General features: G+C 31.5%; 2 protein-coding genes and 1 non-coding gene across 3 annotated transcripts; all 3 read left to right on the top strand.

The window, feature by feature from the left end:
- The first annotated feature begins 35,361 nt into the window (after window positions 1-35,361).
- Window positions 35,362-39,474, top strand: mmm (missing minor mitochondria). Its single transcript, XM_085955883.1, has 3 exons — window positions 35,362-35,443; window positions 37,083-38,832; window positions 39,468-39,474. The coding sequence occupies exons 1-3, from the start codon at window positions 35,362-35,364 to the stop codon at window positions 39,472-39,474; spliced, it is 1,839 nt and encodes a 612-aa protein (XP_085812009.1).
- Window positions 39,475-39,676: 202 nt separating this feature from the next.
- On the top strand, window positions 39,677-40,270 carry LOC147079108 (uncharacterized). Its single transcript, XM_085955870.1, has one exon. It carries the CDS (start codon window positions 39,677-39,679, stop codon window positions 40,268-40,270), a length of 594 nt encoding a protein of 197 aa, XP_085811996.1.
- A 7,089-nt stretch (window positions 40,271-47,359) lies between these two features.
- TRNAH-GUG (transfer RNA histidin (anticodon GUG)) lies at window positions 47,360-47,431 on the top strand. The gene has a single exon. It is a non-coding gene; the product is annotated as a tRNA-His (tRNA).
- Window positions 47,432-72,089: the final 24,658 nt, after the last annotated feature.

Here is a 72,089-nt window from a genome sequence, read left to right as displayed (position 1 = left end):
AATTACAATAATTTAAAGTACCTATTTTATGGAATTTTTATCATTGTCATGAGAAGAATATTATCGTTTTATAAAATCACTGTGGACTAAGTAAATTTATTCTGCTTTGAAGATATTTGGTGTTGCCAAGAGGTAAAGGAGATAAATTTGTTTATAAATGCCTAATATATTAACAGAGATATTGTTCTTTTATACTATCTTATTTTTAAAACAATATAAAATACTGACCCATATATTCGGCACTGAAAAGGATTAGAATATGATTTGGACGGGTGGTAACATTTTTTTTGACAACCACTTACTAGGTTGAGCTTAATATTGAACACGTTAAATATTAAAAAAAACATCGGTCTTTTACCCATGTCACCGGTGTCAAGGAAAGAGACGGGCCTGGTAAAAACTTAAGCAGTATTTACGACATTTTATCCTTGATATTATTAAAAAGGAAAAATGTTTCGGGTCTAAAAAAAACCTTTTCATAAGCCAGAAAAATAACAAATAACAAAAATGGCCAGATAGATGGAAATGATAGATCTCAAGGAAATATATTCTGATTGTATTTTGAAATCGTAAAATTGAAATGAAAACTGTTCACTCAGCTGGATAAAAGCATTTCCCTAATATAAACATTAATCAATTACCGTTTCTACTCCAAGCAGACAAATTCTATGGGTGTCTACAGTACGCAAGTATAATATTTTTTTATGGGGATTGGATATATACAAATGGGAGCATACCCATGGAGTGAAAACTAGTAGGTACCAGTAGCGACAAGTAGTTTCAATTTTGTCGTTGTAGTGCAAAGAAAAAGATCTTCATTTTAAATAGAAGATCCATTCGGCGGAACTTTTTACATGTCTATAACTTACGCATTAAATTCTAGAGTTTTATATAATTAAACAGTTTTTTAAACATTCAAAACAAAATATAATGAGCTTAGACTTTCTTGTTTCATGGATTCATTGCACTTGCGTGGAGTTCGAGCAGATATTAATAATTAATAAAGCTCCACCACAATTTAAATTCAAATTAAAATTATTTATTTTACATAATATAATGAACATGAAAAATTAAAAATTTAAAGCGTTTACTACATGGCATAAAATAAGTGTTAATTGTATTGAAACAAAAAAAGAACAGGGAAATATTAGTAAATAATAAAAACTAAAAGTATATGGAACACACCGCATGAACGTAGATTTTATCATAAAAGCTTATAAAATAACATCCTAACATACCTAAAATCACCCTTACGTAAGTGGAATATATCAATATCCGAAGCGATTTGATTGAACATAGTTACTGTCTTCTCATTTGGTATTAGTAATGGTAGGTTAGTTCTGCACCTTGGGAGAACAAACAGCAGATGTTCCCGATAATAAATTACAGTCAGTACTACTAAGAATAGCTGTGTTTCCATATTCACCGTGTATACGTCGGAAAAAATATGTAGTTAAATAAAATTCGATCCAAGATGACCCATAATATACAATTATAGGGTAAGAAGGTATTGGTCATCAGCCATTTTTGATAAATTTAAAAAATAATAATATGGATATGTACCTATAGGTTGCTTTAAATAAATAAAGCACCAAGCGTCATAAAATAAGCATCTTATAACGTATATAATTCCTGTGTGCTATTGCAATTATCCATTGTGAATATTAAAAAAACACCAAGTTGTGTGTTCTTTATATTATAAAAAATCACTTATGCGCTACCAGACAGCATTATTTGTATAAATCACAGTGATATAAGAGACATCAAAAACTATTTCAATATTTTTTCTTCGTCACGCAATATTATTATATTTGCACGTGGCTTTTAAGTCATTCAATTAATTGAATAAAACTCATAATAATTTTAAGGGTAGGTAAAACTTATTACGTATTCTTAGATTAAAAGTTTACCATAGAAGAACGTTTTAAACAGCATAATTCGAAACAATGTTAAAAATACAATTACTTTATGTACTTATTATAAATGTACGTTCGGCATGTACATGTGATGTATATATTGTGTTTTATATGTAAGTAAATAACTTTATTCCTAGTAGTATGTTGGAATGTGATCAAAAAGCTCCGTAACTGAACTTTGGTCGGATACTGTTTAAGTACGAACACAGGTCGCTCTGCTTTTTCAAAGAAAGAGGAACTTTCACCGTAAGTCTTTTCAAAAGCGTGGCTGCCTTACCTCAGCCGTAGGCCAAAATTTAATGAAGTACAAGGAAACGAGAGGAAAACAATAAAGCCAAACAAGGCAATGTCATTAGACAAGTACGTTTTGTTTGGAAATAATTTAAAATACATTTTTGTAACCTACGGGCTTTTAATTTAAAATGGAAATAAATATTACGTTATTATTTGAACGAAGATTTGAAAACGTTTTGTTAAGGTGCTTTTGATTAAATTCAGCCCACGCTTTAGAATATAAGAATACGAATAATTAAAAAATATGAAATGAATAAAAGACTCAGATGCTGTTTTAAAATTAAAAGTTAAATGTCTAGATTCGCAGAAGAATACAAATAACAAAACCTGGCCTGGCAAATACATGGCATAAAAATAACAGACATTAAACGCATTTTTTAAATTTTTTGTTTTCATTTTGGAACGTTGGAATGTTTTAAACGACATTCATCAAAATCACCAGTCTCAATGATATTCCAATGACGAAAAAGGGATGTATGTAATATTTTAAGACTTGTTAACTGTTTTTTTTTCTCCAAGCCACGAAGTTGTCCATAAACCCAGATGCAATATTTTCAAATATCACCATTAGAATGGCTGCATAGTTTCATCTCTTGCTACATCACTCACAATTATGAAACCTCGTTAGTCAGCCTATTAAAGTTCTTACAAAGCTTTAGTCATGTTTGCCTGGTTATGTGTCGTTTTGAAAATGTTTTTCTTAAAAAAAAATGCTGCATATTGGTGGCTACTGCTCTGTAGACGAACGCAAGATTTTCTTCCACGATTCCGTCCTCATTAATCTAACTATACCGTAGCATAATGAAGATTAAGAGTCCTTCAAAATTCTACTGTAACTTGATGGCACGCACTAGTATGCTGATTTAATAAAATTTAATCAAACCTTGATGAAAAGAGATCATTTCGCTCGCAGTACAGCGCCACGAACTTTTTCAAAGATGAAAAATGTTCTCCTGTAAAGACAAATGAGTGTCGAATCTTTCCTTTTACGAGCAAGTATATCTTCTTCTTCTTCTTCCACGGCGCTACATCCCGGGGTGAGATTTGGCCTCCTCCACAACCGCTCTCCACTCACTCCGGTTTCTCGCCACACTTCTCCAGTTACCGGGTCTTCCTATATGAAGCCAGTCCACTTCTACGGCGTCAGCCCATCTCCTTCTTGGACGGCCTCTGGGTCTCTTCCGTTGGGGTAGCCACTTCGTCATGATCCTTGGCGCTCTAGCTTCAGGCATTCTCTCCACATGTCCCGCCCATCGTAGTCTTTGGGACTTACAGTATCTTATGATTGTTTGCTGTTCAATCAGCTCTTCTAACTCGTGGTTCATTTTTATTCTGTAGCCCCCATTTTCCGACGTGGGTCCAAAGATTTTGCGGAGTATTTTGCGCTCGAAGACAGCTAATTTGTTTTCCTCGTTTTGAGTTAAGCACCAAGTCTCACAGCCATAAGTGACCACTGGCCTTATAATTGTTTTATAAATTAGAAGTTTACTTCTTCGGCCTAGAATTTTCGACCCCACCAGTCGCTTGCAGGCATGCCAGCATTTATTCCCGGAGATAAAGCGGATTTTTATCTCCTCTGCTGTCTTATTTTGGGTATTTAGGCTGGATCCGAGATACGCGAACTTGTCCACCCCTTAATATGCATGCTGTCCTATGTCTTTATTCTGCAGCGGTACCTGATCGCGTGTGCTGATCATATATTTAGTTTTTGACTGGTTACGAGCAAGTATATATGAGATTCTATTAAGAAGCAAACAAAAGTTGGCAGGGACATCGCCGTGACTGGTTAAGAACTGGTAATACTGTGTTATTACCTATATAATGTATAGCATTGCCTTGATTGATCACTTGAGATTCTGACTGTCATACGATAATATAAATTTAGTCCGCCATGTAATTAAGTGTAGATTTAAATCAGTTTTCATAGAATTTTGTTAGGTTTGGTGGCCGCATTTTTGTCTGTTAAACCGTCATTTTGCAGTACCTAATTACGTTCATAGGTTTCGTGAAAATGTTACCGAATAAAGGTTTTCTGGAAAATCTTTAACGGACGCTGAGTAATTATGGTTTTGAGTGACAGTCCGCTAACACGTTTTATTACTCAGAAGTAACCTAATAATAAATCGCAGTGAAATGTATTGCGGAATCATTCCAAACAAAAGCGAAATACATGCACATACTAATTAGGCTTTGGATAATAAATTACAACTTACACTACTGTGTTAGGCAAATTGTTAATAATATTTTTATAATAACTATACGAGTACAATTTTCACGTTGGAGTAATAAGATACTAGAATACTCATTTGTCAATTCATTCTATGTGGATTGGAACATGACAAACTGAGTAAAATTAACGTAAACGCAAGATTCTGAATAGGACGAATGAATGGTTATTACGACTTGCAATGACATTTTTACATTCTAGTGTGAAACTAGTACCTTTATAATTAATACCTATGAGTATACTTTATTAAAAATTAAAGATTCTATTGTCATTCAGTTTTATTGATTATTTCGAATAGTTTTTGCCATATTACAATTTAGCACACCGAAGCTTGATCGATATAAATTAAAATGTTTTCGAGATAAATACAAAGATGATACTAATACTTGTGATTTACACATTCATGTGAATGATGGAACATATTTAAGTAATTTGTATGGCGATAAAATAATGTGTAAGCATGTAAATATTACGCCCACGATGCCGAGTACCTTACGTGTCGACTTATCATGTCGTGGATATAGGTTCGAATCCAGAGTCTGCCAAATACACATATAGTTTTTTTAATTGTGTTTGGAGTATGGGCCTAAGCTTAAGGGGGTACATGCTCAGCGTACGTCAAAATTGAGCTTTTATGCTATTTTCAAAGCATGATTTTGGACATTCCTAAAACGTTGTACATAATCGATTTACATAATTTTGAAGCCTTATTATCCTTTATATTTATTTTAAACATTTAATGACTGCATAAAGTATTTTTATTACATAAAATAGTATTCTTTTAAACCTCTCGCTCTAATGTTTTAGAATATAGTCATATTTCGGTACGTCCATGTGAAGTGGTGGTAAAATTTTTTATATTTATTAATTTTTAAACGCATTTATAAAACCATTAGTAAAATTTATGTCGACATTATTATAGTAAAATATTTACAATAAAAATTATATTGATAATCTCTGTGATCCCAAATTTGACAAGAATTAGGCATTTTATTATTCAAAAAATGGGCAAGATTTACACATTTAAAGATAATTGTAAAGATACCGATTATAAGCTTTGTCTTTGACCATTCAAATGTCATAAACATCCTACGAATAATGATTGCTTTATAATAATTATTGACCTAAGAATGAGGTTGTATTTTTTTGAAATACACCATTTTTATTGGCATTTCCCAGTGGCTAAGCAATAACATACGGCCGTAGCCATAAATTGACAAACGATAAATGAAGTAGGGAGTAAGATCATGTTGACGCGCGTGTTTGAACATGTAACGTTTAAAAAAAATCGGTTAGGTACATGTTCAAACACGCACGATTTGTCGTAACAAAAATATGTTAATACAAACTTCCACTGTATGGAGGCCCATAATATGATCAATGATCATATTACGATTGGACATGGACAAAAGAAGAAAGAATGAACACGCAAGTATATAACAGTTAAATATAATACACTGTAATATTTTTTAGATACACACGTAAGTATTACGTGATGAATACTTTAAAAAGTAATTTATTGATCAATTATATTATTTAAATTTAATGATTTGTAAATTCTCTCGATACTACTACACTTTCCCTTAAATATACGTTTAGTAATCTACATTCAATTTATTAATGGTTCAAATAAATTTGATACTAATAATGAATTTGCAATACATGTTACATTGTGCAAACTAGTTCATAATGAAATTATATTGAAAAACCCAACACGTTTGTATTTTAAGAACAGTGATATCGAAAATCACTAAAATAAGAGAAGATCCAAAGGAATGAGACACTTGTGAAGAAAATTGGTCAATAGAATTTTAGAGGATTCTGATAGCGTAACAAAATTGAATATGAAAATGTGAAAATCAAGTATCCCAGTAACACGTGTGTAGCATTATTCTTAAGCTGTATGGTAAACGTATATATTGGTCACAATATAAAAGTAATTTTATATATTAAATATTAATAAATCGAAAATGAAAAAACATGAAAGCGTTTTGATATAATAGATTAAGCAAATTGCAAAGCCTGAACAGAAACGATGCATAAGTGCGAGTGAGAAAGTATTCGGCACCCTTATAATCTCTGCGATACGCGCTAGAGTAAGATAAAAGGTTTAAAGATGTGTGAGATAGTTTGCTATGGTGTCGCCGCCAACTCTTAGTTTGTTGCTTAACTAAGCGTCGATAACCTGCGAGCACGTGTTGCTAAAATAGCTATTTTTTTGTGTTGAAACATAAAGTCAGTGGTAAATATTTTTTGTTAATTAAGTAGAAAAGATGGTTCTGTGTGTTGTATTAAAATGTGGTAGCCGTATTGATAAGCAAGAAGATGATATTATCACGTTTCGTAGGTAAGTTGATACAATATGTTCGTGGTAATTTATTTGTATATTATTATGTATTTTAAAATCAAGTGACCTAGTGTTTCTTTAAAATAACTTTTATTATGGATATCTTTACCTAATGGTTGCATTTTGACCGCTTAAAAATACTATATAACGTAAAAAAAATAGAAAATTATATTAAAATTTTGAGCGTCTAGTGTGAACACTTTGGGCGAGCACTAGCGAAATGGTCTATACTCTCAAACATTTGTATACGAATGCGTTCGCTCGCCCACAAACCAAACGCACGGCATGCAGCTTCATTTAGCAATGCAATGGGTGGCGTCTAGATGTATCTATAGTCTAAGGCCAATTGTTTTTTTGTTATAAGAAATATTTGTATTTATTTGTCAATACTGTCTATACTATTTTTGTCTATTTTTAAATTGGTCCAATCCCTTCAATTAAATTATTTATATATTAAAATCGAATACATAATTATTATACAAAACGCGTAATATTTAAAAAAAAATCTATTATTTTTTCTATTATTTAGAGCAGTGGTCTCCAAACTCAATGTGAGCTACTTTCAGAAATTGTAATTGTCATGTGAGCTATTTAGACACATTCCTTCTTTATAATTATTTTATCATCATCCTTTATCGTACCATACATGATATTATTATATTACTTAAAATAAATTAGGACATCGGACTTCCAATAAAACAATGCGTACTTTACGTATGCGTAATTATTTATTTATAAATAAAATACCTAGAAATAAGTGTGAATAATGCGCCGGCTAGAGGCTCATGCTTTACGAAAAGCTTACCTGCGCAAACCGGTTTGTATCGGAAAAACCGTGTGTAAGGACGGAAAACGGAAGCACGCGCAAACCAAAAAGCGCTGTAAAGTCTATACCGCGCAGGGAAGTCGCTGCCGTCTAGCCGGCGCATTATTAAAGTAAAAATAATTGGTGAAAAGAATGATAATCACTTTCGTCCACAATTTTTTCAATTCTCGGTGAATATTCCCATCCGAATGCAATTATCAAGATTTACATATATGAGTCTGTATCTACCTTTAATCACTTCCATAGTGGAAAACGTTGATTTACATAAGTAGGTAGAACAAAACAATGCCTTTATTTCATTTGGGAGTCCAATAATAAAATTTGAGAGGCAAATTTATAAATATGATGCCATTGACGATGCCAATTGGGAGAGCAATAACTCTGTTCAACCAAATCGCTTCGGATGTTAATATATTCCACCTACGTGAGATGAGTATAGGTAGGCATTGTTTTATAAATTCTTAAAATTCCACTTACCTCATTCGGTGTGCTTACATACATTATATTTTTTATCATTTTTGTACCTATTTACTTGTTATGCTGTTTTTGTGATATTTCTTTGCATATTATGTGCATATATTTCTTTCTTCTTTACACTGTTTTAATACTATTTCTTTGCTTTTAAATGCCATGTTGTAAACGTCTTAAATTTATAATTTGAAATATTCACTATATTATGTAAAAGCAAATAAATTTAAATTTAAATTTGAATAAATTTGAATATAACATAAAATTAAACAAAACTATCAGTGAATATAACATAGGTGAACAATAACAAAACTAATATAATTATGATGATAATATCTAAAATACCAAAACCTATTGGTAGGTAATAAATTATTATTTATGTAAATAAAAATAAATTGTCTTTAACATAATATTACGAACTTTTATTAATAATACTATGTTTTCATTTGGAAAAAATATGAACGATACATTTAATCAAAATTCTCATTTAAAACAATCTATAAATACTGTAAAAATGTGGTGACTATACTAATACTAACAAATATCTATTGAGAGGAAGACCCCGTCTAACGAGGCTATTGAAGCGTCGGGAATTTTTTCACCAAACTCCATTGTCACTCGTTATTACGTGCACCTACAATTTTATATTTTGGCATAATGGTATTTTTCACTACGTGTTCGACAATTCAAGACAATATATTATATTATATAATATATTTGGGAAACAGTATACAGTGAACATTTCATAAAGTCTGTGTTCCTCATTTGAATGTAATTAAAATTATTTTGCAGATTACAGTGAAAACCAAAAAATATATAAGTATATATTATACTTATATGAAAATATATATTTATTTTGTTTACCCGAAATTAAATTACAATAACACAAAATTGGATTAAACGGCGTTCGGATCACTTTTAATTTTATTTTTAACGTACTCGTACTTATGTGAAAATCGTTAATACCTTGATTTCAAATAATAAAATATAGTTGCCACAAAATATCGAATAACACTGCATATGCATTGCAGTTGGGAAATTTAAGCATAATTTCTAATTGTATCGGAAATGCTTTCCCCCGAAATCCGATAAATTTAATGTGGGTTCAAGTTCCAACAAGGATAATTGTTGTTCCAAATTATAAAAGTATGAGTATTCAAAATACATTTTTAAATTACAGTAAAAACATTTATCGTGATTGGGAAAACTTCAAAGTTGATTTTCTTTATTTAATATAGTAAATTATTCCGAGGGGGGTTCAAATAATATCATAAATAAAATTAAAATAAATAACAAATCATCTCACCAGCTGCTAATACAGTAGCACCACCTGCAGGTATACCAAGTCCTAAGTTTGATTCTCTTCTCTCTTCTATAAAAGCCACGCTTCCCATGACCAAAGCAGAAATCCCACAAACGACCTAGAACAAAAATGAGTCATCATTAATTACCTACTTGATAAATTTCCATTTCATAAAAAAAAAATGATAATAATATAAATTATATTAAATTTTATAATATTGGTTGCCACACCATTATTAATAAATAATCAGATAATGATAATAATACAAGTTATATAATATGGTAATACGGTTTCCAAAAGAATTTATTTTAATAAATTTTTTTGGAAGTGTATTTCAGTTCTTTTTGCCACATTGCAAGAAGAGATGCCTAGTTAAAATTTTAAGTGGGTCATTAGATTGGAAGGAGATTCCCTACTCCACATTTTGACTGGGTCTCTTGAGATTTTCATCTTTGATGACCATAGAATGAAAAGTTGGGTGGAGAGATATTGTCAGGAATTTTTTTTAAGGACTCATATTCCTCGTTGGTAATTTATACAACAAATTATTTTTTTAATGATTACGATAGTATTGACTGAACGTCTGCTTCTTATGCTGTGATGTGGAATTTGACGTCTGGGAAATTCACAACATATTCTTTCAATGTGTTTATATCCAGATCATGGATCCAATTAGTTGTGGCAAATGGCTAACAATCATTTATCATAAATATTTATTAAGAAACCTCTTCGGGGGGCGAGAAAAATCTACAGCGAATTGTGGAGATATTAATAAAATGGATAATATTTTGGTTTCTACAACATCCAGATTCGTGTTGGTATCGAGTCTGTACGTGCTAATCCACAAAGTCCACATTTTTAAGGTATGGCCAATCTTCACCTAGCGATGCTAGAAGAGCAATCTACGCGGTGCAAAATAAAATGCTATGCGGGACGTGGGAGAGAATCGTAAAAAATCTTGCAACGGTGTATTTCTTTGCCCTATGTTCTTACATTGCTGCGTGAAAGGGTGAAGTAGTTCAATAATATTTTGGGTCGTTTCCAACAATAAAACATATTCAAAGGCCTAAAGGATGCATCCCTTATCACTGGTTGTCAGACGTCATGTTGAAATTCATTACGATCTCATAAGATGGTTCAAAAAAACATAGCATTTTTAATTACAAATGCTATGTCATTTACAAAAATTGTGAACAGTAATGGCCCCAAGTTTGAGCCCTGAGGGACACCAGAAAATATTTCAAATATCTGTAACTGGTATAGTTTTTACGATACTATCATTAACCATCACATTTATATATACCCGTGCGGCCAGTGACCAATTATTATAAAAATGGATAAGGTAGACCAAATAATAAGCCCTTAAATATCTTTGAACTGATGGGGTGACAAATATATAATATGTTTAAGAAAATGCAAAATAACCGAATATTTGAATTACAAAAATACAGCACATTGGTCTCACTATGAGAAAAAAATACTACAGAATTCCCCAATCAATCAAAAAATCAATAGTTAGAAGAAGAAGCCGCATTTGATTATGTATAAACCACAGTCAATACCAAGTAGGTACAATAAATTGTTGTAGATTCACTGATTTTTTTTAGTAGCATATGGTAAAGAGAAGGTCACACTAATTGTGGCCGACATTCGATATGGGATGTCATAAAAAGAAGAAAAATAAAAAATGTTTTACATCACTGCCTTAACCAATATAGTGTGATACAACTATTAATTGTCACGTCACAGTTTCAAAACTACAGAGACAGTTTTAGATGAAAAAAGTTTACTCTCAAGACATATTAACAATAAAACAAACATTAAATGCAATGACTGTAGAATAATCTTTTTCTACAAAGTAATTACTTTATTTATACTTGAGTGTACCTACGTAAGTCTTTTTACTGTTTTTCTATGTATTTTATAATTCAGTCTTCGGGGCAATTTTCAAATTGATATTTTAAAGAAATTGTGTACTTATAATGTTTAAAGTATGATTAAAACGAAATATTATGTAGGTGTAAGTACTAGGTATTTTTATAGCTGAGAGGAGTGGAAAGATTTTGGGGAGGCTTTAATCCACGGTGGTGGTGATGATTCTCATAGCCTTAGTTTCACAAGTTAATACACATTATTCTAAATTTTATATTGTGTTATTCATTTCTGAAATAGAAAAAAATGATTTTGTTGCTTATGTCGCATTATTTATCATATTTTATTCATAAGATCCATATGCCTGACAACTTTTAAGCTAAAAATATTTTTGGAAGAAGAGTAAATTTGATAAAATGTGAAAACGTCCGTGACTGTTGGGCGACTATTGGAGAAATTTACATGGCTTAAATATTTTAGTACAATCAAATAAGGGTAAAAAACACTATAATATATGAGGTATAAAAATTGGCTAATACGTATAAGTTTGCTTGAATTGTACCTACGGGAAAACCACAACTTTGACGGCTTACTGGCTTACAAAGAAACTTGCGAGCCCTATTATGAGTGAGTGAAAATAAGAGCGGAGAATCGGCAAAATGGAGACATCTGTTTGCAGTAACCAATAAGTGGGATAGAAAATAACTATGAAGAAAACCACAGTTATTCAACAAAAGTTTTTAATTAAAATGGTTTCAAATTTTCTGTTGATATAGTTAAGTAATATAAAGTTCTTAAGTAAACATACTATGAATTTTGCAACGAAAGTTTCAGGATTTGAATTTGAAACTATTCATTATCTAATTTAGTGAAGTCACAACATCAGAAAGGTAGTGTAAGCTCGAGAGCTAATTCAAAGCTTCCACCCTTAAATAAATTTGTTTGCCAAATATACTTTGACCGCAGTAAAAATTGAGGATTGAAGCGATCTGTATGAAAATATTCTGCATCATAACTAAAAATTCAACCATATATTTTTATAATGACTTTAATATTTTCATTACTTGGCTTTTTTGTTAGGTATCTATGTAATTCGCGTTTGTAATAATAATTTATTATGTATGAATTATTTTGTTTTTGATGAATATAATTATTATTATGATCGTCTGTATTATAAATAAGTAAAATAACATATTTGATTCTAAACGGAGCATATTATGAGCTTCGACGAAGTGTAGGTTGTATTAACAGATAATTTTTAAAAGGAATAATTATTTGTTATTTGCCCAACATAATATAAGAGTCTTTACACTGAATCAAACACATATTAAAAAAACAAAGAATCATTAATGTTCAATTTAAATTATTTTTTCTCATAAATAAAATGTCAATTCATACATACTGATTCATTAATTTTATAATTTCAATAATCGGCAGTGATGCAAATACGGTTGGGAAGCAATGATTTTCATTAAAAAAATTTAAATAACGTGTTATTAATTTATTTAATTCATATGCCGATATAAAAGAGATATTTTAAATGATTTAAAACGAACTTATAATAAAAATTATCATAAAATATTTTGGAATCTTAGTTAAGTATCAGCTATTAATTTTAAAGGTGCCAAGATGCCAACAACGGCGGGTCGGTTACCACATCAGTTTATAATATCATGGGTTCCGGGTCTAGTAAATTCACATGGTGTTTTTCAATATATGTTTGAATTTGAACCAAAAATCATTTATTACTCGTACAATCTTCTAAAGATCAGACATGGTAAAAAAATACCCAATATAATATTATTACTTAACCAAAACTTTGTGTAAATATTATAAATTATAATTATATATTAAAGATTTATATTATGTAATAAGTATACAAAAAAAATCTTAGATATAGTGGAATTCATACATAATGTACACATAACTTGCGAAATGAGTACGCTAAGCTACTGACAGAAAATGTCTGACTGATAAATGCTTCTACCTAGATTAGATATATTTTTTCAAAATTCAGTAGCCAAATTTAAATCAACTATGTAGCTATACTAATTTGATTAAAAATGGTTTCAGAACATTCTTAAATGTGTTTCAATATTCGTGTATTCGCTATTAATTTTTAATATTATATTATATATATTTGAAAGCATGCATTTTTAATAAATATGTAGTTTCGTTAATGTTAGAAGAGATTTATACTATATAAATTACATTATATGTTATATTTATGATTATCCATTGATAGAGAGTAGTATAAGCAGGCTCTCAATGATTTTATTTTTAATTAATAAAATAGTTTGTATAATTATAATAAGTTAAAAGAATATATAAATGTTTCACATTTAGGTTGTAAAATTAGCATAAGTACGTTCCAACCTTTTTCAAATAAAAGAAACAAGTATTCCTAAATCATTTCCCGATAAATAATATCGATTCCTTGGTATGCTGTCGGAGGAGTTTTCCAACATTACATATGGATACAAACCAAGCCAATTAGTATCTGAAAACATATAACTTCACAATGAGGGCTCAAAATGTCAACCCACATAAAAGTTTTCGCCAAACTAACTTCAATGGCCCCAGAACTTTCATTAAACACCGTAAAATGAATAGGGTATACGGTGTGCGCTTTATTCAAGGCTTTAGTGACTATAAATAAACGTTCCACCAAGTCAAATTTTATCACTAGGTTTATAATATATATATATACGTACGAGATCCTTACCAAGATAGTCGCCATAATCAAATCCGTGAATGATGTGTTACATGTTATTTGCGATACTATCACAGAATGACTCAATGTCATAAATGGAGTAGGACTAGATTGAATCTTTGCTCATTTGTTTTTTATTATCCTCTTCAACTTGATATTACAAAAATCAATAACGTCTTACCGAGGAATTATTGTTATATATACAGCGATGTTGTGCTGCCTGGAGACAATTCAATCGAGGGTATTCAAGAAATAATCGACTCGTTGCTTAAAAATTCAGCCTGCTTTGATTTAAAAATCAACACTCTGCACAATGTGATATCTTGTTCCAGATTTACCCCTTATCTGTAGTGAATAATAAATCAAGAGTATCGACAATTGTAGACGGTAGAGTACGTTGTAAAAAATCACCAACCGATTGGAATGCCTGGAGCAATATTCAATAACAAATTTATATCTCTTCTTAGAACCAAGCTCGCGTGGCGCCTGAATATTATCTTTAAATGTGATCACCTATGTAGTATGTCTTATAGGGCCTATACACGTGCATGGATATACTGGCAGCAATAGTGCTTATTTTATCGTTACAATAACTGTTACAATACACGTAAAAGTGCTGACTGTCTCTCCAATCTCATTTTTCAAGAGTAAACGAGACGCGATGTTGTCATTTTATGGTACTACGTTAAAGTTCCCACCACCACCCGTCATATAGCACAGCCATGGATATGCACGGCCGCTTTCCATGACGCTTTAAACGTGTCTGAAAGAAGTGATTTTAAGTGCTCATTCCGTCCCGGGACGGAGCCGCACGGGACTGATGCTGCAACCATGCACCGTAGTGCTTAAAGAAGAAAGTAAAGAAAGATTTTTTTATGTTTGGACTGGCTCTGCTGTCCAATGACGTTAGGCGCCCTGTGTACCCGCATGCTGAGTGTCACGAATTGAAATGGATGAGTCTACAAAGGAGTCAGGACTATCCCGCTCCCCATACGACACTGCAAATTTCTCGAAAGCCGATTTAACCGGTAGTGAAAATCGGTTAACCTCAAAATGAGAATAGTTTGTTGTTTGTCGGCAAGTTTGCCACTATCGTTTTACTACGCAGGCGCAGATCGACAAAATCCTTCTGTCGCATGAAAATTCAGAAGCTTCCAAACTTTTTTGTTTCATGTATGCAAGCTTGCATCTGCATGATAATACATGTTTACCCATATATTTTCTTGTTATGGCCGCGATAATACTTACTATCAACAGTAAATCCATGCGCATGTAAACGGGGTATAAAGTATAAAGTGTGCGAAAACAGACCAATAATGTGCAAGCAGTCCTCACAAACACATAATATAAATCCTTAATATTAGAGAAATTGAAATAATAAACTTAGAGTAGCACAACATGGCATGAAACGGCGCATGTTGGCTATAACGAGGAGACCACACAAGTAAGCAATGAATAAAGGACGTGTTGCTCAGTGAGTAACAATACTGCTGAACAAAATGCAGTTATATTAATATATTGGTACCTAAGGTGCAATGAATGGCTACTAATGCCTGCTGCATCGACACATCTGCTAGGTTCGGCAGATGTAGTGACAGTGAACAACTAAGGACAGAAAATTGTGGGGATGCCTTTATCCATCAGTAAATGGATTCTGGCTAATGATGGGTTAATAAAAATGTATGGTTGATGCAAAAAAAAAAAACTAATTGAATAGTATACAATTTGACTAACGGGACCTATTATGTTATGATTAGAAGAGAAAATAGTAGTATACCATTTTTTAATAAAATTTCAGGTCCAGGAGGAATTATTTTTTAATTCCATGATTATGTACTTACCATTTATTGTTTACGTTATGGTTGTTGCATTTTTCAAAAACATAGGAAAAGTATCATTTTTCTTCAATATCGCAATGAGTACCTTACCAACCAACATTATATTTTCATGAATAAAATTTTGAATCCAAACTTAAAAGTATGAAATTTCCAAACCTCTATCTAACCTGTTTTACCTCAGTAGGTATTTGATGAACGTACGATTATAACTCGGAAATGAGTATATTTAGAGAAATATATTTTTTTATTTAGAAGTCTCGATATTTTAAGGTTTGCGTCTACAGTGTGTTAAACGCAATATGTTCATAAGTTCACTCTGCTGCCGAGAGATAAGTGCACTGCGAAAGTAAATCATTGGGAATGCCTGTCAGCAATTTGCTTTTCGCTACTCGTAAAGTTGTGTTGCAATGCAATTGCAAACACTATTTACTTCTGAGACACACTGTATCTTTATTTTGAGCATTTTATGAAGCGCTACTAGTTAGACATATTGTGGACACAATTTACGTTGTGATATTACTTCCACAGTAAATATGTAGGTTCCTAAGCAAGAATAACTCTGAGATTTGGTGAAGAAAAACAACTCCTAAAAGCCCTCCCTAATATGCTCATTAACTAAAACAAATAAATATTTATTTAATCTATCCTAAATAAAACAGGTAACTTTTTATGTAAAATTGTTTGTCCTAAAAATGGAGATATGTCCAAAATTACTAGCTACTTTTAAGTAGTATCAAAAAAATTACAGGTAGGCTCTCGACTTTCATACGTAATATTTTTCTGAAAATGTGTACGAATGTTAAATGTACAAAAGTAGAGAAATGAAAAAAAAAACATCAAAAAGTGTACTTTAAAAATATTTATTCATCAATAGGTATAATAAAGTTAAAATTTAAAAAAAACCTCAAATGGAATTGGGATGGACACATAGATCAAAGAAGGGAAAATCGCTTGACAAATTTACAAAAGAGGAAAAAAACGTCCGCAAGGTAAACCTAGAGGCCGCTAGATCTATGAAATGGTTAAGTCGGCGGAAGTACGTGGCAATGCAACGCACAATACCCAGATAAGTGGAATCAGCATGGAGAGGCCTTCATCCAGCAGTGAATAGATTAAGGCTAATGATGATGATGATATTTTTAACGAGGCGTATTAGAAATCAAGTATGTGTTTACTTTATAAACTTGTCAAGAAATAGTTGAATACAACCCTCTTACTCATTTGAGAAGATTACAGGGAGCGGAGGAGAGAGGAGCAACACTGCTTGTAAGCGCACAGTTTTTGCATTATCAATAATTAATATCGGAAACCGAAATATATTGTCGTAAAATTTATGTTTATGCCATATGACTAATTTTACATGTTTAATTATTTTTAAAATTCTTCGACATATTCTCTTTTCTTTACATATATCGAATTAATCTATAAACATACGTTCGTTTCTTACACTATAAATAAATGTCTTTTAAAACATACCTACTTCATATTACTACCTACTTTATAATCAGGAACAGGAATCATAAAATTTCGAGCCTAATCCATATTTTGTGTTTATTAATGTGTTAACAACATAAACCTGAAATAGTCAAATACCAAAAAGCCGGAAGTTTATAGACAAAATCTTAAATTGCATTTTCCCCAAAGTTTTCTTTTTGGATATACGATATACAGGCTCTCAGGTACAGATTACTTAATGATGCACAAACAACTAAAAATGTTTTATAGCCACGTTACCCGTTCAGCATAAATCTTCCATTGCATTTTATGTTAATATAGGCTTTTACTGCTTTAGAATCAAAAAAATGTGTCGAAATTCAGATCCCATGCAAAAAATATAAGATAAGAAAAGAGCAATGTATTTTAAAAATTATATATAAAAGATAAAATTTACTACGTCAGTAAGCGAAAGTAAATGGGAGATTATGTCAAAGACAACTTTTCAGGAGAGCCAAAAACAATTACGTACGCAATGACGTCCAAAATTGGCCACAGTTACATGGATACTTTATTAACAGACCTTGTCATTGTGTCATGGTTGGTTTTGCTAACTGCTTCTCGTGTGTCCACATCAGTAAATAAGTAACCATAGCAAGACTTACGTAACAACAGTAAGCCGACATTTTTCAATTCAATAATTCTACAATGTTTTCCATCACCTACTTTAATACATAATAAGTATATGTAATGTAATATGAGCTTCATTATATTAGGTAGGTAGTTATATAATTTATTTTCTTCTAAGCATTAAATCTATATGTCTTTCCCTAGTAAGCATATAGTAGAAATCGACCCTTTGAACAAAAATTATCGGTGCATAAAAACATGTTCTTACAAAATTATTATTAAATTTCAACAATGGTTGGCATGTAGCCTTTCAGGTCTAATGAAAAAACCAAGCATATTAAAAGTTTACGTACGGTAAGGGAAGGTAAGTACGTACGTGTTAATGTCAATGAAACTTCAATAAATTTTCTAGATTACAGCCCGAGACCTCGATTTAAGCTTAATTAAAAACATCCGTCCCTTATATTGTGACAGATTGTTTTTTATGTCTTAGCCGTGATATCACAGTATATTGTATAATAGTATATATACTTAACATCTGCTAGAGATTTCAGTATGGATACCTTCTAATAAAAAGTTGTAGAAGTAATCAACTAGTAAGTAATATAATAATATAGAATACGGTCCCATAGATGCACTGCTACGCCTTATTTATACCAAAATATTTATATCAAAGTTTAAATATTTACGAAACCAATAAATAAATTAAATAACATATTAGCTGCCTGATGCTACTCCCTATTAGAGAAAATCTGCTGTAGTGTGAGATTTTCTATTTGGTAGCATCTTTTGTCATGCTTTGCAAACAGTTCTTCATTATTTTAATATAGCGTTGTCAACTCATAATTTTATTACGAACTAATAACAGCACTACTACATTAATTTATATCCTGTTAACTGTAGCCATATTACAACTTTAATATAAATAATTATTGATGTGGCATGGTATATTATGTCTGTGACTAGTATATAATAATATAATATACAAATGTAAATTTTGTAAATATTTGTTTTTATTTGGTATTACTTTTTGTAAGAACTATATAAAAATATTAATCATAACGTCATACTTTTCAGATGCTTTGAAATACATTCTAAGATTAATTTTAAAACCTTACAATATTAGTTTAATGAAATCGCTTCGGATATTGATATATTCTACTTACGTGAGGGTGAATTTAGGTGGACGTTGTTTTATAAGTTTTTAAGATAGGGTCTATCAAAGTTCACTCTGTGTGCTTCCATCTACTTTTATTGTGTTACTTATTTTATTTATTTTCTTATTTTATTTCTTATTTTATTACTTATTCTCCGTATTTTTATTTTTAAAACTTATTTTATGTCATGTCGTGAACGCTTTGAATTTATAATTTGTTTTGTTCATTATATGTAAAATAAATAAATTTGAAATTTGAATTTGAATTATACAATTATTCTATAAACGAAAATGAATTTTCTAAAACTGTTAAGTTTAAAATAACATCTAGGCTACATACAACCTACGATGTATTAACACTGTTATCCAAGTCTATGTGGATAACAGGCACCGCCAGCTCAGGGTACTGGGTTTTCGCACTATCTCTCTGGTGAATTTCAATCCTGTTACGGAAAGGACCATCGGAATCAATTGGTATCCGATGGATGTGTTTATCATACCGTTGCAGCGGTTAAATGCGAGCATTGAAAACTAAACTCGAACTGGACGCCAAAGCCTTTTCTGTGAAAGAAAAGAACGTAAAAGAACATAATATAGGGTACAATTAAATTAAACGAAACACCGTGATAATTTAACCTCACTGTATTTATAATGACATTGTTATTAAAAGTCAATGGTACTATATCGTAATAACAAATAATTACGAAAGTACATAATGGCGGTACAACGCCGAAGTGAATTCACCATCGTTCATACACGATGGTATTATAACATAAAGAACGAATATTTACGTTAAACAAAAGACGCGTTACCGTCTGCAAACTATAATATTTCCTCAGCAACTTAACCTAGCTTAAACAAAATATCCACATGTGAGTGAGGTTATAATTAAAACAAATAACTTAAGATTAATTATTAATAAAAATGAAACGTGTTTACAACCGCGTGGTAGTAGCCACGCAGAGCCGCTCCTCTCACAACCTCTCGTGTCAAAGTTCAACCAGAAAGGGCATAGACTAATATACTTTTGGAAAGGGATTTCAAGCGAGCGGATATCGATCGGCGAAGGATCGATCCCCCCCACCACTTATCAAACCCGGATGCTTTCTCGAAGTACCAACCGCAGGATTTTTGTGTTGCACGCGAGAGAAAAACCTCTCCACTAATTAAAATTGTTAATTAGGCCGTTGGTGACGTCTGCAACGTCACAAAACTAAAACCAAAATCAAATACAGTGTTAGCAATATTAATTCTATAACGAATTGTTTTTGAAGCAAATTCAAAATTCAGCTTCCAAAGTTTGAGCGTTTGATCGGTTAAATTTTAGCAGCTTCTTAACACATTCTCTTATAAAAGTATTTATCGAAATTATCTAGGATCTGTCTTGTTAGGGTAGGTTAGATTAGGTTATATTTTTGGGGATTGTATGAAGAGGTAGGCATGTGGGTTGATTGAGGCAGCAGGGGTATAGATGGATGTAGATGTTTATTATCTCGATGCAGAGTAAGAAAATCACAATGGTCGGAGTAGAGATTAACGGTTTTGCTGTAGAGTGATCGCGGTGAGTTCGTGCTCAGACCGAGCGGCGATCTGGAGCGACGTCTATCAACCTACTCTTAAGCAGGTTATTGTGTCGAGTGACGGACTCGAATATAGTAGTAACGAGGTATAGATTGTACTTACTATTTATACAAATGAAATCAATATACTACAAAAGTTATTGTCGCAATTGAATAAATCATAATATACACAGTTGATCTAGGTTATGATTGAGAAAACTCCGATTTTTTTTGACAACAAAACATAACTATCGAACTGTGTCACGCTTGTAATGCTAAATGGTATGATTGCTACAGGTTAGGTATGCAATATTATTACTTCGGTACTGATGCAGAATATATGTTTTTTTTTTAAAAGTAAAAATAATATTTTTCTTAAAATAATGTAAGTATTATAAATACATTTTGGTGCCTATAATAACGAAATATTGTTATTATTGTTCAGGGTAGCATGAATTCTTTTTGTTGAAAACTGTAAATTTCTTTTGTATGTAATAAACTTCTTAGAACGTGTTCCAACACTTCTTTCCAAAAAAAATGTTCAATGTCTGACTACAATGAAAAAATTGCACACAATCCCAGCATTGTAAATTTACAGAATGAGATTTTTTTCACTAAAACTATAAATGCGCTTGGCTTATAAAGTAACTTTTTTCAGGGCAATTTTCCAACCAAATCTAATATAAGACGTGTGAATTTATTATCCGCAGGCGTTGGGGATATAAAACAAACAGTAGGCTGTGAAAGAGAATAAAAACGCATACAGCCATAGGTATATCATACATATACTATATATATATATATATATATACTGTTCTGCTGATGAGAAATTATATTGAGATATAAATCTATAACACTATTATGTTTAATATAAATCTGTCATACCCATATATTATAATTATGTATTCTATATAAACAAATGAATGTGTAAACTGGAAAGGTAATGCAAATGTATTTCTCACAAAATGTAGTCTTTATATAAATACAGTAAGAAATAAACACAACGGGTTTCTTCTAGCAATGTTTATAAAAGGTGTTAAACATAATAAATGAACTATTCAGTAAAATTTATCTATCTATATTAACCGAAATATTCAAAAATTGTATCGTGCAGACATTGTCATATCGAACGAAATATTTATTTAGGTACGAGTATCAAGAAGTATAATTTTTTACCATAATACAACGATTCAATTATAAAAAATATATTTAACTATGATTTTTTCAAGATATTCTTCATTATCCCTTTTATTGTCATGTAACCATTGCAAAATGATATTTGTATTATAATATTATGTACCCAATAGATTCACGTTAAATTAGTATGGAAAATTATAATTATGCGGAAATATGTTATCATAAAAAAAGAGACGCTTTACATGGCTGGGACACGTGTTCCGGATGCGATGACCGGCCCACCCTCACCCTGCAGCAGTGCTACAAAAGCGACCTACGTGCTGTAGGTCTGACATGGCGAGAGGCGCAAGAGTTGGCGATGGACCGAGGGAAGTATCGCTAACGTGTGCTTGCCCTATGCCCCAACGTTGGATCGTGATAGGGTTAAAAAAGAAGAAGGAAAATACGTACTATCGAGTAAATAGATTTATATGAGTACCTAATCAAGATTGTGTCTGTGTTTTTTTTTATATTAACGTGTTACGGATAACTTGGGATGTTTAATCTTATTACTCTATGTAAGTATAATATAACTACTATAAATTCATATTATGAATTTTGTTTAATTAACCACATAGTTATGAACGATTTTCAATAAAGTCATGTAGATAATAAACATACTATTTAGGTACGAGCACTCATCAAAATACATTTCTAACAATATTACAGGCGAAGTATTATTGTGGCGTAATTGTGGGTGCGACGACGTTTATCATGGATTAGATGGTACAAATGCAATTTTATAATCTTACTCAAGAGAGCCGCGGAGATAAAAGAGATCGCTATCATGGAACCCAACCTATTCAATGATTGGAACATTCAAGAAGGAAAAGATACCAGCTATGCTATTTCAAGACATTTTTTTTATACTGTATACTTCCGGCATGGCATAGCGGCACATTTGTGAATTATTTCTTCTACAGAAATACGACCTGAATGATTTATGTCAGTGCAATAAATCATTTATTTTATATCGCACGAAGACACGCGTTGTTGCATAAATTTATAACTTTTGTCAAAAAAGCTTTTCTAGGTATATGTATGCTAATATTATAATATTCGCCCTCACGTTGGCCTAGCGCAGTGGTCACAGAGCCAAATTTCAACAGTACAACGATTGAGATTTCTTTTGAGAGCCAAATTTCTTAAACTTACTATATAGGTAGGTACACTGTTAACGTGATATCATTCTTAACAATTATCTTATTTATTGATAAAAATTAAATTGTAAGTAAGGTATCCATAAAATTAAATCATGACAATGACTGACAAATACTTAATGTAAACAATGGCCTTGCATCTCCTTGAAAAGTTTGGGTGAGTCAGGTTTGTATGTTGTTGTTTTTAATTTAAGGCACGATTCCAGGTTCTCATCAATAAGACGATTTCTCAATTTACTCTTGATAAGGTTCATGCTATGAATATGTAGAACCGGAAAGGGAAAGAACGACAAACGCTTGTTTTTTCAACTGATCATATGAGTCAGGAAATAGTATTCCAGGTATTAAAAGTCATCATGTCTTTCTTCTCCAGGTCTTTCAAAGCAGACTACTTGTGCTGTGAAACATGTTTACATTTATTTTTCTCCAATATGTCCATATCAGTACAGAGATGTTCAAATTCAGAGCTCTATAATTCTTTATCCATAAGCTTTATCTATAATAGAATTGATAATCTTAATTACCAATTCCATAACTTTGCAAATGTCTGAGAAACAAAGCTGTTCTTGACGAATAATACAATGGTAAGCAAGTATCTCGTGATTATTTTTTTCAAAATAACAACAATCCCTTTTCTCACGCCGCTTATACTTAACTGTTGAAATGGACACAATTGTATCGAGTGGAATATGATTTTTTCCATACTCTCAATATCAGCATTTGCAATATCTTTTCCACTTGTTTGACATTTGAGTGGCAATAATACTACAAGTTCGAGTAACGGATACCGAAGAAGATCCTCGAAGGAAACCCAGGGGGGAAAAGGCCAGTGGGAAAGCCACGCACACGATGGGGTGACAACATTACAAAAGATGCACAATCAGCTGCTAAAAATCATGAACTGGAAAAGACGTGCGGAGGACCATTCCGGCTGGAGGACGGCGGTGGAGGAGGCCAGGGCTCGACTTGAGCTGTAGCGCTATCGAAGAAGAAGAATACTACAAGTTCTTCTTTAGGACCTGTAGATGAAATAAATCGTTCAAAACGTGGAACTTGTGCTGTATCATTTATGTCACAAAACTCATTATCTGCTATTGATAAAGCTGAAACCAATTTAAGATCTTCAATTTGCTGGTTGGTTATATTCGAAGACATTTTGACTGTTCTATTTTTCACTGTTTTAGCCAGTGCGTGGTCATTTATGGCAGAGCCATACCCAAGGGGCCAAAGAGCCACATGTGACTCGCGAGCCGTGGTTTGCCGACCACTAGCCAAGCGCATAGAGCGGACATACCCACCGGCTAGCCAATGTGTTTCCTTGGTTTTCCAATATGTATTTGATCCATTGCAATAAATTGAGCAAATGGCTAACAACTAATCATCGTAAAAGAGTATGTTATAATAATCTCCACTCCGTAGAGGTTCATATGCTACGATTCGGACTGTACATGGTTATTAAAAATATATAATAAGAAGTTTTATTTAAAAAAAAAAAACTATAATTTTCTCTACAATCAAGTATTTATTTCAAACCACATATTATTATAAAGTCTTACTTAATTAATGCGATCACCTCTACGCCGTTACTCTACCAATACCAGTAATAATCAAAGCGATATTCCTTTTTTTAAGACCGCTAAGCGAAACTTTTCAGTTATACTCTTATGAAACCATGTTCTTAAATATCTACTTCATCCATTATATTTGTTTTCTTCCCAAACATATTTTTTAAATTCTCCTCTGTATCAAGTTTTAATCAGTTGTATTTTTCACGACGCATTATGTATGCAAAGTACACAACTTTTTTGTGGTATTATAATAGTACAGTATAACCTCGTTTTTACGTGTTCACGTTTCACGTATTCACGTTTTCCCGGCAATTGCGTGTAGTTTTTTCGGTCCCGATGTATTTCAGTACATTTAATACCCGCATTTACGTTTTTCTTTCCCGCGATTTACGTCGGAAATATTCAAAATATGCAAGTTACGCGCGCTTTTGAAGAACTGTCTGATGAAGACGAGGTTGATATTCCAACAAAAGAAGAAGCAATGAGGTTCACTGAGGGTTTAAAAAAATACTTTACAAACTTTGCTGATATCCAAGATGACACTTTTAAATGTTTATATAGTCTTGAAAGAGAATTACATAACAAAAAAACAAAAATGCAACAAACTAATATACATATTATGTACATGATTTTTTCAATAAAAATTTTAATTGAATGTTGTTTTTTAATAAAACGTTATTTTTTTAGAAACATAAAATTTTAATGTTCTTTTTTTCAATACCCCCCTTTTACATTTTCCCTCCAATTAGGTTTTTTTTCCAGTCCCTTAAAAAACGTAAAATAGGGGTTATACTGTATGTCTATTTTTTTTTTATTTAATAATCATTTCAAATAGCACGAACAATGATAGCAGAGTTTTATTTGTGAAACTAACAAGACAGAAAGATAAATATAGTGAAATACAGATCTCTTCTAACTTCTTATTAACTATTTATAGAAGGTATATAATTAGTAATCAAGTCACTCCAAAATCACTCCCATGATGGCCGTGCGGCGTAAGCGTCGGCCCAGAGCGTCGTCGGTCCCAGGTTCGAATTTTGGGTCTGAGAAGTACACATATTGTTTTTCAATTTGTGTATGAGTCAGAGTATGGACCTAATAGGTTGAGCAAGTAGCTGACATGCATTTCTCGTAAAAACAAAATCTGTTAATACAAACCTCCACTTTGTGGAGGCCCATATGATCCTATTAGGATCGGACATAGTCGGAATCTAGTAATAGTCAGTGAAAAAACTTGAGATCGAAATCAACCGTTTCAGATTCTAAGTATCTACGATTCAATCATATGAGTTTTCAGTGCATGATGAGTTATTAGCATCAAACTTAATACAAAAGTAATGATTGTCTATATATCGCATACATAATGAGTCATTGAGACATTAATTTATAGTGCGAATGTAAGGAAAAAATGAGATAGGTAACCAAAAAGAAGGGAATCAAAATTATTCTTCACAGTATTTTCCACCAAAACAACCACGAAGATTATAAGTAGGCAATATAGAAAATCTATTACGAAAGTGACCAAAATCTTAGTTAATAATAGTGAGAAAATAATGTATGATGGCAGAAATCAATTTGTTATTTTCTTACGGTCAACAGCGGGTGGAATAATTTTCCAATGTTTAACTGTGAATAGACCTTACCTGAAGCACTCTCAGTCGCAAAACTAGTGCAAAAGGGTAGGCATCAAAAGTGCTCCTGAAATTCGATTCATCACCCAACGGCCGCAGGGGTGAGATGTCAGTGGTCAGGTGGACAGTTGACTCTTTGCGTTGGGTCAAGCCAACCTGAAATAATTAACATAAGGAAGTCAATATCATATACTTAAAAGAGACTGTTATATTTACAATTATTATCATGATCAGGAATTTTTGATTGGAGATCTTTGAGCCTTGCCAAAATATCGATTCCATCATAGTTTTAAAAATCGATTTCATATTATTTTAAAACAATGTAACAATTTTCTGATAATATGAAGACATAGAAACCACTTGTCATATAAAATCATCTGATATAGTTACATAACAAACAAATCTTATAAATTTTGAATAATACTTTAGATTTGTTTTTACATTCCTATGTAAATACGAAAAAATATTTAAAAATAGGTTATTTGTCTAAAGAAATTTCTAAAGAGGCTTTTTAAATATACAGTTATTTAAAAAATGATTAATAAATTCGATTCTCTTCTTAAACTTTTCAAATAAAATTATAATACATTGATTAAATAGGTACTTTCATAGGTGGTTAGGACCATATTTTATGTGATATTACAAAAATAATTTTAAATGAGTAAAATGCATTAAATGCATTAAAAGACTGAATAGTCGTTAGATATTACTAGATATAGGTGTACAAATCAATATATCGGGTTAAGTACCTAGGCAGTTAGTACCAAGTAAAGATTAATGGTAGGTATATATCGTCGGTGTTTTGTAAAAAGGGCGAATCAACCATTTTGGCGAAATCGATGGCGAAACCCCACTAGCTTTGTTGTGTAAAAACGGCGAATTTTTATCTCCATAGGAGAGTACTTAAAAACGATAATCGACTAAAATTAAATTAATTAAAATTACGAAATAAAAAGCAAATGTGACATATTAGGCCTTTTAAAATATTATATAATAATACCTATTATAATGACAGTATTCTTTCTAAGCTTTGTTATGAACTTTTTAGATATTTATAATCATCTACAGGACGGTAAAAAACAAATAAATGTCAAAAGTTAAAAATCCTCCTCCTGTAAAGTAGCATTTTGGTTAATTCGCCCTTTTTACAAAACAACGACGATATGGTAAATAACGAAGCCATATTTAGTGCCTTAGAAATCTATATTATATACACCCACAGTTTCACAGATCTATTTTGAGTAGTAGATAATAATGTGAAGATATTTATAATAGTGGTCAACCTCTGACAAGGAATGTCACAAGTAAGGGTAAGATTAAAATTGTCTAAATAATATACTATGTAAACAAATTAGTCAACAATATACCTAATATTCCATATAAATTCACCATTTAACATTAAGTATAAAGGTAATTCATTACTTATATTTTAGCAATAGAGTGCCACATTAATCACTTTCTCTGTGGTTTCTTTCTTAATGGAATTTCGCTGTGGTAGAAAATGACAATTAATAAATTTATATCAAAAGTACCTACTAAGTGATTTCATCCTTATAAAAGATGTAGGTACCCACTTATATTTACTTTGGTTTTATCTTTAGTATAATAACTGTATAATATTATTAAAGTGTAAAAATTGTTTTAGTAGTGTATCCACAACTACATTCGAAGTTATAAACTAGTAGATATATGTAAGTCCCTACTTAATACAACTATGTTATCTAAACTTATACCTACACATATATAATATCGTTCCCATTCTCTATCTTCATATTATATTATGCCTCACCTTCTATATACCTGGGAATATATCATAATGTCACTTCCGCTTAATATAGCCGAGCACCTTTTGAAGCAGACATCTTATCAATTTGGAAGATGGCTGCCAGAGCAATGTAATAAATTATCAAATATCACAGAGGTAGAAATTGTAAAATCCAGGACTCGGATTTCGGGTAAGTCAACCGGTACAGAATACCAATGTAAGAAATCTGTGCTCTAGATGTTAGATTTTCTAACATTTTTATTTATCTTGCGTAAAAAACCATCTTTTTGTGATTTTTTTCTATTTCGAGCACTGGTATAAGCAACTTCTTTGTCTACTCAAAAGAACTAATGTTATTTTATAAATGTATATACATTATTGAGAAATGTAAAATTCTACGCTACAAGAGTATTTTTGTAATATCGTTAAATATATGTGTATAGGTACATCCGCTTCATTTAATAAAATTGGAGATAGCATCTCATCCTATATTCTCAGTACAAATAATTCAAGCAAGTTCTGGTACATCATCAATCAAATTTTCATATATAGCTTTGTAATTATATGAAATATGCACTGTTTCTAATAAAACATAATCAAATATACGTATATATAACTATTACTGTGATTCTGTGACAAGGAAAAAGTTCATATTATGACATAATATTTGTAATTGTATCTACTACTTATAAAAAAATGGTGCTTTTGTATTGAATCGACTTTAATGAAGATGACATCTGCTTTATATTATTATGAATATAAATAACAACATAAGATGAAAAATAATTAATAAATTTTATAGTAAGCCGTATGCAAGTAGTGGTGCAAGAGTTGTTTTGGCCAAATTTGAAAACAGATCCGCCTGTTTGTCATGTGTTTTATGAAGTTACGTAATTAAAAAAAAAAAAAAACGAATGTATAAATACGTTCAGAAGAGTAATACGCCTAAAGTTTGAAAGAAATATATATTTTTACTACCTAGTAACTAATTACCTTAACAGTGTATAAAAAATACCCGGTTTTGTTGAGAGAGGAATATACGAATCAAATCACCTGGAAGTATAAAAAAATAATATACATAATTTTATTGAAAATTCCTGACTGCTGAATTCTACGGTTTTACCTCATTTAATACATCTCAATATGTATGCAATCCACCGATAATAATAAAAATGCTTTAAATTTTAAGCAATTATGTCCATGCAAATACTAACGGCGGGTTTTATTTGAGTATTCGAGTGGATAGGATATCGGCAATATTACTTTTAGAATAGCAATTCAAAAGAAAGATAAATTAATAAAAAAAAGTTTTGATTTTAAAAGATGTCATTCATTTAAGAATCGATCCGAAATGTTGTAGACAGCTAGCAGATGTCTTTAATTCCTTTTATTAGTAAATTTCTACGCGATTTATATTAATAAAAATGACAAAATCTATAGATCTGCAAAAATACGTTAGAAAATTGCTTCATCAAAAAGTAATAATTATTCACAAAGTTTTATAGAAAACGTCAATTTTGGCTTGAATTTCAGCGTTTTTAATATTTTATCTAAGCTAGGTCGGTGGTGTCAACGTAAAAATATTATTACGAATTTTTTTAATTCGGTACATTATCTCTGTGTTTATCCACTCAAAAAACATTTTCTTAATTAGGAGATTGAAACGTATTTTTTTATCACGCATACTTGAGAGAGAACAAAAACAATTTTTAATTCATTCTCCAGCAGAAAAAGACATTATCTTTTTTACGTACCTCGGAAAACAATATTCCATTTTCAAAAATGAAAAATCATTTATTTAACTGAAAAACAATTGAAAATAAAATATGACAGACGTTTTGCAAACTATCTAGTGTTATCATATTGTAACTATTTAGTGTACGTATAAAATAGAGGACATTTTTAATATTACACAGATAATAAACGTGAGTATCACTTAAATATTAATATTACAATCGTAGAAAGAATTATTATATAATATGTCGTAAAGGCTGAAACTATTTTGTTAAATGTTTGTTTTAGTAGTATTATTTTACTGAATTATTTATCCATATTGATTTTCAAGACCGATTTTTATAAACAAGGCGGTTATAATTAATCAGTAATAAATCGGTAAAACCATTCAAAATAAACACAATGCGATTTATTCGAACAAATTTAACGCCCTTTGTTAAAAAAATATAATGAATGCTTAGAAGAACAAAACGTACAAAACTATTAAAATATTAATTATTGTTTTCAATGTAGGTAGGTAGTCCTGAATAATATTACATACTTATATAATAAACTGAAATGCCAATACCACTAATTGAAACAGCTATTGAAAACAAAAGAATACCTGTGAAATATTAAATGCTTTCAACCCAAAATACATTTTCCTAATATCCCACAATATTGTTTTAATCCTGGATAAATAAATTTTAATTACAAACAAATAATATTTAAAAAAAAAAATGTGGGTAAAGATGTTGGAGGGCAGGAACGTTTATTCCATGAAAATAATTAATATACGAGGATTACTTACCTATTTCTGTCGGGAGAGATGTTATTTGATTCAATATTGATTAAATTCTAATTGATTTAAGTTTTGTACTATCCCATATTAGTTATTATTTTAGACCTGGGATTCACCTTTCGGCATCTTCATGCAAAAGGCAAAACCCGAGTCGCAATAGGTACAAAAGTTAAATCGATTAGAAGTTGAAATCAAATATCATCAAGTAGGTACCATGCGTTTGAATTAAACATTATTTAGTATATGAATTTAGACTCATTATCATTAAATTTGTTGAAAGTTACTAAGGCAGGCCGAGTTTCCGTGAAATATAAAAATTATTAAAATTTAAATAAATTCAACATAAAGGGAGATATACAAATCATTTATTTTGAATAATTTAGACATCATTTGTTTCTTAAGTTTCTCATGTTATTAGTATTTTGGAATTTTTACGCATTTTAACAAATATTTACATACATAATTTACAAACTAAAATTACGAAAACTGGCCGAAAATAATATTTTTTTTTTGTAAATCAGGTATCATGACTTGCTATCGTATAGTTGCATTGTCAGGATGTAAGTGATGCAGGCAGCATTAAATGACTATTCCTATGAGTTCAAAATATTTTACATTGCGTTCAATGATGCACCGGCCATTCCCTCTCGAATAGTGACCTCTCTTTGCGAAGTGTCATTTCTCGTGACATGCACCACAATGTATTTTTAAACCTGTCAATACTTTGAATATTTGGTCAGACGCTAATCAGGGGAAAATCTGGATCCAATTATTGAAGATATTGTAAAACATAGAAATGGTTTGTCTTGCAAAGTTACCTAAACCTATGGCTATAAATATTTCCATAATATACGAATATCAATAAAACTTCAAGATATATATGGGTTAAAGATATTCAATAATAGTGAAATCTCAGCTGGGCTTTGTTATATTTCAATAAACCTAAAGTTTATCCGTGCGTTCTCTATTAGGCAGTATAATTATAATATATCGACTCGTATACTGATTAATTTTATTATCAGCCTCTTAGTGATCATGTATTTTTCTGAGCACATATTTTTATATTGAAAACGGACAATTAACAAAAAATATCTATGATGGAGGATATTGATCTCATTTGTTTACTGTATCGGAAAAACCGTGCATCTTCCACGCATGATTAAAGCTAACGAATACCTGTCCATTTCTTACAAATACTTCAGATACAACGTAATAATTATTAGAAATAACTCGCATGAATCATATATGGATCGATAGTTTAAAGGCTAGAGCGCTCACACAGAAAGTGAAAGATGTAAGTTTGTATCGCATTCGGGATAATTTTTTTTCTCTTTATATCCAATATCTGTGTTTCTGAAGGTTTTCAAAATCATGTATTTTCTATAATAATAAAGTATCTAACATTTTTAAACCGTATTTAGTATTGAATTTTTACAATAATGAAAATATATAAGATCTAAGAATGTTGGATTATTATTATTGAAAAACACTATTATTATAGAGTCTAAGACGATTTGGCGCCGGGACATCTCGGCGCAACGCAATCGAACGAAATTGAAAAATAAATAGACGTTCGTAAAGTATAGGTACCTACTTTTAAAATATATACATATTTAATATTATTATTTATATTTAAAATATTACATTAATATTTAATTCTTGGTGATAATTTAAATATACACACGTAAATAATGATTTAATTGTGCATGTGTTTAAATTTCAACGAGAAGAGAGATCTTTTATTTTTATATAAAGCCTCATAAATGATAATTCCCAATCCGCATTAAAAAAACATTAGGTTAAGAACAAAATGAATTGGAATAATAACTGATTAAAATTCCTTGTCTACTTTATGTATAAAGTCGTAACGAACGTCTATTTATTTCATTTGAAAGTGCGGTGCCCAATTGTCCTGGCGAACAGTTGCCTCATTCCCTTATTATCGTATTCTTCCGATTAAAGCACTCAATTGGACAGTGAAACGTGTAAGTTTGAATCCCATTTGGTCCAATTTTTTTTATAGTAGGTACATTTCTGAAAATGATATTATATTTTCTGCTATTATACTTTGACAGATATTACCTGTAAGTACCTACTCTATTTTTAACATTAAAATATAATAGGCAGAAAATAATAACATCAAAACCCACAGTATATGTAATATTATATTTACTTATTTAAATATATCCCGACCTCTGCTGTACGTATTTAGAGAGTTAAAATATTTTAGTAATTATCGTATATAACACTAAACTAAATCAACAATCTCGCGTGAAATATGTCCATGTCGTGGTGTTTAATATAATATTCATATTGCTAAGCCCCTCAAATTACAAGCATTACTTTCACCCTAAAGTTTCAAGCCTCAAGGTGCTAGTCGTACCAGTATTAGCATGGTACGGCCAATATTCACCCCCTATTTGTAAACAAACTTTGCTTTGAGCCAGCCTCAGATTTGTCAAGCTTTTTCTATCAGTCCGACAAAACATGCCACGAGGGAACTATCGGCATATTAAAACGTAAACGCTGTGGTTAAAGCAAACAAAGTTTCGAAGTTACTTATTATAATTATTCAACAAAGGAAAACATATAATCGGTTTGTATAATCTTTATAAAAAACCTATCTTTGTTTTTGTTTTCCCGGAGAATGTTGTGTTTTATTTATTTTTCGTAGATAATACAAATGAGTGATTAGTAAGAGGTAATAAAGTATGGTAAATCCATATTGACAATATTACTGGATGGACTAATTATTATTTAGTCCTCACGATTTAAATATTTGTTATCAACAGTGAGAATATTTATGGTTGGAACCTGGATTTATTTTCTGAGATATTTTAATTTTTTTATACTTTTTAATTTTAGCATACTTTTATTTTACCACGAAAAACTTTGAAATATCTTACTTTTTTTTTTAGAATTATTAATAACCATGTCCTTGCTTTTTCGTACAATGTGATTGTTAGTAATTTTGAACAATCACAAACACCCAGGCTTTGAGAAAAACACATAAATATTGTGTCATGACTGGAATCAAACCCAGAACTCTCGGGTGAAAGGCAAGCGCCTTACGCACTGCACCACGAGAGCCGCCTAATAAATTACTATTTATCACGTTATAGAGCACGAAAAAAATACCATAGCAATAACTCAATTTATACAATCAAATATATACATCAATACTTTTAAGTTGTATAAAACTATTTTTTACGTTTTTATACAAATGGCAAGGTGTTTTTAATTACATCGTGGATGAAAAATATGTGAAAATCTATTGACAATGAATCAAATGTGTTTATATTTGAAATAAAATGTTTACTGTTTCATCAAAAGCATCGGTCTTATGCAATATTTTTTTCAATTAAAGCGCGCAAAATTTAATGATATAACGATTCAAACTACATTTTAATTTGAAAACAATCTTTGGAGATGTGAACGTGCAACGCGTTTCAAAATTGACTGTGCGTATACAATAATTATTGTGTAGCAGCAAAAGTTTAGAAAAAAAATGTATACCTATCATTTGTTTAAGAATTTACATTTTGAATGTAGATTGGTCCGACCTAAGAATAACACTAAATAACATGACGTTATATCATTATGATTACCAATTATATATCATAAAATCTCTAATATTATGATTTTATATTTGTGTTTACATACTTATTACATTGCTCATTTAATAATAGGATGGTAACAACTTAGGTACTGTATGTAATATTCAAACAATCTATTAAAAATATCATTTTATTCGTATATTATAGTAATGATAATAAACAGTACCTATAAAAACCATTATAATGGAGGTCTACTATGTATGCGGCAATTTAATTAATTATTTTGATATATTCACAATTACAGTTTAATAAAAATTATATGTTTATAATTTTGCTTATAAAATATATATAATGTTGCGAAAAAGGAATATAAATTCGCCCCATTAATTGCCCTTCTGTAAAGTTTAATACACTCTACGGCTCAATACTTTCGAATTATAGTTTTCGTTATGCAATTTTAATAATAAATAAAATGTGCCAATGTAAAATCATTCGATTAATACAATGGACAAATGACTCTATTATAGTTCATGAAAGGTTTGTACTACTCCATATAATATGAATCATTTTTAACAACCCGGGATTCAACGAAAGTATATTTTTCTGCCAATGGTACTCGTAAATATTGTGTTAATTTAGTGTATAACAGTGGCGAAGGGTGGAGGTAGGCTGTTAAGATCCACCATAAATAGTGCACATTAAACTTTGTTAGTCGTACGTATTAGTTTTCAATGAAATAAGAATACAACTTACAAATCGTGTTGTTAGTTTTTAAATTTCGATTAAACCCTGGGAAAACCAAGCCATAAAATATAATAGTCAAAAAATACTCATCTATCTAGAAAATATCGAAAATTATACAATTAAATCATGCATAACTTTGGATATTTTATATATAGAATAATTTTATATTATAGTTTGGTTTAGGCAGAGCTTTATGAATTAAAAAAATGAACCAACAATATGTATCCTTAATCCAACGAAAACAAATAAGTATGAATGAAAAAGTGTGCACAATTTTATCGCATTGGCCAAAATACACCAAAACTATTATGGTTTGGTTGAGGCAGGGTTTAATTGATTTCTAAAAACTATCTAAGACCAACTGTAAATTGTAGTCTTATTTAAATAAAAACAAATATGTATGTCTAACAAAGTGTAATGTGCACTATTTATGGTGGATCTTAACAGCCTACCTCCACCCTTCGCCACTGGTGTATAATGAGGAATAGTTATATATTTACCATGAACCAAATGTACGCAGTGCCTGAAAATGCCGCAAAGCGAAAGTCGGGTCGTTAAAAATGGCACATAATATAAAAAACTGTCATCAACTTTAATATTTTTATTAAATGAAACCAATTTTTAGATAGACAAAAGGGTGACAAATAATGATGTCAGATAGAATGGAAAATAATGATTCTGACGACGATGATGATTATTTCTTCGACCGTATTGATGACTTACAAGAAGAAACCCTTGTTGAAAGTAAGATTTTTCATAAATTTTAATTAAATCAATTTATTTTAATATTTTTTTTTTCAAATCAGAATGCTAGAAGTAGAAGCATATTTACGCATTTTATTTCCTGTAGTATATAATAAGTATCTTTATTATGTTCGTTTCGGTTTAACCACCTCTATGCTTATCTATCGAGTAGTTTAAATTTACAAGTGATTTTCCAATTAACAAAACATGATACTCGTATCGTAGTTGGTACTCTTATTTTCTATATGAAAATGTATTTAAAATGAAGAGAGATTTGAGATAATATGTGCATAAAAACATCTTGAAATATTGATTCAAATCATAATTAATGAATTATTTTTAAATACATATAATGTTTATATTATTTAACTTCCACTTGCCGATTTTTGAGAAATATAAGTATCATAATTGGGTTTGGGTCTAAATTCCGAATGCGAAAATACCGAAAGCCAAAATCTACACCGATATTATAAAATAAATCGTCGGTAATGAGGAAGGTGGTCACTGGAGATGGCAAAGGATACGAAGATAAAGTTTGATAAGCAGGTAACTAGATAACGTGTTTTAAATTCTCTGCCCAATTATAGTAGCCATCAATGCCTTTGAAATATTTCGAGTGGAGATATATCACAATATTTACCCACGCATTTACGGCACCCTTCATAGCTTATAATAATATAACTTTACGCAAGTATGAAAATATGTATTAATCACTAATCAATCGATTCAAGCATATTTATTAAATTTAAACTTTTAGTATATTCCTGTACACTTTTTTCATTTATAATTTATGATATTATACACCATTGTATACACAAGATCTAAGAATATGATGTAACTTCCCGGTTGATGACACAAATATTATTGTTTCTGAGGTGTTCACACATATTATGTATGCTTAACTACGAGTATTTAGGTGTAACGCATAAAATCAATAAAAAAAACAATTTTCTGAGTATTTTCTGTATAAATGTACCTATTCCCGTTTTTACTTGGTATAACAAAAGGGGTTGGAGAACAAAGAATAAATACTACCCCATTTATAACAGTATCTCATCACGTGAGTATCTTATAAATATAAGTTTTTTATGCTAAAATTGGTAAACACTTCTAATCCATTTATTGGAAAAACTAATAATTTTGTAGACTTCATCCAACTCGGATAGTAGAGTTGTATCAATATGGTAATTTGCTATTACAATTGAGTGGTTCACAAGCATAGTGAACCAAGTCTGGTTATTTTTGAGTAAGCTAGGTTCAAAAAGAATATTTGAGTATTTCTAATATTGTAAGGGTATGATTGCAATTTTCAAGTATTACTTTGAGTCCTTTTAAGTTATTATGTAAGGGAAATCATACCCTTACATAATAATAAATACTCAAATATTATGTTTGAACCTAGCTTACTCAAAATAACCAAAATGGACTTGGTTCACTATGCTTGTGAACCACCCAATTAAAAAGTATACCTACTATAATATTATAATACACGTTTTATGTTGACCATTTTCACAAAAAACATACTTTTAATTTTAAAATGAGATATAACTAAATGTCAACAATCCATACTGATACATTTCAAGCTTCTTTTAAAATATAATCTAACATAATATATTAATTATTGTTTGTCTTATTTTAGGGACATCGAATCATACAGATGAAGGTGTATCAAAGCGCAAGAAGAAATTTTTACCCAACTATAATGTTTCTGGAGTCATCAGAGTTGAACTAAATGCTTTAACTCAAAATAGTCTTGGGATCGAAGTAGGACCAGATATAACAGGAGAAAATCCATGGAAAATGGTTAAAAAAGAGCTTCTCTATGATAATATGCAAGTTCTCGGAGATGACTCAATTTTTACACAATTTAAATGTGATATAGACGTGTATGAAGAGGACGACATATTATTTGGTTACATCTTAGACGAATCTAATGACACTGATGAGTATTACGTCTGTTTGACTACAGAAGCCAAAAATCACTGCCAGTTGCAAGCTGAAAGATTTCTCAAAAAGCAAGCGAGAAAATTGGAGAAGAGCGTTAATAAAGTTTCGAATCCATGGAAATCTCTAGGAAGTGAACAAGAAGTCGAAGAAAATATGGTCAAAAATAGTCGCCCTTTGATAAGAGTTCAAATTAAAACTAAATATCCAACTCAATTTCAGCCCAATAGATTTCACGATCGCGACACTGATGCCGCCCGTGATGGTTATATAGAATTAGTTCCAACTCGTACATTATTTGAAAATGTCGTCAAGAAAAGAATTGATGTAGCTATACAGGCAAATCCGAAAAAAGTTTCTTCCGAAGCACAGACCGTGCCGAAATTTCCCCAAAACGTCTGGACGCAATGTGGAAACGAAAGTGATATAGTCATTCCGTCAATTTACGATGAAGAGAAACCGAAAGAAGTCGAGACTGAAGAGCCTATACAAAATTCAACAGAACAAACTGACGCACCCAAAGTTGAAACACATGTTGGAAGAAAGCACAAAAAAGTAGAAAAGGATTTAACAACAGAACGATTGAAAAATTTTGTTGACCAAAAAGCACCTGATGTAATGAATCTTCTCATTTTTAATAGTGCAATCGATATTTACAATGTGGACTACCCAGATTTGGTAGTCAGCGATACACTTAAAAATTATGAAAATAATGAGTTCCATGAAGTTATGTGTTTAACTGATGATCGAGCAAAAGATAAATTTATCATATCGTGTTCGTGGCATCCTAAAATTCTTGGAGTTATAGCCGTGGCGTATACAGATTTTACAGCCTGTATCGTCGAGTCTTCGAAAACACCGGTCGATGAAGTCCACCGTGCAGTTTATGGAAAAAATCCCGTTCTAGTTTGGTCTACTTCTGATAATCTGAGGCCGATGCTGTATTTGGAAAGTAACCGCGAAGTAACGACACTCTCTTTTTGTCCGTTTGATGAAAATATTTTAATCGGGGGTTGCATAAATGGTCAAATAGTTATTTGGGACCTGACTGATAAATTACGGAATACTGAATCATTTAAAGTATTGACTGAAACTCAAGAGAAGAATAGAATAGCTATTAACTTGGAAATGGGATGGATGAAAAATATTTATCAAAAATCTGTTATTCGTCCGGTAGCTTTATCCGACTTGGCCTTTGATCATATTGGATCAGTCACAGATATAATTTGGCTATCAGCCGATTATAAAATTAAAAAAACTGGCAAAATGATGTATATTGGGGAAGAAGATGAACAAACTTTACAATTTTTATCGTGTGCAGAAGATGGTAATATTTTAGTTTGGGACTTAAAAAATGAGTCGTCAGTTATTCCTGAAGAGATTAAAGCTGACAATACAAGTCGGGTAGAAAATCGTCCTGACACATTGACTCCAAAAACATCGCCGTACAGTATTTTGGATGGAAATTTCCAGCCAATTTATAAAATAACAGTTTTGAATACAAAAAATAACCCAGAGCCGTTAAGTGATATGGAGTTTTATCACCCACTGGTTAATAAATTCAAAAAGAAATATGATGATGATGAGAAAGATGAAATTAAGCCTCAGCTAGGAGAATATGTATCACCAATTATTTGGCTGGCAACAATGACAGGAAAATTTTCCAAAATTACATGGAACGGTCATTTAATTGAGTCTGATAATATAGTCACTAGTGAAATAAGCACTATTCTATCAAAGTCGAAACTCCATGACGGTCCGATCGTTTGCGTCGTCCGAAATCCCTTTTGCCAGGAAATCGTTGCTAGCATAGGTGGAAGGGTATTTGCTTTGTGGTCAGGTAACCTACAAAATACTCCACTCATGTGGAAGAGAATGAACTACGACATGACAGATGCTTCGTGGTCTGAATACATACCGAGTCAAATATTTATAACGACTAGTGAAGGTTCTATAGATATTTGGGATTTTTTGCAAAGGAGTGATTTGCCCATTGCAACACAAAATATATCGGGAAAAAAATTGACAGGAATATATATGCAACCACATTTTAATATAAACCATTTATTTGGTGTTGCAGATTATAAAGGCTCTCTGCGACTTTTGAGCTATCCAAAAGCTTTCATGCAAACATCCGATAAGCATACACCACAAACAAGATTTTTTTTTGAAAGAGAGCTTGAAATTAAGAATGGTTTTCAAACTTGGCAAGAAAACTGGTCTGTTAAGAATGCCGATATATTGGAAAAAAGAAAAAAACATGAGGAAGATTTAATTCGAGATAATGAAATGAAGGCAAAATTATTCGCTAAGAAAGAAAAAGAAAGAACAAAATTGGCAGAAGAAGCATCCAACATTGAGAAAAATAGAATTATTAGTGCCGAAGAAAGATGGAGAAAACTTCAATGGAAATATATCGAAAAAACACTCCAAGAAAAGAAGAAATTGAATAAAAAGGAGCTGATTAAGCAAATAAAACCCTTGAGAGAACTAGAGGCACAACAGCGAGCAAAAATTAAGAAGCAAATTGAAATTTTGGCCAATCGGAAGAAAATTTTCGACGAATCGGTCGCGATACTTTTCCCAGAAGCAGCACCGCAGTCACCGGTTATTGAAAGAAATATACCAATTGAAGAGACCGCGGCAATTAAAAAGAAATACATAGACGAGTATAACAGTATTGCTGAGAAAGCTGCACAGTTTATTGATAAGAATCCGTACACATATGAATTCAATTGGCAGAAAACTCTTATGGATGGTAAAGAACGCAGGCGTGGTATGGATGTTAGAGCATCAGTTATTCGGATGAAAAATAAAAGATTAGAAAATGCCCTTAAGGAAGAAAATATTGATGCTGATTCTGGAAATGGAAGTAAAGTTTAAAATACATTAAGGTTTATACTAAATCTGGAATATAAAAAAGTACTTAAAAACCAGTGAAACTTATGTCCAAAAATAACAGTTTCAGTTTTCAGTTTACTTTAAGATTTTTACAATATTTATTTTAATGAACTTACTTTAACATTTAATAATTTAAAAGTTTAAATATCTCTATAGACTCAAATAAATTATTAGTTCATCTGAAAGATATGATGATCTACGACAAAATCTATAGGTACTTAATTCATTTTCAGCAAACTTGGGCACGAGGCACATTGGTTCTGAGGTACAGATATAATATATTATTTTTAATTGAGTATTATATTATATTCTTCAGTATTTTACTAATGCACAACGAAGTTTTGATTCAGTAATTTTAATGTATCAATATGCAAAAATTCTAACAGTAATATTATTTGTAATTTATTTTAATTTAAATTGTTATGGGAAATAGATTATAGGTGTGAAACAAATTTAGTGGCTTATAAAATACTTTTGAGTTAAGGGTGTCGATAACTGCTTGACATATATATATACAATTATATACCAACTATATTGATGCTGTCGCATCAGATACACATTCAAAAGTATAATAATTTAAACAATCGTTATGATGTTTCAAATTTAATAATGTGTATAAAATAGTAAGTTAAGCACACATTTTTATCTTAATCTTCATGCTAGTACAACTATTGTTGCAAGTGTTATAAGCATAGAGGTTTTCAGTAAGATGTAAAGTTTTCAATCTAATGTAAGAGATGTTTTGACACAAAAATGTATTTATGGACTTGCTCCGAATGCGAAATTAATTATTCATATTTTATTTTAGCAAAGGAAATTTTATTGCAATTAATAATGTCTACAATTTATTTCAAAATTGACTCACTAACGATATAAATAGGTAATGAAATATTATTACAATAGTATTATTATACTATAGTACTATTAAAAAACTTACTTTTTATGTTTCGTTTGATATGACTTTGAAAAAACCTCTAAATATTTGTTAACTAAGCTAAAACACCGTTTCTATTCACAAAAATATAGACTTATCTATTGAAAAATATATTTATAAGACGTTTACTCCGGTAAACGGTGTCTCGAAACTTTTCGTGTTTTTTTATTCCATTGATTTTCCCGCTTAATTCTTTCTAAAATTATAACCCAACACAGTTGTCAGTAATACATATCGACTCGAAACTTTTCATAGATATAAAAAATTGCTTCACACTATTATAAGTATGTACCTACGTGTTTACGTTATAATATAATATTTGTCCCTAATTATGTTTTTCTTATTAGTAAATAAATAGTGAATAAAATTTCTGTGTTAAATAATAAAATAAGAAATAAATACTTCTTCATAATACATTTTAATTTAAGCTTTTTTCTCTGGTTGATTTGCTGACATTTTATTAAATTTCTATATTTTATAAATTGATAACCTTAATTAGACTTATATAAGAATTAAAATTATGCGTATCATTATCTTCCGGTAACAGATAACGTTAATATTATTTTTTTACACAATAGGTACCTATAAAAGAACGAAATTCAATTTCAAGTGTTGCCATTTCTTTGAGATAAAGAAACACAGTGTCAGGAAGGCATTTCCCGTTCGGCAAAAGAACTTGTTGAAGATGAGACGTGACGATAATTGAATCTGTGAACAATTCTGAAACAATACATTGACACCACTGTTACAATATATACTACTCGGTTTCATGGAGTGATTCCGATGGACATTTAAAAAACAAAAAAAAAACATCAAATCTGAATGGGAAAATAGCAAAGATTTTTTATATGAAATAAGCAAAAAAAGTTTTCAATACACTAACCTTGATAAATGAATCAAAACGTCAGAAAATAGGAAGATTTAAATTAACCATTATTCATGGAATCTAAATGCAAAAAGTAATGACATATCATAATATAGGATACATTTAAAATGTAAGACAATCGTAAATGAAAAAAACCCCAATTCACCATGATGATTTTCGACGAATATAATCATAGTGAAGATTTCAGATCGATGGCATCACTAACAAAAAAATGTATTTTTAGAACACTTAATATTAACCCCATGTTTAGAACACCGGACTACACCCAAATTTTTAATGTAATACTATATTGGCACGTGTGTACCAAATTCCAACTCTCTTGCTATATTAAGGCTATACCTCAGTTGAGGCATGGTCTAAAAAGATCGTGGCTAGGCGATGTGCGGATTGCGGGTCGCGGGTGCAAATGACGCATGCTGAACGAAATATAATTTGTCATATAAATCCAACATGCGTCCATTTAATGTTCTGTTTATTTCGTTTTGGCCAGACCTCAGTGCGTTTCTCCGAAAGGGTTACGTATCTGGGAGTAATTCTTGATGACAAGCTGTCTTTCGTTCACCACGCCAAGACGGCCGTCTCTAAGGCCAATTCGGCCTATCAGAGAATGGCCCGAATGGCGGGCAGCAATTGGGGACTTAAGCCTAGAGCCCTTAAGGTTGCATACGGCGCAATTTTCATGGGAATTGCCGGTTACGCCTCCAGCATTTGGCATTCCCGAGTAAACTCCTTAACTCTCGTGAGACGCGCACTATTAAGCGGGCAGCGACTTGCGCTGATCTCGCTTACCAAAGCCTACCGCACAACTTCTACTGACGCGCTTGCCGTACTCGCGGGGGTGCTACCCCTCGATCTGCACGTCCAAGTCAGAGGATCGATCACCCTCCTCTTGAGGGGGATCAGCACAATACTCGCCGGTGTCCATCTGACACCACCGCAGAGATCCGAGGACGTTCCTTACAGAAAGACTGTAAGTGACATTGTGTACAAGACCGCATTTGCGGCATGGCAGGCGAGGTGGACCGCCTCCCCCAAGGGGCGGCACACTTACCGTTTTTTTCCAGACGTATTCTGCAGGCACCAAACTAGAAGACTCCAACCTTCGCACTGGATTAGCCAGTTCCTCACCGGCCATGGCAACTTCGCCGCTAGACTCCACGAGTTTGGCTTGATAGTAGATGGGCCGGGTTGTACCTGCGGGCATGACCACCAAGATGTTGAACACATCCTCTGGGATTGCCCGCTTATGGAATTCGAACGAGCGGAGCTGTTTGCCAGGGTCCGTCCTCACACGGGCCCAATTGGTCATGGAGATCTGGTAGCAACCGAGGCCAACTTTGCGGCATTTGAGAAATTTGCAGCGTCGTATGGGGAGCGGGATAGTCCCGACTCTTCTGTAGACTCATCCATTTCAATTCGTGACACTCAGTATGCGGGTACACAAAGCGCTTAACGTCAGCGGACAGCAGAGCCAGTCCAAAAACAAACATTTTCTTTCTTAACTTTCTTCTTTAAGCACTACGGTGCATGGTTGCAGCATCAGTCCCGTGCGGCTCCGTCTCGGGACGGAATGAGCACTTAAAATCACTTCTTTCAGACACGTTTAAAGCGTCATAGAAAGCGGCCGTGCATATATGACGGGTGGTGGTGGGCACTTTAACGTATGTTCTATTAGTAACAATAATAATATATTCATTGACATGTTTTCTTTTTCAAGTAAATGGGTAACGTTTTTAGTCATCTTTACACGATTTCAGAAATAATACCCCCGTCGCCATCACGAAACAAATTGATGTATTCACACCTCGACGTTCACTCTCCGAATACCAGCAAGTCCAAAATTTCGTCGCGCCTATAGTTGAAAATTATTTGCCGTAAGTATCGTATTAAGAATAAGTGAAAAAAATGACAGTTTAGTGGGATATCTGATATAATATAATTTTATATAATATCGTACGTAGTACAAATAAAATAAATGTTTACATCGATAATATGTTGTTTACCTGATTGTTAATTTAAATCTGAATGGCATCTTCAAATGAAACGCGGTCTAGGTACTTACTGGTTGCGGCCTGTTATGTAGTGTAGTGGGTTGTTGAAACAGGTAAGGTATTATTATAGTAGAAAAGAAGTTAAAAGACAAGGAAAGGTATCCGCTGTTTTTATAAGATAAGCTTTTTTGGAGTGTTGTAAAGTTGAAGGTAAGAATAACATAAGTATATGTAAATGGCTTAGGTATATTCAATATTTAGGGTTGTTTATGGTTGTTCAGCAACACTGTGCCGTAAAATTGCGTAAGTCATGGCATATTGCGTAATAACAAATACAAAATACTGCAATATCATATTATTAGAAGGCAAGATTAAAATGTGCGGAGCTAAAGGAAAAAAAGAAAACATTGTTATAGCCTCCAGCGGGTCTATTCTATACACAAGGCTGCTTTCGACACGCTACGGCTAGGGATTCCAATACCGGTATTTCAAAGCCGGTATTCCAGTAATTTTCGATACCGAAATACCGGTTTTAAAAATCAGACAATACCGATATATTCGGTATTGAAAGAAGAGAGTGAAATAATAATTATACACTATAATATAATGGACTCGCGTAAGTATATAATTTTTGATGTTTTCTACTGAAGAGTAGCTTATACAATAATGGAGAAATATATTTTTTTTGAACAAATCAGTGGGCAAAATTGTGTTTGGTTTTACTTCTTACGGGATAAAAGTTAAGAAATTATTAAGTGTAAAAAGTGCAATGAATTAATAAAACGTTACGTGGAATTACTAGTGGGGCACATATTATACACCTAAGAACAAATCATAATATAAATTTATTGAAAGATCATTCGAAGAATAAAGTGCCAATAGTTCAATTACTAGGTATTTGTAAACATCAGCATCTCTTTGCCTATTTTAAAGGTTTACATAATATGTACAAATTTAGATGTTTTTGCTATAAAATATTAATTGTTTTTAAATAGATCTTTATATCTAGGTATATTTATTGGTAGATATTTTTTCCATATATTTCACGAATACCGGTATTTAACAGGAAATACCGAAATACCGGTATTGATAATTTCATTAGGTATTGCAATCCCTATCTACGGAAGCTTTGACAGTTCAGGCGGTTAACTTATTGTAATTATTACAATAAGTGTTACTAATTCGATACTTTCCTACCCTATTTAGCTGCCGTAGCGGACCAAAAACATGTCTGTGTATAGAATAGACCCGCATATTGATCAAGAATACAAGGTACCGAGAAGCCATTCACCAAATCAATGCCACAGCATGAATACACTAAGCAATGAATGCAGAGGTAAACGTATACAGGATTATAATCACTAACAAGTAGTCTCTATTTACATAATATTTAATCATTCAGATTATCAAACATTAGAAAACTCTTCCTATATGTATAAAATATTAAACTTTATTATTTAAGAAATAATTTGCATGATTTTAGAATGTAACATTCTTTATTGAGCATATGTACCTAATTTGAAAACACGTCAGAAACAAGCATTAGAAAAAATCTTGCAAAAATATGGTGCCGGGTGGGACACAATCCCGCATATATTGGATTCCGGCCAATGTGTACCAATAACTATATTTTCTGAAGTGAGGTTACATACTAGAAAAAATACGTTAACACTAAAATTTGGAGAGATCCTGAGGTCGGCTTGGATTCAGGTTTAGTATATATTATTGGTACTATTATTGATACGCCCACGAGAGTCGAGCGACTTAATCGTCGGCTTATAATGTTGTGGATCCCAAGTTAGAATCCTGGGTATGGCAAACACACATATTGTTTTTTCAGTTTGTGGTAGAGTACGAACCTAATAGATTGAGCAAGTGGTTAACATCCATTTCTCGTAAAAACAAAATCTGTTAATACAAACCTTCACTCTGTGGAGGCCTATATTATCATATTAAGATCGTATATGGTCAAAAGAAAAAAACAAAAAGATTTGGTACTCTGACTTAAACAACAAAAGCTGATTGCAAATATTAATGCAATTCGATAAACGCTTTAGTTGTATACCTAATTTATTTTGTTGTAATTATGTGTGACATAGGTAGCTCAATTGGTAAAGCAAATGGGCCCAAATCCGGTCGATGCAGGTAGTCTTGTCTGGTGTCGTATTTGGCAACGTAGATTTAATTATGTTTTATCAAAATCCAAAGCTGCGATGGGCTGGCTACGTGAAATGTATTGTTAAACATGGACTGACAAAACGTATATCGTTTAGTAGTTCTGAATGAAAACGAAGTGAGGGAACTTGACAGTCTATAGAGAGTCTTGCGCGTGTGATCAACTGGTATAGGCAGCTTAGGACCGGCTAGAGTAGAGAATACTGAATAAAGTGGTAAAGATGCACACCAGGCTTTAAGTACTAGAGAGCATTAATAAGAAGAGTTGCTTTGAAAACAATATCATGCCGAGAAATGGTCAATTAATAATAAATTTGTTTCAATTTAGTAAAAATTATTTCAATAAATTTAATAAAAAAAAAATCTGATCTTACGAATGTGACAAAAGAGTGGCTAATATTTCTTCATATTTCCTTGTCTCAGCCCAACGTTAATATTTAAAAAAAACGACCTACATCCATTAATTTTGACACAATATATTATAGGTACATATTATAATAAGGCAGAATGAAAAAACGCAAATACATAAATCCACAGGCAGACGCAAATATGCAAGAATAATTTTCACTAGAGTGACACCGATGGAGATTCCACGTCAGTACATCAAAACATATTTTATTATTTCACAGCAAGCCAAAGAGTAGGTCGATTATTTAGGTCATGTAACAGTTGAAGTACGATTTTCTAACAGAGAGGGATCAAAAGAAAATAATACTTCAATACTTGATGCTGCATAATGCATATATATGTTTATTCGTAGTTTATTATAACAGACTTTTTTCTATGCACACTTTGCTTACATAAGGTATGTAGACAGGGTTTTTACTTGGCTACATACTTTATACGTAAGTGGTGTTATAAATAAAAACTACCGAAATCATTCCTGATACTATTTATTATTTTACCATTGGTTTTCTGATTACTATGAATATATTTGTATTATAATATAGATACCTATGTCATTTCAAGTATGACTGTAAAATATTTCACTTTTTAATGCAAAATGTGAAAGTGAATGGCCTTTGATTTGATACGAATACTTGCTATTTAGCGTTTAATTGTCACTCGCCTTATCAGCTTCGATAGCCGTGATCGTCTAGTGGTTAGGACCCCACGTTGTGGCCGTGGTAACCCAGGTTCGACTCCTGGTCACGGCAATGGATAATACCATTGTCATGGCAAAGCTTTTTTAATTTTACTTTTTAACAATCTAAAATAAAATATGGAAGAATTGTACTATATTATAAGAATCTATTTTAGCGAGCTGGGTTTTATCTTTCTCCATCTTTATTGAAATTCAAATAGTGTATTTATTCACAAGAAGCAAAATTTTAAAGTTATACATTTATAACATGATTTGAAAAATATAAAGAAAATAAGTGGCATTATCCTGAGATTATAATTGAAACGAATTTTTAAAACATAGCTAAAAAAGAAAAATATATGAAAAACGTCTATGCATAAGTACCGTGTCGTGTGATCGGATACCCCCCTCCTCACCCTCCATCCAGATCATTCCATGTGCCTTTCTTTTCTGATGGATTGACAGATGTGCGGCGCCCGCGAATTCCCCCGCGGCGATATCCCCACCACCAAACCATTCCTGCGCACCTATTATATACACAAGGCTGCTATATGCGACTATCAGTGGCTATAGACGGTAGTTAATTATATTTATGTATTGAAGCGATTCATTGTTACAATAAGTTAACCGTCTAAACGGTCAAAAAGTGCTATAAAGCACCTCTCTTGGCTGTATTAACTTTTAGAGCGAGTTAGACAGTTTTGACAGTTTAGACGGCTAACTTATTATAACAATTATAATACCCCAATACATACATATGATAAATTACCCTTGATAGCCGCCCATAGCAGCCTTGTGTAAAGAATAGATGCGCAAAATTGACACATAAATAATTTATTTTACCATATTCGCAAACTGTAGGTATTGTTATGTTTTATAATCATTTACTTCCGACCAATAGGAAGTCCTCGCCATCGTCATGTGGTTAAAACTAAAGAGCAGACAGGGAAAAGATGTCTATTTTGTGAATACTTGCTTGAATGATTACGTAAAAAAAGTTTTGTGAAATGTTACTATTGACAGTGTTTTTCTGGCTGTCGTGCCAACTTCCGGGCAAACATTTTGGCTTGTCTCACCGGAACGATTCTTTCCAGTGAGTCGTTAAAACTTTAACCGAACGTAATAAATGCTAGCTGACAGTATTATTATTTATTTTATAAGACCATTGTAATTTGTTTAAAAGGAGAATATATCAAAGAAGGTAAACTAAATATAATTATATATTCATATGAACACACATAATTTTGAAAACACTTCTAAAAAATGTAAGAAGCGCTTCCCAAATTGAGTTACGATCAGCAATTGACTTTTGTATTTTAAATCAAAGTGTGTATTACTTTAGAATTTACTATAGAATATATTTCAATTCATTCTTAAATCTTGTGAATTATTCGCTGAAAAAAAATAGTTTACTATATTCATACGAACTTGTTTTCTATTAACACATCAATTAATAATCTGAACAGAAAAAGGATGTAAAATGAGAAAACGTTATTATGACATTTGAGAAGGAAAAATGAATCTAGATTTATAAAGCATGAGTTAAGATGGTTATAGTAAATGAGAAAAGTATGGTTTTGATAAGATGTGAAATTAGTGCTCAACTGTAAAACAAAAATTAGATTGACTTTTGATATTAATCTGTGAAATCGCGCGGTCACGTAAATTTGACAAACGGTGGATTATGAAAATATATCAATTGACTGAAGAAAGGTTATTAAATGTGATGTTTTAGTGCATGTATAATATGGGTGCCTTGTGTTTTCCTTTAAGTGTGTGAAACATTTCAGTAAAGCGGTTTTTGAATGAAAACACTGTAATTTAGATAAATAAACAATTTATTACGAGATTAAATATATAAATCTTATTGAAAATTAATGCAAATGAAGAGACATGGTATTTTCAATAATTGAGAACTTTGATTCGTAGATACAATACATTTATTCAAACATTATAAGATACATATGTACTGAGTTGACTCTCCTTTGTCCTCTAGTTTAAACTTACTCTATTAAATTTTTCAAAAGGAGCTACATCTTTAACTGAATTTGAATTGATGCCGACCAAAGGCAGTTCTCAAAGAAATTTGTTCCGCAAGTGCTTCAAGAAGATCCGTTCATAAGTGCAGTCAATATTAAGAGAAACTTAAAAAGGAATCGAAAGCTACTCTCCGGCTGCAAACATTGCATTTTCTGTGAAAGAGAAAATTAATCTAGTGAATTTTTTTTAATCATTAATATTTATTTAGTTTACAAAAGAAGGAAAAAGTCAGTGTTACGGAGAGTCAGGTTTGTTCTAAATTTAACTTGCTTGGTCATTTGCTTAAGAGCTTTTGATTTACGAATACACTTTATTAATGTCAATTCTGAACGACTTAGCGTCAAGGGTTAAATTCAACAGTTTATTTTCTACAACAAATTGACATAGTAATCTAAAGATAACACATACGCTTGGTTTGTTCTCAAACGAAATTTTAAACTAAACTGACTCCGTACTTTATTGCGTTCGATGGAACAATTTCACGGCTCACAGAATACGGTTTGATTTAAGATTTTACTTAGATCTTGAAACGTTGATTCACCAGCCTTTAATTAAAATATATAATTAGGTATAACATATTACATAGGATTATAATTGCATATTAATAAATAGAATTTTCACGTTGATTTAATATATAGTTAAATAGGATCTAGGTGTGAACATACATATCTCAGATAATGACATTAATCATTAATCAATACTGTGTGTTTGATCCAGAGAAAAGGCATATTGGTTTGGGCAAATGGCTAACAATAATTTTTCGTAAAAAAAATCTGCATCCGATACCCATTATTTCAATATTTTTAAGCATAATGTTTAAAACAATTTTTTTTCAATATATCCAATGAAATTTTACGAAACATTGTAAATAACTACTAAAAATGAGAGTTTCTCATTTTGGGTCAGAAAACTATGAATTATTTATTTAAAAAAGTTTTAGGCAGAGCTGGAAATGAAACCGGAACCGAACCCTGGAACCATGATAAAAACTTAATTATCCATATAAGGAGCCCGAAACCATTCACTTTAAATACTGATAACTGTGAACCGGAAACTTTGAAGATTATTGGGGATACCGAGGTTCTATTGTTTTTTTTTTTTATATATTTTTTTAATGATGTAATCTTATTTGTATTATATTACTTTTGATCGTCGTTTAGTCATTTGAAGGCAGTTTTATACATCATTTATATACCTATTACATTTTAATGTAATATTTAAAAGTATTTTGGCCAGTGTGTTTTTAGCTGGTAAAACATCTTAGTAAGATATCTTGAAGTTAATATTGAACACTTATTTTTTGAGTTTTCAAATTAAAATTAAGTATTCATACATGCTCCTAAATACAGTTTTTTGGAATAAATAATTAAATATATGGGTTTTTGATAAACCGGAATTGAATCCCAGACCCAGGTTTACAAAATTTTATATCATAATCGTGTGAAATATGGACTCTTTATAAAAAAAAATCCAAAAATTGCGAGTAGCGCTACGTTTCGTGGAAAATTGCGTGTTGGGCAACGCAAAAAAATCGCAAAAGAAACCACTGAATAATAAAGCATACAAGAGTACATGATGTGATACAGGTCGCTAACAGATGAAATGATAATGGGCTGGACATGTTGCTTGGCAAGTGGCCGCTAAAGAGTTGTACCCAAAGGCCACTAAACGACCACAGGGTCGCATTAAAATCTGCTGGATACACGAACTCATAAAGTTAAGTAGATGAACGTATCAGTGTAGAACTAGGAGAGAACTGAGAATAGGAGACGTAACTAAGGGAGGCCTTCATCTAGTAGTGGATTGACCCCAGCTGATGATGATGATAAATATAAATAAATGCAGTGTTCCACTGAAAAAAGTAAGCATTCTATATCATTTTTTAGACATTAAATATTATTATTTTATATATTACTAGCTGAATTACTCGGCTTCGCACAGGGTCGTTTCGTGGTTATATTTATCTTAGATATTTAAAAAATTATAAGAGGTAATTATTTTTTTAATATTAAAATATCTGTATAATACAACATGGGAATATGAAAATAATTCTAATATGAGCGTGCGCACAACAACTGGTCAAAATTTCATCGCAATCGGATGAATGGTATAAGAACGCATACTAATAGAAGAAGATAGAATAGAAGGAAAAGAAGAAGAAAATGGTTGTATCATTTCAGAAACCTTCGCGGGCGTGCGCACAACAACTGTCAAAATTTCATTGCAATCGGATGAATAGTATAGGAACGCATACGAATATAATAAGAAGAATAAGATGGTTGTACTAATTCAGAAACCTTCGCGGGTGTTGGCACAACTACTGACGAAAGTTTCATCGCAATCGAATGAATGACATAGAAACCATACGAATAAAAGAAAATAGAATGAAGAAGAAGAAGAAGATGATGATTTTTCTAATTCAGAAACTTTTGCGGGTGTGCATACACAACCACTTACCAAAATTTCATCGCAATCGGATGAATGGTATAGGAACGCATACGGGACAGACAGACAGACAGACAGACAGATAGACATTCATGTATATATATAAGATATAGCCTATACTCTTCGCGCAATTAAAGGCAATAACCTGTCAAAGTTTTATCGCAATCGGATGAACGGTATGGCAACGCATAAAATACGAACAAACATACAAACAAACAAATATTGATTTTTATATATTAGACTAGCTGAAGTACCCGGCTTCGCACAGGGTCGCTTCGTGGTTATATTTATCTTAGATATTTGAAAAATAATAAGAGGTAATTATTTTTTTTATTATTAAAATATCTGTGTAATACAATATGGCAATATGAAAATAATTCTAATAGGAGTAAAGGTCAAACATAAGAACACTAAATTAAAATCGAATCCAAAATATGAAAACGTTATTAATGTTATTAATATGTAGTAAAAAATAAATCAAAATTGGATGGGACAAACAAACTACAAAGTTTGTATGTTATATAATAATAATTTAGAAACCTTCGTAGGTGTGCGCACACAACTGACAAAAGTTTCATCGCAATCGGATGAATGGTATAGGAACGCATACGAATAGTAGAAGATGATTTTCTAATTCAGAAATCTTCGTGGGCATGCGCATGACAACTCACCAAAGTTTCATTGCAATCGGATTAATGGTATAGGAACGCATACGAATAGAAGAAGAAGAAGATGGTTGTACTAATTCAAAAACCTTCGCGGGCGTGCGCACAACAACTGGTCAAAATTTCATCACAATCCGATGAATGGCATAAGAACGCATACAAATAGAAGAAGAAAAAGATGGTTGTACTAATTCAGAAACCTTTGCGGGCGTGTGCACAACAACTGGTCAAAATTTCATCACAATCGGATGAATGGCATAAGAATGCATACAAATAGAAGAAGAAAAAGATGATTGTACAAATTCAGAAACCTTTGCAGGCAAGGGCGCAACACTTGATCAAAATGTCATTGCAATCGGATGAATGGTATAAAAACGCATACGAATAGAAGTAGAAGATGATTTTCTAATTCAGAAATCTTCATGGGCATACGCACGACAACTCACCAAAGTTTCATTGCAATCGGATGAATGGTGTAGGTAGGCATTCGAATAGAAGAAGAAGATGATGGTTGTACTAATTCAGAAACCTTCGCAGGCGTGCGCACGACAACTCACCAAAGTTTCATTGCAATCGGATCAATGGTATAGGAACGCATACGAATAGAAGAAGAAGAAGACGGTTGTCCTAATTCAGAAACCTTCGCGGGCTTGCGCACAACAACTGGTCAACATTTCATCGCAATTGGATGAATGGTATAAGAACGCATACGAATAGAAGAAGATAGAATAGAAGAAAAAGAAGATGAAAATGGTTGTATCAATTCAGAAACCTTTGCGGGCGTGAACACAACACATAATTAAATTTTCATTGCAATCGGATGAATGGTATAGGAACGCATACGAATAGAAGAAGAAGAAGATGGTTGTACTAATTCAAAACTCTTCGCGGGCGTGCTCACAACAACTGTTCAAAATTTCATCGCATCGGATGAATGGTATAAGAACGCATACAAACAGAAGAAAAAGAAAATAGTTGTAACAATTCAGAAACCTTTGCGGCGTGAGCACAACACTTGATCAAAATTTCATTGCAATCGGATGAATGGTATAGGAACGCATACGAATAGAAGAAGAAGATGGTTGTACTAATTCAGAAACCTTCGCGGGTGTTGGCACAATTACTGACGAAAACTTTATTGCAATCGGATGAATGGAATAGAAACGCATACGAATAGAAGAAGAAGAAGATAGTTGTACTAATTCAAAAACCATTGCGGGTGTTACCACAACAACTGACGAAGGTTTCATCGCAATCGGATGAATGGTATAGGGACCATACGAATAAAAGAAGATAGAATGAAGAAGAAGAAGAAGATGGTTGTACTAATTCAGAAACCTTCGCGGGTGTTGGCACAATTACTGACGAAAATTTTATTGCAATCGGATGAATGGAATAGGAACGCATACGAATAGAAGAATATAGAATAGAAGAAGAAGAAGAAGAAGGTGGTTGTACTAATTCAAAAACCATTGCGGGTGTTACCACAACAACTGACGAAGGTTTCATTGCAATCGGATGAATGGTATAGGGACCATACGAATAAAAGAAGATAGAATGAAGAAGAAGAAGAAGATGATAATTTTTCTAATTCAGAAACCTTCATGGGTGTGCATACAACCACTTACCAAAATTTCATTGCAATCGGATGAATGGTATAGGAACCATACGAATAAAAGAAAATATAATAAAGAAGAAGAAGAAGGTGATAATTTTTCTAATTCAGAAACCTTTATGGGTGTGCATGCAACCACTTACCAAAATTTCATTGCAATCGGATGAATGGTATAGGAACCATACGAATAAAAGAAAATATAATAAAGAAGAAGAAGAAGATGATAATTTTTCTAATTCAGAAACCTTCATGGGTGTGCATGCAACCACTTACCAAAATTTCATTGCAATCGGATGAATGGTATAGGAACCATACGAATAAAAGAAAATATAATAAAGAAGAAGAAGAAGATGATGATTTTTCTAATTCAGAAACCTTCATGGGTGTGCATGCAACCACTTACCAAAATTTCATTGCAATCGGATGAATGGTATAGGAACGCATGCGGGACAGATACACAGACAGACAGACATACAGACATTCATTTTTATATATTAGTATAGCCTATACTCTTCCCGCAAGTGCAAACAATAAGTTTACAAAGTTTTATCGCAATCGGATGAACGGTATGGCTGCGCATTAAATACGAACAAACAAACACACAAATATTAATTTTTATATATTAGATTTACATGATAATTAAATTACGCGTTATAGTCATAACATCGTTGATATACTATGTATGTTTTTCGACGTAAAGTTTTTGACAAAGCTTTAGAAGTTTTAAGCAAAATCATATGACAATGAAAGCACAATAGATACCCTTTATACAGAAATATCTCAATACTGACAAGAGATATGGCGAACAGTAACAAAACATATTATTGCATGCTAGCAGCAATTATTATAATTAAAGTTCTCAACTTTGTATTGTTTGAGTTTTTGCCAAAGTTTTAGGGACTGAAAACTGCTGCTGTAGAATAAAGCTTATAATAATATGCAAAAGAATTATTATTCAAATACTAAGTTAACATTATTTATTCTCGTGTTAAACAAAAATAACTTTTGGATTTATTCTTTTAAAAGTTTAAAGGTTGATATTTTATTCTTAGGGTATGAATATTAATGATCATTTTTATAGTGCTTAAATATTACTTTTTAAGATTTACCAGTTATAGCTTTTTAATGCCAATGCTACATAATTATTATATTATGGATCATACAGTAGCTGAAAGTTCTTCCACTAAAAATACTTTAACACCCATGTCTAGCACGTCACTGTAAAAAACTTTAATTGTAATATTACTTATAATATTTAAATTAATTAGTTAATTAATTATTAATAAATAATATTTTTTTCGTGTCAGATTAAAAAATATTTTTAACAGACGATATATTTTAGAGCCAATTCACCTTTTAAGTCTATTAATTACAGAAACTTGAAATTCCTAAAATCAAAAAACTGAAAGTCAATAGAAATCAATCTCTTTGATACAGAAATGCTACTATTTTTTATACAAAATAGTTACATAGTTAAATCCTTCATCCCTCCTCATGCATCAATATTATGTAGTTATTGTAGGCATGGCCACAAGGATCTTTGGCAGCCCCCCTACCTATCGCTAAGTTTAATGGCATCTGTGACGCTCAACACAAGCGTTTTTAAAAGTGTGCTCAAAGGGGCCTTCAGTGTATTTTTAGCGATTTTTTTTTTGTAGTTTCGATACATCTACTTGAATTATGGAGATGTCGAGTATCAGTACAAGATAGTCAAAACTTTTTTATTATTAGAGCAAATTCGTGATGTGTGTTGATCTCACATATCTGATCTACCCGCCAGCCTTGTGGCGGTCATGATTGTAGGTGATGTGAATACTGCCCTTAGCCCATTTTATTGGTTATATGTTATTTGAATCCTTTCATCCTTATCATACCACTATAAACAATGTATGATGGCTGTAAATATATACTTAGTTAAAAAATATGTATCTACTCTGCTACCAACATAAAATTCAAAACTCGAGTTTTTGAGTGGTGCTTCAGAAAACCTTGCTTATCTTAGTCGACTGAAGTTGTTTGCAAGTGACAGCGCGTAAACTTGAGAATACCTAAGCATTAGATCACGTTCTTGCGAAAAAATCTCCAAAAATATTGCTCGCTTAACTTTATAGTCAAAGGTTTTTGACGTAATATTATCTGCTATACACGACACGTCCACTATCATTTTTATAGTTGGAATAGAACGGTGACAAGAATAAATTATGTTTTTTTTCTAAGGGCCAGTCGGTAACACCATTGGTTTTATAAAATAAATCGAATATCAATGAGTTTACCCGAAGACATAAAAAGAAATATGATATCAAGATTTGCATATTGATTTAAAAAAAAATTAAAATAATATAAAACATTTTCAAATACCACCCATACATCACGTCACATGATTTTCCGCTATTGTCACAATAAGACCACGTTTTCGTGTCGCGATTCAATTGTCTGTTGAATATTTAATATTGAACAATAAATTGAAAGGAATATTTAAAAAAAAAATAAGTTTTACATGCCGATGCAAGTTGTTGTCACTCTTGGTAACTGTAGGCAATTTTCTAAACAATCATTTGACTTAAATGATGATTCAATGCTGTATAGATTAAATTAGAAAAGACCTCAACTTTATCAAATTCAATTTACGAGTTGATCAATATTTTTTACCGCTTATTAATAAAATTGAACATTCAGAATACAAGCTAGGAGTCAAACCCTTAAAACGCTGCTCAAAAATACGTGACCTGGGTGTCATAATGGATAAAAAGATGAATTTTAACGCACATATCAATGAAACTATCAATAAAGCATTAAAATTACTAGGTTTTATTCTTCGGATCTCTAAAGTCTAAACCATTTAGGTCACCTGATGTTCTGAAGGAACTTTATTTCTCATATGTTCGGTCCATAGTTGAGTTTGCTTCTGTCGTGTGGTATCCATAGTACGTTACATACATAAACCGTCTCGAAGCAGTACAAAACCGATTTTGTAAGCATGTCAATTTTAAAGCTTACTGTTATGATTTTTCTTATTCTATTTCCACCACTGCAACCTTTATGGTGCCATCTTTGTAAAGTTGACGTTCTCTATCTGATCAATATGTTATTTTTAAAATTATCAATGGACTCGCCAAACCTACTCGAAAGGGTGGGTTTCCATTGTCCATGGAGATTTACGCGAAACCAAGCTGTGAACTATGTCAGTCGTAGCGATTCTAATTATGCACAAAACTCTTTTATTCGGCGGTCTTGTTTAAGTTACAATATGTATTTCTCCACCGTTGATCCTTTTAATAATTCACATGTTTTGTTTACACGCGCTGTCTCCAAAATGTTGTATAAATAGATATTATATATATATATATATAATTTTTAAAAAAAATGTTACTTTTTTGTGTATATTCATTATTCTTACTCATTTTTATCATGTACCCAATTTTCGTATATAATTTCTTAATATTTATGTTATTCTCACTTTCTATCTTGTTAGGCTTAACTATATTATATTAATTTACATATGGAAACTTTTCATTATTCTATATTTGATTTTTATCGATCGATAATCAATATGTAACTGTTTGTTTCCTTAATAAATAAAATTAAAAAAAAAACAAAAAAAAAATCGCCACGTGAGAACGCGGCATTAGTCAAAAAATCTTTTATCCTCTATTAAAATGATTTTAACTCCCCGTCTTTTCCTTTACGGGCGTGATGTCATATTTAACTTAAAAAGTATTACTGATTAGGTATAAACAATCGATAGAAAAACATAAAACTAAACACACGTACTAGCAATTATGTTTTTACTAATTAATATAATAATATAAAATGATTTACGCCCACAATGGCCTTGGTCCCGGGCTCAAAGTCAGGTTTGGAAAAAATCACATGTTATTTTTTAATATTGTGTATTACCCCCATAGTATAGAAATAATAGGTTGAGCAAGTGGCTAACATCTATTTCTCGTAAAATAAAACAAAAATCTGTTAAGAGCATACATAAGTGAAACGGCAAATAATTTTCAACAGTAGGTGGGGCAAAATTTCGCAATCGTCGTCAATTGGAGACAGTAGAGGTGTGAGCACATCAATTTGTTTTGTGATGGCATCGGAGGAATATATTCTTAAATCGTGTAAAGATGACTAAAAAACGTTACGCATGTACTTTAAAAGGAAAACATGTCAATGAATATACTATTATTATTACTAATATAACAATAAACATAACATTTAATGGACGCATGTTGAATTTTTATGAAAAATTATATTTCCTTCGGCTCGCGTCATTTGCACAATCCGCGCATCGCCTACTCACGATTTTTTTGACCATGCCTCAGCTGAAGACATAGCCAAGCTCCACTATTATCGATACTCAAAAAAAAAATCCTTTGCCAAAACGGCATTAGAAACTATTTAAATATTTAATTTCTGTCGTTATCTGACGTATGCGTATATTATTTAAACACCGATTGTGAATCACTGGAAAAAAGCAGATAATTAGTGTTTAATGATTATTGTATTCTACGCAACTCGGCAAACGAATACAGCATCATGTTCTAGGACAATATTGATTTATAACTTTAAATTGAGTACTCAGTGTCTCAGTAGCAAAACATTGAGTTTCACTGTATCAAAATCACTTTTACGATAGATTGAAGCATCAAAAAATATGGGATTCTTTCACACCCTTCTCATGACTGAAAAAAATGAAAGCTTTTAAGGTGATTGAATTAAAAATGAGCTTTTTTCAGTAGATTTTGCTTGGCTTGAAAGGATTTTCACGGTGTTATTTCCATGCAGTAAAGCAAACCGAAAACAAAATAAACAGAATCGGATAATGTGAGAGGAGTATATCAAATACTTTTAAATAAATTGAAAATATAGTGTACAAGTATTTTTTTACGGAAAAATGTGAGAAGTTTAATGTTATTAAATAATTAAATAATGTTACTAAACGAAAACAATAAAATCTAAATGGGATGAAATTATGTTAGATCTCTACATTAAAAATTTGCATTCGTAAATCATTTCATTAATTCAAATAAAATACAAATGATTTTATTGTTTTCATGCACCTGTTAATTAGCTATTCTGGGTCAGAACTGTTTCCTCGTGTCAAGCCTATCAGGCACTATTATCAAGGGGTGCAAGACTAGTCAATGCGCTCCCTAAAGACAGACATTTTCAGTGATGTGCTGTGGTGTGCTGTGGTGTATATTCTATTTTTTTTTTTTTTTTTTTTGTGATTTTACCGAGGCTTTGACTGCGACTCGCTGTCATATCGCCTCTTCTCTTCTAGAAGGGGATCCTTCGATCAGGTCCTCACTTCTATTCTGTTAAATGGCTTTATAATTATTTTGTCTAGCTCTTCCGTCTTTCTTTCTTTCTTCTTTAGACGCCAGTGTTTTATGCACCAGAATCGCTCTCCTCCGTATCCATCCCTTCTGTATTTTCGATACATCGTGTAATCATTGAATTTCAGATAGTCTAATTCAGACCTCAGCCAAGTCTCTGAGATTAATGCTATTGAAATTTTTTTGTCTTATTAAGTAGAGTTCTATATCATCCTTTTTTTTTGCTTCATACTTCTGGCATTCCATTGTAAAATCCTAATTTGTTTTTTATTATCCATTTTGCTCCAGAACCTCCCCTAGAATTTCCTTTAAGTGTCCTTCTTTGAATTGTTTGCATACCCAGTCCACTGCTTTAATTATTAGTTGTTTAATGATCTGCTGCCAGTCTCCCCCTTTCAGCAAGACTTTCATAATTTCTCCCATCGCGTTAACCTCTGTCTTCCCCTTTGAATTTTTCTTATTTTTTGTAGGCTTTACGCTACTACCTGTAGATATTATTGTTGAGCCTGAAGCTTCTACCACCGCTTCTTCTTTCTTTTTGTTTTCCTTAGTTTTTTGAATTGTTTCGCTTTCATCTCTTCCTACGATTTTTTTTTGTTTTAATATGTCAGCATAGCTATTATTTAACATATTTTTTTTTGCTTCCTTGAAAGGTATGTTCATTTTTTTCATTGCTTCTTTGCAATTCTTTTCCTCTTGCCACTTTGGGCATTTTTGGCTGTTTGCCGCGTGGTTACCTTTGCAATTGATGCACGTAATTTCCTCATTTTTTTCGCAGGTTTTGTGGTTTTCACCACACTTAGGGCACGTTTCTACTGTACGTCCGCAATTGTTCGCGATATGCCCATATCGCCAGCATTTGTAGCATTGCATAACCCTGAATACATACGGTTCTACAGCAAAAGAGACTCCATATATGTAAATTGTTCTCGGCAATATTTTCTCCCCAAATTTAATACTGACTGACGAGGTCTTTGTCAGCTCTCCTGTATCACCTTTTCTTGTCAACCTCTTAAGGTTGATTACTTTTGCATCACTTTTGATTTCCATTTGCAGTTCTTGGAGGTCCATATCAATATCGACTTTTCTTATTACTCCATAAGAGCAGGAGTCATTCTCTTTGGTCACAAAACCGAGATCTTTGAGTTCTCCAGCTTGTTTCACTTTATCTGCTTCTTTTTCGTCTTCTACTTGGATGTACGTCTTTAAATTTTTATTGTAAATTTTCTGTACTTTTACTCCTGCCTTATGCAGCATCTGCGCTATTTTCAATTTTAATGGAATTTTACTTCCCGTCGCTATCATGACGATGTTTTGGTTTCCCTTTGGAGTGACCCCAGAGTCTCTTCTGGGTTTTTTTCCAGAGGTCACCGTCTGCCATTCTTCTTCTTTTTCTCCAACCACTTCCTCTTCATCATCGTTTCTCTTCTTCTTCGTTTTTTTGGTTTCATTCACTTCCATCGTGGTGTTTTCCATTTTATTGCTTTTGCCGTTCACGCTGTCTTGGAATTCGCGCAACAGTGTGAACAAAAAACAGTGTGAACAACCCCTCGCTTCACAGCGTTTGACGCACTCCCCGCACAAAGTGCACTATCCGTGCAACAATAAATATTTTTCACTTTTTCTCAAGCACTGGCACTGATTGTCAAAATCACATGGGACCACACATGTTGAGTTTATTGTCAAATTCATTTACAAACAATATTATTTTTGTTGTATCCCGTATTTATAACCGTTCGCGAGTAACCAGGCGAATAGCGTCCCGTATACGCAAGCGAAGTTGTACAACCTCACTCCACCGCTGTTGGCTTCCGACTCTATTCTATTTTTGAAATTTTATTTTATTGTATATTGTTTATGCTTTTAAATCTACTTCTTCTCTCTTTTGAGAGTAATATTTGTTATAGTTATATACCTAAGTACGTATTCTTTATTAAAACCTGATTTTTATCAATGTTTTCATAATATTTTACTTTTATAAGCAAATAAATAAATATACCTCAATACGTTCATAGGTAAAATACTTAATATTTCTTCGCATAGTGTGAGTATTTAATATTTATGTGTTTTCGGATAATATGTTTTTTTTATAGATAAAAACACTGTTTTCTATCTTGAATATATTTCACTGTTATTTACTTATTTCAAAAAATATATATCCAAAGATTCTAAAGTGAAGATGTCTGCTTGATAGTTCAGCCAAATGAAATACGCTACGGGCCTCTCAATATTTTGAGCTATCCGAAGTGTACGATTACGGTTTCAAACTAAGCACAAGTAACACAAGATATAAAGGAAAAGAGGATTTCTAAGAGGCATAGTATGCCTCTCTTTTATATTATTATACCTCTATCTTAGAAAATTCTTGTATATTATACCCATTTGTGGACGACAACAAGTTAATAAGAAAAGAAACATAATAATATAAAACATATTATTATGTAAAACTATATTGTCATGAACTGTAAGCCAGCTTTAGATTTAACACGTTACTGGAAAGACATACTAATAAATCTTCACGTCTTTACACGTAGCAACTTGCTCTTTTTAGATCTAGGTCTATAATATTATGCGCAAATCTTAGTATTTTCTCCACATACCTATTATGTATCTTATTTCACAATGCGGCAGGTGTAAATTTTTCCAGATATTATTTACAAATCTTTTTTTCATTTTATTCCACATGATTAAATTGGGTGTACAGTACAGGACGATTAGAAACAGTTATAATACTTTTATTGATTTTATTGGATTCTATTTTCTGGAAACTTATAATATGTTTACTTAAAATTTTCGTAAATACTATAATATTATATGATTTTAGATTATTTTTATTATTATTTTTTAATATTTATTTTATTTTTTCCGATGTTTTTTAAAATATATATAAAAATATTAAAACTATGAATTAGTCAAAAATCTCTTAGGTGATGCTTATAAATCTTAATAAACTAAATTTTAATAAAAAAATCGACCATAAAATATATGTAATAATAGGGTGCGGTCCGATTCAACAAATTCACATTTTATTACATTTTTTTACAATTGTAAGTATATCTTTGACTTAAAATAAAAAATATTTTTCTTTTTAATGTTTTCAGATACATATTTATTAATTAATACAGTTGAAATTGTAAATTATCAAAAAAAATCTCAAATTACAAGCTTCGAATTTTTCCGCTAGGTGCCTCTTTATAAACGGCTCAGTAAAGACTTCACCTTAACTATTTTCTTTTATTCAAAGAATAATTTTTAAGAATGTAACATTATGTACAGAGAATGATGTGCAAAAGCCAATCGACAATTAATAGAAGGTCAAATTGGAAAACGCTTCAGAGACTATTAAAAGCCATTGGTTAAAATTTGTCGCAATTAAGTATGACTGCTTTAGCATAGTGGTCAATGTGCGTGGGCGCGATAATAGATGCTGGTTTGATTCTTGCGGGGTGTCTTACTTTTTCCAAGGTTATAGTATATTTTCTCGGTGTTTTCACAATTATGTTTGTTCAAAAAGATAAAAGATGTCGAAAAAATATTGCATTATTACTCAGCGATCTAAATCAATAATAAATATACATATCAACACCAAATATGTTCGTTTTAAATAGTATTTCACTGTGATACCATAATATTTTGTTCGGGTTTTTGGGACTGCAAATTAGTTATCATTATCTTCTCCAACATTCTACCAGCTTTCGATCACACTGTACATACAGACAGACATATTTTACACTTTGCAAGAAGGTATATTTATTTTTGTAAGCTCTCCACAATTTCTGAATCAGTGAGTTTTCTGATAATGTGAATATTTGATATCAGAGGTTTTGTAATATTCTTGCCTTACACGTGGAATATTAATATACGAAAGTGGTACTAGGCGTTGATCGCCGGTACAAATTGAATATGTAGGCAATAATTATTACACAAGTTTTATATTACTTTTTAGAAGTGAACCTTTTAAGTTATCTGTTATTAGCGTTTTTATTTGCTACATCAGTTACCGTTTTATTTTAAACTAATTTTATATTTAATAATAATAATTTTATTTTTCCCAATAAATTAAGCCTTAAATATAGACGGGTCTTCTGCATACTTCCTATTTCAAAAATAGTATTTTGAAGTCGATAATAAACCAAAAAACAAATATAAATTGCGATTCTGTGCTGTCATTCGCATTACGTACTGAAAAATAGTTATTAAGGGGGGACATGCTCAGCGTAGGTCAAAATGGAGCTTTTATTCTATTTTCAAAGCATGATCCTGGACATTCCTTAAACGTTGTAGATAATCTATTTATATAATTTTGAAGCCTTATTTTCCTTTATATTTATTTTAAACATTTAATGACTGCATAGAGTATTTTTATTACATAAAATAGTATTTTTTTAAACCTCTTGCTCTAATGTTTTAGAATATAGTCATATTTCAGTATATAAATGTGCAGTGGTGTTAAGATTTTTTATTTAATTTTTAAACGCATTTATAAAACCATCAGTATAATTAATGTTGACATTATTATAGTGAAATATTTACGATGAAAAATTATATTGATAATCTCTGTGATCCCAAATTTGACAAGAATTAGGCATTTTATTATTCAAAAAATGGGCATGATTAACAAATTTGAGGAAAATTCTAAAGATATTAATTATAAGCTATGTCTCTGACCATTCAAGTGTGATAAACATCCTATGAATAATGATTGCTTTATAATAATTATTGACGTAAGAATAAGGTAGTGTTTTTTTTAAATACGCCATTTCTTTTGGCATTCCCCAGTGGTTAAGCTACAACGTACGGCCGTAGCCATAAATTGACAAACTATAATTGAAGTAGGGAGTAAAATGATGTTAATGCCCGTGTTTGAACATATACCGTTTAAAAAAAACAAATTTCGGTTAGGTTATAGTAAATGGGTAAAGTTTTTTAGTCATCTTTACACGATTTAAGAATTAATTCCCCCGTCACCATCACAAAACAAATTAACGTGATCACAGCTCGCTTTCGCTCTCCGATTGCCAGAATGTCCGAAATTTCGTCGCACTTATAGTTGAAAATTATATGCCGTTTCACTGAAGTACCGTTTTAAGTAGGTATACATGTATTTATTATATTGTGGTGGTTTTTTTTTAAATAATGTGTGATATTTTGCAATGTTTCAAACAGTTTCATTTGAAGGTTTTTGTAAACGTTTTGGCCACATTATGGATGACTTTATTAATTATTAAATGTTGAAATAATAAGTTTACGTAGGTACAGTTAGCTGTATCACAGTCTACCGTTTGATATTGTATCGGAAATAGATGGCCATTATTGCGATCAAATTCATGTTTTTAAAATACGTAATTAATAAAACCCACAAAAATGCAAGGAAAAGACTGAAGAAAATAGGTAATAAGTTAGAAATATAATCATATTTATATAAAATTCTGATAGGTGCTCATACGAATCTAATCTTACATATCTAATAATGACGATAGCATTATTATCAGATATCTGGTACTAATCAATATCAAATTAATGTTTAATTTAAATTGTCTGCAATATTTTATATTTTTGATCTCAATACTATACGTCCCTATTTTCCCAGTAAGACAGCTAAATATGAACAACTGTGATATGGGGAAATGTGGCTTGTACAATATTTTTATATTTATTAATTATTAATAAATTAATAACTTAAACGATTACATGTAAATTGTACGTAAAACAATTTACCATGGTACAGTTTGCCGTGAGCTTTCTTATCGGAAAGAGATGACTGTATACGGTACGGTCTTACATTTTATTAGATTTATTAAAATTTACATTAATTCAAATTTTCATCTCTGATTTTGGCAAAATTCATGAATTCAAGAATGAAAACCGAACCTAACCTAACAAAATAAATAATTCAGTAAATCAGCTCTTTTCAAAATTTGTTTGCTGTTGGTTTCCTGTAAAGTGTAAACCGACAAGAACCGTGTTCTATTTAGACATGAATTTTATGTCAGTACTATACGACCCAAAGAGGTTGGATGGTCTTTAATATACGGCCATATATTTTCGATACAATATTTCACGGTAAAATTTCATACGGCGAACTGCATACGTACAAGTTTCCGGACACAATAATTTACATGTAACGTTACTCTATGTGGGTGAAAAGGTCGTTTATGAATAAATTTTGCGGTGTCTGTTTTACGCAACCAACTATTCTGTTTGTTAACAAATCCAATTAGGTGGAAATGAACTTTGTCACTTATAAATTATATTTTCAAATAAATTATCACTAAAGGTTGTCGCAATGTCATATTCTCCATAATAAATTGCCAATATCTGAACCTAAAAAAATATTCATTATATTATAGGTTAGCAAAGTGGTACCTAGTTATCATAATAATATATTGAATAAGATTATGCGATAGAAAATTTTACACCTGCGATGATGTCAAAAAAAACTGATGGAATTATTTAAATGGTAATATACGCATTCTGTTCTATGTACCATAGCAATAATTAGTATTTGCATATGTTTTTGGAAAAATATATTATAGTATTATGAGTTTGTCGGTACTATGATGGCAAACGGTTATAACTACAGTTTTTTCACTTTTCAGGTTTTTTTATATAATATGTTCCAAATTGTACATTCTTTGATGTGGAAAATATTAGAGCTGCAACTTTGTTGGTTACAAATTAACGTTAAAATATATCTGTACCTGACCATGTCAAAAAAGTTGATATAGCAAAAAGATATAGGTACATATCTGCTTAAAATGTAAGATAAATAATATTTCAATCATTTTAATAGAAATGATTTGAGGTTTGTATCAAAATACTTCAAAATATCTTAGTAACTAACTCTTGTCAGACTGATTTCAAAACTTGGTTTTTGCTCTTCTGTAAAATTTTGTAAACAGCAGTTATAACCATTTTCCATCACAGTACCAATGTACATTGTACGTTATTACCTCCAAAGAGAGGGGCGGGAGTTTTAGATACTCCCTCTCGTTTTTTGAGCCGTCTGATGATATCGTCTGCTGTTTGTGTACTTCGGAGAGATAAAAAACATGGATGGTTGCTTAGAAAACGGCGAGATTTATTTGCAGGATAATCGTATGTTGTTACATTATGAATTGTATAAAAAGGAATAAGTAACGGTGGTGACAGTACCGCGTAAATAACTACCATCCCGCAAATATTTTTCTGCCGCCGTCCGCCGAGGTCGAAAATTTGTTTGCCACGTGTGCAATGTTCTCTCGCATTCCTTTGTGCTTTTAGCGTACTGGCACACAAGATGATTTTTTTTAAATCACACTGTGTTGAAGAAACATTCCCCTATAAGAGGGTAGCATAGACTGTATAGTATAGAGCATAGAAATATTTTATATAAATTATTCAACTTAGTTTGTGTTCTTACTGAATTTTTACATGTAGCTCTTATTATTAACTTACAATAATTAAGTAATACACTCTTGGCTGGAATTTAACTTACTTCTAATAATTTGTTTCTAAAGAATTATAATGATTTTGACACTGATCGAAATATGCTGAAGGATAATAATTAAAATAGTAAAAATTATATTATCTAATATTTTATGCTGATGATTACTTATTATAACTACATATTTAACATGTATTGACTTTAAAATCACAGCTTCATTTATGCTGATTGACTATGATTACATTATGTAATTAATAATGATGCTAGGTATCGTTTTATTAAATAAAAACAACAATACAATGCAGTTCCACCATGAATTGACAGTTAACAAAATAAAAGAAAAGCGAAAATAATGATGCTAGGTTTTATTAGGTTTGTTTCTAGAATTATTTATGTATGAAAAAAATGTAGAGAAAGATATAGATTTAAAGAAAGATATAGAGATAAAGAATTTATATATATTATTGATTAAACTATTATGTAAAAGTTATCAATGGGTTACTATAAGTTTGTCTTATGTGCTATAATTTGCTATGTCTTGAAATCAATCCTGATCATATTTCTATGAGTCAATCCGATAACGATTCCGGCCTCTTTAGGATTTTGGAACATTCATACTTTGAAGTCTTCCTACAATAATAATAAATCAAACATGATAATAATATAATCCTTATTCAAAATCTAGGTATTCAAGTCTTTGAAAGCTGAGAAATTCAACCATTTTATATGCTTTGTGTTACGTTGTGTAACATTTATATCAGTACACTGAACTCAAAGTTAAACTTTCAGAACGATGAACTTTTAGCTTTTAACAAGTATTTTGTCTTAAATGTATGCCCATATAATAGTTTTGCCATTAAGTATCGGTTTATCTTTCATTAATTCGTAGATAATAAGTATTTTGGTATTAATGACGAACGTCGAACGGAGACAAAAAATCAAGTTTACTTTGGTAAATGTACAGTTATCCATATTGTCAAAGAAATGGTTTAAAAACCGTCAACAGAAATAACCTCAAAATACTTGTATCACTATACTAACACTTTTGTGAGATGTGTAATTCGATGCTTTATATTGGTTAGAGTGAGAATAATCAATTAAATTAAACAAGCAAATTTTAATTTTTAAGTAGAGTTAAAAATATTAAACTTAGTGCAAAAGATATCAATACAGCTGGTAAACTAAGTTTCCAGTAAAATTAGCACTGAATACCGGCGAATAGCGGTGAAATCAACCGAAAGTCAGTCGGCCACTAGCTGGCACATCAACATCGAAATGCAAACGCCATTATCTTGGAACAAGGTATTTTGAGTTGTTTCCCTATATAACTAAGGTATCGATTAATGCTAGACCAAATTTGACAACACACACATGCTGATACAGTTTTTACATGTAGGTGGCACGTATATTACGTTTTTGATATATGGTTTATCGGACTATTTACATTCAACTTATTCCTCCACAAAATTTTCACAAATGATACAGTCATGCTACGCCAAGCTTAGAGTCAGGAAATCAACTCTGTGACATATTTTTTCATGAATTTGATTGTAATTATAATAATGAAATCCTGGCTAAAAATAATGCCAATAAAATTGCGATTGGTTGCAATTTAGTAAATAAACGAAATGCATGATTTAAGAAACAAATAATACCAATTATTGTTTTGACATCCATGCTCTTGTGTTAATCCTACAATACTAAGGATTCATTATCCTTCGGATAGTTATTCTGTTGTCATGTTCAATACCTACGTTTAGGCACTTCATCATCTTCATTTTTTGTTTTATTTTATTAAACTTTCCTTATTTTCATTATTTAATGATGAATTGTATTTGATTTTTTTACTGTTATGGATCATTTTGCGACTAGTGCACAGCCTTAACGAACTATTGTGTAAAGAGATAGTATAGAAAAACATACACTTTGATGATGTAGATACAATTTTATAACAACGGAATAATGTGATCAATCATTGGCCAACCATTACAACTTGGTTTTTCAATTACCTTTGTAATTTTGAGGTAAAATGAAACCACCCCTTTATATCGTTATGTCATGTTCTTTTATGATGGATTGGCGTATCGGGTTTCCTTAATAGACTACATTACAATGCTGTAAAAGTAATATCGGTGTCGAATCGTCCATAGAAATTGTCACATGGAATTTCGTTTCGCTTCATACGTCTGCCAAAGATTTCATAATATTACATAATAATATCATGCCTCTTTGGTTATGTCAGTACTGTAAATTTAAATATCTGTATCGGTGACTATAATAAAATTGGTATTCATTTTTATTTTATTTATTTATATTAATGTCGATCGAAAACTAAACTTTCGATCATGAACTACAGATAATTCGCAAGCTATAATAGTTCGTATTCTAATTATTATAGTGCACGTTATAATCATAGACCTCTTCTTAATTATAGTTCATATACTTGTTTCTATAGTTCACGTTCAGTTTACGTTAGAAATTTTTATTTTGTAGTAAATCTCATGGACACTGATGAAAACTTTTTATATTAGGAGAATAAGTTAAGCTGAAAAAATAACTCATGGGCAATTAGTATTATTATTTTATATTACTAGTTTATTTATATTGTAACTTACTTACCTCACTATTTGTATCGACAAACCTCGCTAGAATAAAATTGTATTTCAATTAAACTTCGATTTAATTTTAGATTCACTGAAAAAGTAAATTCTTTAAATAAAATTATTATTATTATTATACCTAATTCGTAAATGTAGTTTTTATTTTAAATGAAATGTAATGTGACTATATGGATCAATGATGAACGAAAATACGGATCAAACTATTCTGAAACATAATGAATTATCAAATTCTTTCTGAAATTGGAATTGTAATAACTGTTATTATTCACGGATCCAGTAGAATATTTGCAGATATTTCACAAGACATTATCAGAATATTTCGATAACCAATCACAAATATGTCAAACGCGTATGTCATTCGTATCGAAAACTGGAAATAAAGATTCCCCTTCTATATACAAGCCGCTGTATTTCAATTCCGATCCGCCAATTGACACGAAATGATTTTTTTATCTGCTACTATACCCTGTCACGCTTCAACTTCCCTCGGTCCATCGCCAACTCTCACGCCTCCCGCCATACCAGCGTGTAGATCGGTTTTGCAGCACCATTCCAAAAGGGCCCATCATGGCGACGGAACCCTCGAGGTTATGCCACAAGGTTCCCACGGTTTGCCCCGATAGTAGGATACGTCTACATCATGATGATGCAACTGAAGTATGCAAAGAAAGACTACCAAACTTAGCACACTAAAATTGTTCCAGAAATTTCATCAAATAATGATTAGTGTTTTAAGATTTTACTAATAATTTATAAAGCTCTATATTGTTGAAGTATAACCTTTTATTTTGTAGTACCCACTCATAATGAAATTAGTCGAAAAAGGTCCATATTTAGAATTTTAAGTATGACTGTCAAAAAGAGTGAAGTTGAATAAATATTTTTTTCATGAAACTGTTTTGATTTTTCAGTATTTCCCACGAGTATAAAAATCAGCGTTGATTTCAATAAGAAACGTCTCAGGATAGTCGCGCTTTGAAAAAAAAGGCTCGTGTTTATTTATTTATATAAACGGGTGTTTACTTCAAACAAATAATGCCGTAAAAGAATTTATTTCACTTTCAAGCTTTTTTCCAACTGAAAATTTACATTAAAAAATCCCTCTAAACTTTGATAAGTAACTAACGATATAGCTTTCCTGTATAGTGTATGGTAATACTATAAAAGTAGCTAAATATATATTTACATAGGTACCTACTTTCCTTTATAACAGATAGTACTATTTAAATACAATATTATTTTTATATATATTTTTGAATCCTAAGTTAAATATTCTAAATAATACAATTTTTGATTTTTTTATATGTTTTAATTGTGCCTTATCATAAGTATACTATATTTGCAAGTACTCGTATTATTGTAGGATGTATCTATCTATAGCAATAAACTTTAATTCTTGTCATTCATACAGTTCTTTTCGGATGATATATAAGAGATATATAGCAGAAAACATCGAACATATCACACCAAGGGTCTGGGGTAATTCGTCACGTCAGGACAATAATTGAACTATGTCGCTATGGACATATTATGAGTACGGCATATATAGGTATGTAAAAATATATGTGCATTCAAATTTGAACCTATAATAAAGCGAGGTTTTGCCGGCACGCCCTTCAAAACTCGTCTCGTCTGCAACGTACCGATGTGGCGTCATCGATATTTACAAAACACACGTTGCCAAATACAGCTCTGCAGGTTGGTCGAATGCAACTTTTTAGTTTGAAAGAAAATTGTTATCAACAAATCGCACGCGTCTCGGGCTACGAGTCGAAGATACCCGAACTTATTACATATCGTCACTGTTCTGGAAGACACTAATTCGAAGAAATGACATATTGAGTTAGTACCAAAATGTTCCTTATTTCAAACTTTACCGCCTGGAAACCGTCTTAATAAATAAACAGTCTTTATTTTAAAGTCGTCATTTTTACAATTACTTAAGGGGGGACATGCTCGTCGAAGGTCAAAATTGAGTTTTTATTGTATATTCAAACCATGATCCTGGACACTCCTTAAACGTTGTAGATGATCTATTTATATAATTTTGAAGCCTTATTATCCTTTATAGTTATTTTAAACATTTGATGACTGCATGAAGTATTTTTGTTACATAAAATAGTATTCTTTTAAACCTCTCGCTCTAATGTTTTAGAATATAGTCATATTTCGGTACATAACTGTGCAGTGGTGTTAAGATTTTTTACATTTATTAATTTTTAAACGCATTTATAAAACCATTAGCATAATTTATTATGAGATAATTTTTGTAAAATATTCACGATAAAAAATTATATCATAAAATTATAGTTTGTCATTTTATGGCTACGGCCGTATGTTGTAGCTTAACTACTAGGGAATGACAAAAGAAATGGCGTATTTCAAAAAAACACTACCTTATTCTTAGGTCAATAATTATTATAAAGCAATCATTATTCATAAGATTTTTATCACACTTGAATGGTCAAAGACATAGCTTATAATAAATATCTTTAGAATTATCTTGAAATGTGTTAATCTTGCCGATTTTTTGAATAATAAAATGCCTAATTCTTGTCAAATTTGGGATCACAGAGATTATCA

The sequence above is a fragment of the Rhyacophila brunnea genome, unplaced genomic scaffold (assembly GCF_057557595.1).
Source record: "Rhyacophila brunnea isolate RB1 unplaced genomic scaffold, BYU_Rbru_1.0 scaffold_10, whole genome shotgun sequence".
Lineage (NCBI taxonomy): Eukaryota > Metazoa > Arthropoda > Insecta > Trichoptera > Rhyacophilidae > Rhyacophila > Rhyacophila brunnea.
Note: the sequence above shows the minus strand (reverse complement) of the source record. Positions and strands in the feature narration are given on the sequence as shown.

Bases quoted from the DNA above. Each gene is read 5' to 3' on its own strand.
- mmm (XM_085955883.1), top strand. From the start codon at position 35,362: ATGGAAAATAATGATTCTGACGACGATGATGATTATTTCTTCGACCGT. The intron at 35,444-37,082 runs GTAAGATTTTTC...GTCTTATTTTAG, and splicing joins AGAAGAAACCCTTGTTGAAA to GGACATCGAATCATACAGAT.
- LOC147079108 (XM_085955870.1), top strand. From the start codon at position 39,677: ATGAAGGCAAAATTATTCGCTAAGAAAGAAAAAGAAAGAACAAAATTG.